The 72,089-nt window shown below is 40.4% G+C and overlaps 2 protein-coding genes across 3 annotated transcripts in view; one reads left to right on the top strand and one right to left on the bottom strand.

Annotated features, from left to right (window-relative positions):
- Positions 1-15,778, bottom strand: part of AFG2B (AFG2 AAA ATPase homolog B) — a gene marked incomplete at its 5' end in the record, with an annotated part of 16,628 nt that extends 850 nt beyond the window's left edge. The window contains 7 exons of one of the 2 annotated variants that reach the window (XM_082648118.1): positions 1,337-1,462; positions 2,344-2,478; positions 3,839-4,063; positions 4,584-4,793; positions 8,097-8,255; positions 13,286-13,471; positions 14,684-15,778. In XM_082648118.1, the coding sequence (XP_082504244.1) occupies positions 1,337-1,462; positions 2,344-2,478; positions 3,839-4,063; positions 4,584-4,793; positions 8,097-8,255; positions 13,286-13,471; positions 14,684-15,778 (2,136 nt within the window). Of the gene's footprint in view, positions 1-1,336; positions 1,463-2,343; positions 2,479-3,838; positions 4,064-4,583; positions 4,794-8,096; positions 8,256-13,285; positions 13,472-14,683 lie in introns of those variants that run through there. The other variant, XR_014296349.1, reaches the window with a different exon arrangement.
- Positions 15,779-36,967: 21,189 nt separating this feature from the next.
- GATM (glycine amidinotransferase) lies at positions 36,968-52,395 on the top strand. Its single transcript, XM_082647758.1, has 9 exons — positions 36,968-37,129; positions 38,618-38,836; positions 44,840-45,035; positions 45,886-46,076; positions 47,059-47,196; positions 47,338-47,502; positions 48,786-48,849; positions 49,311-49,427; positions 51,393-52,395. The coding sequence occupies exons 1-9, from the start codon at positions 37,061-37,063 to the stop codon at positions 51,503-51,505; spliced, it is 1,272 nt and encodes a 423-aa protein (XP_082503884.1). The 5' UTR covers positions 36,968-37,060; the 3' UTR covers positions 51,506-52,395.
- Positions 52,396-72,089: the final 19,694 nt, after the last annotated feature.

The raw sequence follows: 72,089 nt of genomic DNA, 5'->3' as shown, positions 1-72,089 counted from the left end.
TACTAGAAACATTAAGCTAAAAAGTTAAAGTGATTAAAAGTCCTCTCAGTAGACCATCTTCTCTTCTACATTAAATTCTAGCCTTAAATGGGTGGGGGGCTGGGGGGAAAGCAGACTGCAGAATAATATAGACATTGTGAGTGCATATATTTTAAAGATGAGATCAACTATACTCCGGTATAAAATAAAATTTTTTTAAATCAACTATACACCAATAAAAAAAAAAGTTAAGTTACAAAAAGAGAGACTATATTCCTGGCCTCAGAGTAGGAGTTTTTAAACAGGAAACAGCACTGATCATAAAGGAACAGATCAACACATACTCGATGACCCACCAATTCTCTTTGTATACGAAATAGACATACACACACACGTATACCAAGACGCGTACAAGATTGTTCATAGCAGCATAATTCATAATAGCGAAAAAGTTGTAACACAAATGTTCAAAGATAAAATGCGTATATAAAAGCAGCACATTCATATATTAGAATATTATAAGCAATGGAAATGAACAAACTACTGCTACACACAAAACAACGGATGAACTTCACAGACATAATCTTGAGTTAAAGAAGCAGACAGAAGAGCATACCGTATGGTTCCATCTATATAAAGTGCAAAAGCAGGCAAAACTAATCCCCCCAGTGCTGGAAGTCAGGAGAGTGGTTCTCTTTTGGGATAGAGTGGGAAGGCCCACGGGAAGCTTCTGGAGAGGTGGTTATACAAGTGTGTTCACTTTATGTTAATTCAGTGCACCATAGCCTCTGATCTGTGCATTTTTCTGAATGTTATATTTAACACAAGTTTATAGAAAGGAAAAACCCAACAGTGGCTGCCTTTTTTGGCAGCCAACATAAAGTCTAAATGCCTTAAAGTGACCTACAAGAACCTGTGTGATCTGGCCACTGTCCACTCCACCTCTTCAATAATGTCATTTCTCACCTCCAGTTGCTGCACATTTTATTCCTTCTGCCTCAAACACTCCGCTTCTCTCCCTTAGCCTAGCTAACTCCCTAATCATCCTTCCAGTTTCAATGTACACACACCCTCTCTCAGATAGCCTTCTCTGATGCCCCCAGGTCTGGACTGGTGTCCTTCCTAGGTACTCCCACAGCACCCTGAACTTCCCTGACTCACTACATGTTTTAATTCAGTATTACCTCTCTGCACCTCCCCCACTGCCCCATCAACCTGTACGCTCTGAAGAGAAGGTAAGGGACCACAGTGGTCTTTTTCACCTCACATGGTGCCTCCCTTTCAGTAAATACTGCCAAGTGAATGAAGTTCTGAATAAATGTTTTGAACTATAGGTTTTCTTCATTAATTAACTTACTTCTTTGCAGAGGTTTCCAAGATCAGCTCCAGAGAAAAAACAGGTATCTGCTGCTACATTTTCCAAGGAAATATCAGGCCCCATTGGCATGTTTTTTGTACAGACTTTCAGAATAGAAAGCCTGCCCTGGAACAAAATAAAAAATAATACGTTTATAACCTTACAACATTTATGTCTGACACAATGCTGTATTAAAACATTTCAAGTTAGAGTTTTCTATCGTATTACAGAGAAAGTATATATATTTCAGAAACAATAAGAAAGAATCACTTCTTCTCAAGAAGAAAGTAAATGTGACATCATGATACATTTTAATATTTTTATAATTAATTTAAAAAACAGCCAACCATAGATATAATCTTTAAGAGACTTGATGAATCTCTCTTTTGGGTACAAACAGTCCCATCAGACATGGTTCAAAAGCAAATACATAAATTATCAGACACAATTTAAAAATAAAATAGATATAATTTTTTTTCCATCCCTTCAAAATCTGATAAAAGCCTAAGGAAGGAAAAGAATTCATTTTCTGTGTCTTTCACCACTTACTGCCAATGGCTCTGGATGTGAAGGGCAATGGATTTACTGATTCTTTGGCTGTGGATATATTGTATAATCTCTGTAACCTCAGATTTCTCCACTGAAAAATAAGAATGCTGACCCAGATAACCTCCAAAACCCTTTTAACACTTCAGGATTCCTCCATTCTAGTTGCAAAATAATGTTGAGTAGACTCGATAAACTCAGTATTTTGAGTCTTCCACAAAAAGGAAATTACTACCTTGCTTTTAGGCTTATGTTTCTCTGAAAACAGGGCCAGAGCACCCAGCAAAAGCAGATGAAAATGATGATTTATGACGGGCCCAGATAAGGAAAAACGCGGAATTCAATATAGGACATATACCATGTACACCTACACCCAGTAAGGGATTCAATTCTGCCGTCTTCTTAGAGCTCCCTGATGTGTTGTTAGAAATGCACACAGAGTAAATGTGCACAATGATTACCTTTTCATCTGGAGGTGGAATATAAATAATCTTGTCTAATCTTCCAGGCCGTAACAAGGCATCATCTAACACATCAGGTCTATTTGTTGCTGCAACAATCATGACATTGCTATTAAAAACTTCCTGAAACTCTAGCTGAGGGAAAACATACAACACAAAGTAATGTCAATAAGTTGTTAATTATTAAATGTATTTTTTTAAAATTACAAATCAGAAGGTCCATTTGTTTCTAAATAGGGGGATATTTTTTTCTTGGGACTAGAATGCTTACATTTCCTTTCCAGACCACCTTCTCAGTATCAAGGTACCCCAGAAACAAATTATTATCAAAGAGCTACTCTGTGTACACAGTGAAGGGAGTGATCCATCCTCATGGGGCATCTCTCAGTGTGAGAACTGATGAAAAGCTTTACACCACAGCAGAGAACATCTATCTGTTGACCTAAATGCACCTGGGCCCCAGTGAATGATTACAACTTAATGGACGACTTGAAAAGACAGAAGCATCTGACTAACACATGTATAGCTATGAAAAGTCTTGGCTCTCATGTTCTTGAAGAAGGAGATTGATTCTACCTCTTTGTTTTCTTTCCACAGGCAGAAATATGACAATTAACATAAGCTGCATTTATATAAATCCTGAAGATAAGAAATATCTAAGAGCAACCAGAACAAGGCCTTACACATGCTAAGCATTCAAAATTGTTGAACTTAATTATCAAAGCAGTTCTCCAGTGATGTGATCTCTCAAAGCAATGAGTTCCCTATATCTGCAAGTATTTTAGCAGAGGCTGGGTAAACACCTGTCAGAGGCTATAGAAGGAAAGCCTGCATGATGAGGAGATTTGATTAGAAAACCTGATGGGTCCCGTCAAATTCTAGTGGCATATGTTCCTAAGGAGCTGTAAGACTCTCTTTCCATGGAACAATTTAAAAAATGGGAAACAAGTAAGAACAAGAAAAAAATAAAAGAAGAAAAATTATCTGTCAGGAATTACTTAAGGATACCAAACTCTATCTGGAGAAGGCTCAAAAGAGAGGAAGAGGATTTCCAAGGTCACTTTAACTTTGTTATAACCAAGGAAACCCATTCCTTAAGAAAACTGAAGATTTTCAATTACTGATCATTATTTCCAATGATCAGTAACCCAAACATGGGTTATGTTTCATTTCACATAAACAATTTTAGAAAGGGATGAACACTAGTTTTTCAGGGTATGAAAATAAGAAGAAACTCCCTTCTCCACTAGCAATATGTAGTTATGTTTCTAATCTTAGGAAAAAATTCACATTCATATATATCTAAGATACTTTATTATAAAATTTGCCTCACCTTTCCCAGGTAAGTCACTATTTTACCAGCTCTGTAAAAGTCCTAAGAGTCACACTGAAATTATATAATTCTCTGAGATGCATCCAGCATAGGGAAAGCTAGGGCAGATGCATTCTACTTAATGCTGGCCTGGATTTTTGGTGTATTCTGGCTAATAAATACCTCTTCGTTTTTTTCCAGCTCCTTGTATTTACCATGTTGATCTGATTTACTTCCTCTTCTCTCTATAGTCTTCAATCCAACACCATCTAATTCATTTAGGAGAACAGAAAGAACACGTTCTTGAACATTACATCCTGTTCTGCTGATTGATCGAGAGCCCAAGATTGAATCAATTTCATCCAAAAACACAATTGCTGGAGTATTTGCTCTTGCTTGTCGAAATACCTTTTGTTCGAAAAACGGAAATATTTAAAAGCTATACGTCATGCCTTATTCATATGAATGTATGTTTTCTGCATTACTCTGTATTTATAATTTTTAAAATATAAAAAGAAGAGAAAGATTCTAATGTCTAAGAACTAGGGAATGAATAAATAAGGAAGAACAGTATTATATGGGGGTTAAAATCATATTTTCAAAGAATATTTAATATTATTGAATTTTAAAAGTGATAATATTAAGTTAAAAAAATCACAGATATATATTACCATCCACCCATTCCCTGCCCAAGGAAACTGAAAAGCAAAGGAAATTCACCAAAATGTTAACAGTAGGTAGAAGAATTATGGAGGATTTCTTATTTACACTTTTCTATATTTTCTAAATTTTCTATACACAATCAGGTATAACTTTCCTAATAGGAAAAAAAGCCAGTTATATTTTAAAAGATAAGGTTTATCCTTAAGGCATGAAACAAAAATTCAAAAGTAAACTTAACTGCACGAGGGAAAATAAAAAAACAAACCTGAGACAAGATTTTTTCTGAATCGCCAACAAAAGGTGAAAAGAGATCAGCTCCGCTCACTGAAACAAAAGAGCAATGACAGCTCGTGGCCAGGGCCCTCACCAGGGTGGTTTTAGCGCACCCAGGGGGACCATACAGGAGAACTCCCTTTGGCTCTGTCAGGCCCATCCTAACAAATTCCCGAGGGAATTTCAGAGGCCATTCAATGCTCTAAAAGTACACAAAAAGAGACAGGACACAAAAAGAGAGAGTTGTTTTAGTATAATGATGAACATCAAAAACTTCAGTAAATTCATGCGTTCCACAACCCTCAGGTACCTGCTATGAGCTGGAAATGTGGTCCGATCTCCACACAGCAGCCTTATGACCTAAGTGAGGTCACATCACTTCCTGCTTAAAATCTTTCCATGACTTCTCATCAGAATTAGAATAAAATCCAAATCCAAACTCCTAACTTACCACTGCTTACAAGGCCTCACATAACCCATCGCCCAAACACTCCAGTTTGTTCCCATCTCATGGCCTTTACTTGCTAGTCTCTCTCTGCCTGAACACTCCCTTAAGATCTTTGTGTGCTATCCCTCATCATACATGTCTCCACTCATATGTCATTTCCTTGGAGAGGTCTTCCCTAACCACTGTAGTTAAAGCAGATCCTCCTCCTCCTAGGCAGTCTACGCTACTACCCATCTTCTACTTTTGGAGCACTTATTCATTTGCTGTCTGAAACTACTATTTTTCCATGTTGAGTTAGTCATTCTGCTCCTGCTAGAATGTAAGCAAAGTTCACCTCTAAATCCCCATCACCTAGAGTGACACACCTTCACAAAGTAGGCACTCATAATAGTAAGTAAATCCTCACTACCTCTGAGGTAGATGGTTCTGTTATCATCATAACTTCACAGATGCAGAAACTCGGGCTAAAAAAGTGAAGTAACCCGCCCAGATCTTATCTTACTGCTAGCGAGGCAGCAGAACTAAGACTAAACCCAGACAGTGTAGATCAAGAGCACAAGCTCTTAACTACTGATATATTGCCTCTACAGAAAAGGATAGACAAGACCCCTGTACCTAGAAACTCCTATTTTAGTTGGGGAGACAGGCTTGTAAACTAACAAGCAGACCAGAGAAGGGCATTCCACAGACAAGGAACAATATATACAGAGACACAGGAAAGCATCCAATTCATCTCCCAACAGTAAGCAGGAACAGAGGAGAGGATGAGGGAGGCAAGACGCGATAGAGCTGAAGTGGAAGTAGGATTCAGATCACATTGGGCCTTGACAGTTTTAGTCAACAGTGAGGAAGCAGTATAGAGAATGGATAGAAGGAAATGAAACTAGAGGGAGGGAGACCACTTAGCAGTCTCTTGCAAGGATTCAGACTACAAAAATAATAAGGCTTGATGTGCCACAGGCAGCAGAGGTGGTGTGGGAGGGATGTATATGAAACATAAAATGTAACTGTATTATACGCAGGGGAAATCCAGAGGGGAAGTTACGTTATGTAACGTTATGTACGTTATGACATGACTCCATGCATTCAGAAGACAGGTTTCTGAGTGAGGGGATGGGGTGACTGGCTGCATTCATTGAGGGAGGGAATCCAGGTGTAGAGGTGGAACTGATTAGCTGAACTTTGGACATGCTGAGTTTGAGATCCCTGGAAGTTATCCAGTAGGCAGGCATTTAAGTAGTTCTAATGATCAAAAGAACTATCTGCGCTGGATATAAAGATTTCTGAGTTAGCATTTTTCAGGGGACAGCTGAGACCTGGGACATTGAGGAGATCAAAGGCTCACTCAGAAAATGCAAAAAGAAAACTCTCAGGAGCTTGAAGAACTAACATTTAAGGTAGGGGAGACGAGTGCTCAGAAAGGCAGGAAAGCTTAATATTCAGAGCTAAAGAAACAGTGTTTCTAACAGGAAGGTGTTACTCATCTCCCGCATGTATTTTGTGAAGATTAAACGAGACAAAGCATGTAAAAAATTAGGGGGACTTCCCTGGTGGTGCAGTGGATAAGAGTCTGCCTGCCAATGCAGGGGACACAGGTTCGATCCCTGGTCAGGGAAGATCCCACATGCTGCAGAGCAACTAGGCCCATGAGCCACAACTACTGAACCTGCACTCTAGAGCCCGCAAGCCACTACTACTGAGCCCGTGTGCCACAACTGCTGAGGCCCACATGCCTGAAGCCCGTGCACCACAACGAGAGGCCACCGCAGTGAGAAGCCTGCACACCGCAATGAAGAGTGGCCCCCGCTCACTGCAACGAGAGAAAGCCCAAGTGCAGCAACGAAGTCACAATGCAGCCAAAAATAAATAAATAAATAAAAAATTAGGGCATATTATAAACGTGCTTATCCATGGACACAAGGATTCCAGGGTTCACTGTAGATGTAGCTTCCAGTTAAGACAAATAAATTATAATTGATACTTATAAATCAGTCTTGTGTGTGTGCAATTAGAGAAACCTACTTCCTTATGGCAGGATCACCCAAAGGGGTACTGGCAAAATCAACTGCTGAACCTGCAATGCAGGTAAGAAGGGCTGAATAGCTGTGTCCCTCAACAGCCACTGTGAGAACCAGTATCAAGTAGCCACCCAGGCCATAGTGACTGTTTATTATAATTTTGTGCTTTTACCAGTCCCAGGGCAAACTCAGGCCTATGAACAAAGAATCTGTATTTGTATAGCCCATGAACTAATAAGAATCGTTTTTACATTTCCAAATGCTCAATAAATAAATAAATAAATAAATAAATAATTCAGGGCTTCCCTGGTGGCGCAGTGGTTGAGAATCTGCCTGCCAATGCAGGGGACACGGGTTCGAGCTCTGGTCCCAGAAGATCCCACATGCCACTGAGCAGCTGGGCCAGTGAGCCATAACTACCGAGCCTGCGCGTCTGGAGCCTGTGCTCCACAACAAGAGAGGCCGCGACAGTAAGAGGCCCGCGCACCGCAATGAAGAGTGACCCCTGCTCGCCGCAACTAGAGAAAGCCCTCGCACAGAAACGAAGACCCAACACAGCCAAAAATAAATAAATAAAATTAAAAAAAAAATTCAAAAGAATACTATTTTGTGACGTGAAAATTATATGACTTCAGTGTCCATAAATAAAGTTCCATCAGAACACAGATACTCATTACATACTGTCTACGACTGTTTTCGTGCTACAATGGCAGGGTTGAGTGGTTGCAACAGAGACCACAAAGCCTAAAATATTTACTCTCTGGCCCTCTACAGAAAAGAGTTTACTGACCCCGGTCTAAATTATAAACTCTTTAGAGCAAACAGCAAACAAAAAGAGGGTGAGGCAGGAAAGTATGAAAAATAATATTTGATGCCTATAGAGTCCCGTTAAATAAGGATTGAAAATCGACCATTAGATCTAGATGTTAGGATCGCATTAGTGATGACGGCAAGAAGTTTCAGTGCAGCTTGTTTTTACCATAAAGCATTACACTTAGACTGTCATATTCTACTGGCTTAAGCAGATTCTCTATCTCACCTGTTTTAACTTTAGTTTTACATCTTCAAGGCCACCAATCTGCTCCCAGCCAACAGGCTTGATGTCCATCAGTCCAATGACACTTCGAAATGATGAGGGCTGGATCTTTTTAAAAGCTTCAAGGAAGTCTGTTTCATCAATCATTGGATTGTCCTGGTTCTGAAGAAATCCACCCCAAAAAGCAAAATCAAACCAAAAATCAGGTGGGCCTTTTTTGTGGTACACAAACACAATTACTTTTTAATTGTAAATCCTCTTTTGAATTTATACATCTATTTTGTTATCACTATAAAGAAATTTGTAACACATGGTATAAAAAAATTAAATGTTTCCCCCTCAACTCCACCAATATTCATCCCCAGAGAATGTCAACAGTTTCCTGTGTATTCTTCCAGTATGTTTTATGACATATGTATATGCTTTCAAAAAGATACACAAATGTGACTATACCATACATATTAATTTGTACTTTTTCATTTATCTTAGAAATCTTTTCATGTCAACTAATACAGCTCTATCTCATTCTTTTTGACAACTGCATATTGTATGAGTATTTTAACAACATCCTTCTGTTGAACGTAGGGTGTTTCCAGTCTTTTGTTATTAAAAACAAAGCAGCAACTGAAAGTCCTTGTGCACACGCTCAAGTGTTTTATATAATAATTTCCTCAAAGTAGAATTATTGTGCTTAAGAGTATGTACACTTACAATTTTCACAGCTACTACTAAACTGTCCTCAAAGCTGCACCAATATATGAAGCTGTTCTCCCCACATCTCTCCAACAATGGACATTACCAAACCTTAAATTTCGGCCAGTATGAGAGAGGAAATGGTGCTCACTATTGTGTTAATTAAATTTCTTTAATCAAGAGTGAGGTAGAGGAAAATAATGGAATTAGAAAATCAATTTTGCAAGCATCACAGTAAAGGCTGTTTAGGGCAAGAATCAATGGATGCTAATCTAGGGGAGGGAAAGTTTGATGAGGAACAGTATGTCTGCATTGTCTCAGAGCGTTTCCTCACAGATTTCTTATTAGTTGCAAAGGGAAAAATAGCAGCTATACAGTAAATAAACTGGACAAAACCTTGACTGATTGATCACATCAGTCACCATTAGGGACATCACCAATGAGGGGCAGGTGGACATACTGTGCCTTCACATGTGACATCATAAGAAGGACACTATCACTTATGTAGTATCCCCAATGGGCATGCATAACCTGAATCTGACTATGAAGAAACAGACAAACCCAAACTGACAGAAGTTCTATAAAATCACTGACCTGCATCCTTGAAAAATGTCAATGTCAAATGCCGCACACACACCAAAAAAGTGCTAAGGAAGCGTTCAAGATAAAAAGAAACAAAAAACTAAACACAATACATTATCCTGGACTAGATCCTGTACTGGAGGAAAAGAATGCTACAAAAATGGATACAGTTAGCAAAATTAGAATAGGAACTATAAATCTGACAACATTTTGATCAATGTTAAATTTCCTGAATATAATGAGATTATACATACTTTTTCATAGGAAATGGACATTAAAATATTAAGGGATAATGGGTTAAGATGCATGCAACCCCTTCTCAAATGATTCAGAAAAAAACAATGGGTATACCTAGGCAGTTGACCCTTGAACAACATGGGAGTTAATCCTCGTTTAAGTAGAGGTGGCCCCCCATATCTGCCGTTCCCCACATCTGTGTGGATTCAACCAACCCCAGACCGTGCAGTACTTATAGTATTTACTATTGAAAAATATCCACGTATTAAGTGGACTGGTGCAGTTCAAACCTGTGTTGTTCAAAGGTCAGCTGTACAGAGAGAAGAAGAGAAAGGAGAGAATGATAAAGCTAATTGGGCAAAATGTTAAAAACTGGTGAATTTGGATAAAGGATTTAGCAGGAGTTCTCTATCTCAGAACTCTCCCTGAAGTTTTAATTATTTCAAAATAATAAGTTTTTAAAAAAGAAAAAGAATCAAAAGATTAATTTTTAAAGGAAGTTGAGGATTTTTCATGTGTATAAGCCATTTGTAATCCTTTTACTGTCAACTACCAGTTCATATCTTGCTACCCATTTTCTCTTGGATTGTTGGTCTTTTCTTATTGCTTTGTGAGAGTTCTTTCTACACCAAGGAAATTGGGCTTTTGTCATGGGCTGAAAGTATTTTTCCCAGTCTGTCTCATGTCTTGCCTTTGCTTATAGTATTGTTCGTTTGTTTTGCTTTTGAACTTGTCATCTTTCTTTTTTTTTTAAATAGTATTGTTTTGCCATTCTAAAATGGTCAAATCAGTAAATCATTTCCTTTCTGGCTATTAAAAACATATTTCTATTTGTAATATCTGTATTATATTTAAGTATTTGCCCTCTTACATCAAATTCTGAACATTCAGTTATCCCAAAATTCCCACTTTCAATAACAAACTATTTTATCCCATTTATGAAAGATTAAATAAGTGAATATGTATACGTGGAGCTTTTCTGAACAGTTTTCCTAAAAAATGTCAATAATTATAATCTCTGGGAGGTGAGATTTCAGACAATTTTTACTTTCTTTATAATTTTTATCTTGTTTAATTTCTCACAAATAACACTATTAAATAGTTTTTTGAAATAGCGCTATTTTTTTTAACTAGTTAGCAGTATTAGATATTGGGTAACTGAATACTAACTAATTTATAAGTAACACCAACTGACATTTGAAAATCCCATTTACACTTGCAGATTACTTGTGTGTACACTATTCACTTGATTTTCATAATCCTTTCAGGCAGATAAAAATCCTTTCCCCTCTATGTCTATATGTGTGTGTGTTAAACTGTCTCTCTAACCCTTTAATAGGCATACTTGACAAAAAGATGAACAAACTGTGATGTGCCCTTGTCTGCCCTGGCACAGATAGAAGCAGCAGCAGCCCCTCAGCTGCCTGGGGAGGGAAAGAAGAAAAAGATGGAGCCAGTACCTTCCCAGAAGCCTCTGTCCCTTCTTCCTTTTTGCCTTTCTTTCTTCCACTTCCCCTGGTTGTTTATGAACTGAGCCATCACCTGTGGTAACTATGCCTGGGCAGGCCCCTCCTGAAGTAGCAGTGGGCTCCACCCTAGGACGGCTGCAGCTGGATGGTCCACCTAAGCCAACGTGCTTAAGGTCAAACCTGGAACTTCAAAGCAGAGGGAATTCTAAATGTAAACCTCCTTTCCCACACTGTGGTGTTCTTGTCCTCCCCTCAAGAGGCATATATCCTCAAATCTTCACACATGGGACTTGTCATTAAATCTTCAAGCAGCTTTGGTCCTAAACTGAAAAGATGAGGACTTACAAGTTCACATAACTCCTTCCCCACCTTTGGTGTAAGAGTAAAAATAAAGGAAAAGAACATGAGTAAGGATATAAATGACCTAGGTAAAAAGGTTTTCAAAATTTAGGATGATAAATCATCCTTTTATAGCTTAAACAAACTCGAATTAGGTTTTAAAAAATTATAAGGTCAAAGAACAATTTTAAGGTTACAAGAGAATCCTCAGCATGCTGAAAATAATTTTTTTCGGAAGGGGTTTAGGGATTCAGGTTGACATTACATAAAAGTGAACAGATTTTCCAATCTATAGTGTTGAAAACTACTATATTTAAGATAATATCCTAACTATTTTTAAGAAAAGCAGTCATGAATTAAGGATTTGAATGTCAAAGATGAATTTAAATAAAATCCTAAGCACCTAATCGTCTCCTGAGTTAGAAAAGCTTATTTTCCCTTCAAGATGCTTATTAACAACAAAGGGAAAAAATAGTATCTTGACAATGGAGAAATCTCAGAGATACCACCTTATCCAAGAAATCAAAGTTAATTTCACCAGTAATAGGACAAAGATACATCATTTGCTACCTAATAGATGCAATGAGAAGAACACAGTATCATTTCTGTGATATTTCTGCCAAAAATGCAAAACCTGAATCAAATCATGAGAAAACATCAGTCAAACCCAAACTTAGGAATATTCTATAGAATAACTGAACTGTACTTTTAAAAAATTAAAGTCGTGAAAGAAAGACTGAAGAATGTTTCTAGATTAAAGATTAAGCAGCTATGACAGCCAAATGCAAGGTGTAATCCTGGATTAAAAAATATATTTTTTTTTCCTTTTAAAATTTTTGCTACAAAGGAAATGAGTGGGACAAATGGTGAGATTTGGTTAAGGTCTATATAGATTAGGAAGAAGTATCATGTCAGTGTTAATTTCCTCATCTTGATGATTGTACTGTGGTTTTAAAGTCCTTGTTTTTAGGAAATATACACTTAAATTTTCAATCCTAAAGGGGCATCATGGCTGCATTTGAGAGTATGAGTATATATATATATATACACACACACACACATAAACATTCATACACATGAAGAGAGTATGATAAAGCAAAAGTGATAAAATGTTACATTTGACGAATCTGTGTGAAGGATATACAAAAATTCTTTGTACTATTTTTGCAACTTTTCTCTAAGTCTGAAATAGATTCAAAATAAAACAAAAATTAAAAAGATATAGGTTTACTTCTTCTGGGGCCACACTGTCTTTTTCCTGACTGCTCTGGGCTTCAGCACTAAAGAGTTACTATGGGAGTGGGGGAAAACGCTCTGGGCAAACCTGATGAACTCAGCTCTCTGTCCCTACTTTCAGTCATATACTATTTCTATGGAGTTCAGTTGTAAAAATATATGTAAGAGGACTTCCCTGGTGGTGCAGTGGTTAAGAATGTGCCTGCCAGTGCAGGGGACACGGGTTCGAGCCCTGGTCTGGGAAGATCCCACATGCTGCGGAGCAACTAAGCCCGTGTGCCACAACTACTGAGTCTGCATGCCACAACTACTCAGCCCGTGACCCACGACTACTGAAGCCTGCATGCCTGGAGCCCATGCTCTGAAACAAGAGAAGCCACCAGTGAGAACTCCGTGCACCGCAACAAAGAGTGGCCCCTGCTCACCGCAACTAGAGAAAGCTTGCACGCAGCAACAAAGACCCAACGCAGCCAAAAATAAATAAATAAATTTATTTTTTAAAAAAATGTAAGAAACAGCTGTTGAAGGTATCAAAAGTTTGAAGAAAATGTACTTACCACTTTTATTAATCTCCAAATTAACTTGTTACGTTAATAAAAGGGTTCACATAGGTGGTCATAAATCAATCCTTCTTACCTTCTCACTATGAAGCAGAGCGTGCATGGCAGCCTCCCTACAGAGTGCGGTCAGGTCTGCACCAACATAGCCAACAGTCATTTCTGCAAGGAGGCTCAAATCGACTTGACTGGAGATGGGCATCTTTGAGGTAATCACTTGTAGAATCGCCTTTCTTTGTCTAAGTGTGGGAGTTCCAATGACAATCTATGTGCAAAGCAAGGAAAGAAAAAGTTTACAGCTTAAAATATTATTTTCTAATCCTCACAAACATGTATAATAATTTAGCGAACAAATTTGGAACTATTACTGTGTACTCTTAAGCATACCTTAGATTCTGAATACATGAAAATCCTTATCTTCCAGAGGAGTAACACTGGCTAGAAAGTTGCACAGTTAAAATTACATATGTCATTTAATAAGTTTTTGTTATTTTTCAATTTTTTTTTTTTTTTTTGCTGTACGCGGGCCTCTCCCGTTGCGGAGCACAGGCTCCAGACGCGCAGGCTCAGCGGCCATGGCTCACGGGCCCAGCCGCTCCGCGGCATGTGGGATCTTCCCAGACCGGGGCACGAACCCGTGTCCCCTGCATCGGCAGGCGGACTCTCAACCACTGCGCCACCAGGGAAGCCCAGTTTTTGTTATTTTTGAGAACCTACCACGTTCTAGGAGCCAGTAAACTGGATAGTCTATGTCCCTGCTCTTACGGAGCTTATTCAGGACAGGTACTACATGGTGAGAAGAAGAAATCCACTCAAGTTCTAAACAGATTATGCTAAAGTGGGCAATTATCACCTGTCTCTTTAGAAACCTACCACAAAGTTCAAACATCATTTAAATAATCACTATTCAAACTATTTAGTAGAAATCAAGAATCAACTTAGGACTGAAGTTTATAAAATAGGACAGCTTTGAATATTCAACCTTCCTGGCAACTCAGGGAGCAATTGTGGGATAGGAGGCTGGCGTTCGAACAAGGAATGAATAAATCTAGAAGAGTTAAATGTCTGCTCTGATTTAGTCCTTCCCTGCCTTCCCCCTTATTTCAATACATTTGTTTCTTGAGGCTATCCTACTTTAAATTCTCCTTCCAGATTCGTAAGAGTTTAATATGCTTGTAGCAGTCCTAGTTCCCTTAAAAACTAACACTACTGATTATAGTACTCCTCATTCTCAGGACCTGCAAAACTCATCCCTAACGGCCCCCTTGCTTCTCAGAACAATTTGACTCTGGAGGGGGAAAGGGTCCTGGCTCGCAGATCATTTGTGGACCAGAGAATGGGTTCTCTGCTTTACAGAGCCCCACTCCAGCTTCACTGACTTCCAAACCTAAGTGGCAAACGCCTCGGGGCAGCCAACCAGGGCCAGAAAAGGCCGGGGTTCCAGGGGGCAATGAGCTAGCTGGCTGAGCCTATTTACCTCTCGGTCGAATCTCCCAGGTCTACGCAGCGCTGGGTCTAGTGCGTCCGGCCGGTTGGTGGCTCCCACAACCACCACCTCCCGGCCCCCACTGATGCCGTCTAGCAGCGTCAACACCTGGGCCACCACGCGGCTCTCGGGGGCTTGGTGTGGGCCGCCCCGCCGGGGACACAGGGCGTCCACCTCGTCCAGGAAGAGAAGGGTGGGCCTGCGGCTGGCCAGCTCCTGCGCGCGCTGGAAGACCCGCCGCACATTCTCCTCGGTCTCCCCGGGCCGGGAGCCCTGCAGCGAGGGCGCACTCACGGCCAGCAGCTCCGCGCCCGCCTTTCGGGCCACGGCCCGCACTAGCTGGGTTTTGCCCACTCCGGGGGGGCCAGCCAGGAGCACCCCGCGTGGCACTTCTAGCCCCAGCGAGGCCAAGGCGCGGGGGTAGCTGAGCGGCAAGTCGAGGAGCTCCCGCAGCGAGTCGGCCGCCTCGGAAAGGCCCCCCAGGGGCACCTCGGGCTGCGGCTCCTCTTCCGACGGAGGTAGCCCGCTCAGACTGATGTGGGTGTGAGGGGTGACCAGCCCGGCCGGATTCGGGTTGGGTGCCCCGCTGACGATGTGCAGGGCGGCCACCGGGCCGGGAGCGCCCGGAGGAGCGGCCACCACGTGGCCCAGAGAGACCGGACGGTTCCTCAGCAGCTCCTGCGCCGCCTCCAGCACCGCGGCTGGATTTGGGGCACCAGACACGCCCGCCAGCTCCCGCAACACCGGCCACACGGCGAGGAGCCGAAGGGGCGGGCAGGGCACTAACCGGAGTCGGCTCAGGTTCAGACTTCCCCGGGACCCCGGCGCCCCCACTGCCGCCCCCGGGCTCGCGCACTGCGGATCCAGTTGCACAAAGCCGTCCGCTCCATCCCGCCGCGGCCAGGCGGTGCAGAGGCAGGAGCCGCCGTCAGGCAGCGAGATCTCCACCGCCGAGCCCAGGTGCGCGCCTAAGGCGCGAAGGGCCGCCGGGCCCAGGCGACAGCGCTGGGTGCCCCGGTCCCTAGCGTCTACGGGTAGCAGCTTTAAGAGCGGCCCTTCTGGAAAGGGACCTGAGTCCGGAGCCATTACTCACGGAAGACGCAAGGCCCAGGAAAGTGGGGTAAGAATTCCACCCGGGCCAGAAAGACCGGTACACAGAGCTCCTCTGCCGGAACCACGTGATGCGCATGCGCCAGGGATCAGTTGCCGTTCCCTTACAGGAGGCAGAAAGGACCAATCGGAAAGTTAGACGAAGTTAAACGCTCGGACCCTTGGGGCTAGTTTGCTGTGGTGCTGGGTTTGATGAACTCCAGTCGTCCTTTCCATAGCTTTACGAACAAGGCCTTAGTCACGGGTGTCTGGGAGGCAGCGTAAGCTACCTTTACTAGGTCATTAAGCATGTACCTTGGTGGTTTGGGGAGTCGCCACATAGCACTCTCTTTCCCTGGCTCCCGGACTCGAACATCACCACCTGCGCTTTTGGAGCCTAGAGATTTTGCTGTTTTGTGAAAAAACCTCGACAGTCCTCAGGGGCACAGTATTTTGCCTTTTTTTTTTTTTTTTTCGGTACGCGGGCCCCTCACCGTTGCGGCCTCTCCCGCTGCGAAGCAACAGGCTCCGGACGCGCAGGCTCAGCGGCCACGGCCCACGGGCGCAGCCGCTCCGCGGCATGTGGGATCCTCCCGGACTGGGGCACGAAGCCGCGTCCCCTGCATCAGCAGGCGGACTCCCAACCACGGCGCCACCAGGGAAGCCCAGGGGCACAGTATTTTGGAGTGCTCTGGTGCTAATGTCTTAGGTGACTTGGAGTGGATGGGAAATACAGCCTTGGCACCTTCGATAACCTGGGTTCCAACCTGTTTGTAAAGTCCATGCATGTCCTTCGTATACAAAAGCATCAGCCGAGCAAAAGAGAATCACAGTGTAGCATTTTAAATCCCTTGAAGAAGGGAAAGAAGGAAAACCAAGCCATCTGACGTAGTTGTGGCACACCAGTACATTCTGTTCATATTCCTGACTTCTCCTTTGAATGTTCTTTGACAACAACTTAATCATAACCTCTTCTGTTCATGTGATTAAGTCCTTATTGTCTATCTGGGGCACAACAGTACTAAGTCCTGTATTAGAGGCAATGCCCGTCTACATTATTAAGACCTCCACCTAATATTCTCTTTCCACCTCTCCTCTCCCCTCCCCACCGGGAATTACTCTTTCCTCCTATACTTTTAAATTCTGCTCATCAAAAAGAGCTATAGGGCTTCCCTGGTGGCCCAGTGGTTGAGAGTCCGCCTGCCCGGTCTGGGAAGATCCCACATGCCGCGAAGCGGCTGGGCCGTGAGCCATGGCTGCTGAGCCTGCGCGTCCGGAGCCTGTGCTCCGCAACGGGAGAGGCCACAACAGTGAGAGGCCCGCGTACGGCGGGAAAAAAAAAAAAGAAAAGAGCTACAGATATTCAAAGTCAAGATAATATGCCTTGTTTTTTATCCTACTCACATCTTTCTACCTCTGTTTTTCCCACTTTCACTGAAAACCAAATTTATGTGATTACAAAATTGAGATTGCAGATGGAATGCTTAAGTCACTGGGGTTTGAGTGCTTTTTCTTCCTACTTATGCAAATAATCAGCTGCAGACTCTATAGTGATCTCTTCTCAATGGAAAGTACTGTCAGATCTGGGATCTTATGACTAATGCCCATTCCTGGCCTCACTCTATCCAAACCTCAGGGAAGACACTATGACTAACGTCTGGAGTCCACAGTCACTTATCAGATCTCTGCTGTATGTTTCCAACTACTGTGCTGGAACAACGTAAAAGGAACAAGAAAATAGCATACTAGGAGGAGGTCCTGAAATGGGTAAATCACCCATTACATCCTGTTTGCTTCTTTCTCTTAATCGTATTGCTTTCTATTCTCTTTGGAGAACAAAGACTCTAAACTCAGACTTTTCAAGAACAGCTTTGTATTTTCTGAAATAAAAAGCCAATTTTTTTTTTTTGCAGCAACACGGATGGACCTAGAGATTATCATACTAAATCAGAGAGAGAAAGATAAATATCATAGGATATCTCTTTTACGTGGAATCTAAAAAAGGGGTACAAATGAACTTATTTACAAAACAGAAATAGAGTCCCAGTTGGAGAAAACAAACTTATGGTTACCAAAGGTGAAGGCGGGGGGGGGGGGGATAAATTAGGAGATTGTGATTAGCATATACACACTACTATATATAAAAAAGATATCTAATAAGGACCTACTGTACAGCACAGGGAACCCTACTCAATATTCTGTAATAACCTATATGGGAAAAGAATCGAAAAAAGAATGGATATGTGTGTATGCACAACTGATTCACTTTGCTGTACACCTGAAACTAACACAACATTGTAAATCAACTGTAGTTCAATAAATTTTTTTAAAAGCCAATGTTTTTACCTCTGAAGATGTGAACAAAATGCCCATTAAGTTATTCAATTATGATACCTCTACCTCACAGAGGTTCTTTTATTCTGGTTCCAAGAAGCTTTGGGGATCCAAAAAAGGGAAAGAAGACAGGACATGATAACTGTCCTAAATATGCAAAGGGCTGTCATATTAAAGAGTTGGCAGATTTATGTAATCTATAATGCAGAACTGGCTAGGAAGTGAAAGTTTAATAGAGTGAACACAAGAGTCTGCCTCCTCATGTGGTCATGTGCAAGAAGTAGGAGACAGCCAAGGGGCATAACCAAAGCCAATACAGGGAAGCAAATAAAGTTAAATCACTCTTAGAATTTTCTGAATTTGGTTTAAAACAGATGTATAGGTTGCAATATTAGGGATATGATATGAAGGGAACCACATGTTGCTTTGGGTTGGTCTGAAAGGTTGACTTTATACAAGGTCAAGCTAGAATTCTCTGACCTTGTAGGACCCATATACCCAGAAAATAGTCACTTCTCTCTATCCCTAAAAGGTTGAATTCTCACCTTAGGTTGCAAACAAAAGCAAACAGAAATCCTGTTCCTGGACCTTCAGCTATTATCCACACATTCTCAGCAGAACTATAACTGGCTTTTCTAGTCAGCCAGTGAAATCCACTGTGTCCCTTTAGGTCAGACCATTTGAAACACTATTATTTCAACTACCTTAATAGCCACATTATCATACCATTCAATCACATAGTTTTCTTCTTGTGGGAAACCACTCAGGAGTTGTGTGGTCCTTTTTCTTGTTTTTAATATGACCCAAAATTTGATGATTCTACGAACTGGAGAGTACCAATTAAAGCACCAAAGGTTTGAACCACTAGAGGGAGTCCAGAACCAAATAAGCCGTAAGGCTGTAAAATTTGAGTTTGAAGTGTTCTCACCTGTGGTTCTAGGTTTTTCCCAAGATTCACACCCAGGTGTATGAAACAATCTGTTGACTATATAGTTACTTATTTTCACATAATTTCTACATGCCTCGGGCCATGTATAACTCACTTCTCACATTGTTCACATTATCCTCGTTACTGAATACTTCATTTGCCCTTTGAAATGAAGGTCACTGTTTCCCTCCCACGTCCCAAAGATGTGTGGGAGTGGTCATGAATGCTTAGGCATTTTTCAAAGTTTTCTTTGGGAAACTTCTTTCCATGTTTCTCTGCTACTCCCAGATCCTCAAACTTTTCTGACTTCAAGCAGACTCAATATGTTTCATTGCCATGAAACAGTGTCTGACCTGCTTTGGTGCCACTGGGATGGATTCTAGGCAAACATACCACCTCCAGACAGAATTCATCAATTCTTCCTTTGGCTTTCCTCAGCATGTAACCTGCACCCCTTTTATTTTTATTATTTATTTATTTATTTATTTATTTATTTTGCAGTACGCGGGCCTCTCACTGTTGTGGCCTCTCCCGTTGCGGAGCACAGGCTCCAGACGCGCAGACTCAGTGGCCATGGCTCACGGGCCCAGCCGCTCCGCGGCATGTGGGATCTTCCCGGACCGGGGCACGAACCCGCGACCCCTGCATCGGCAGGCGGACTCTCAACCACTGCGCCACCAGGGAAGCCCTGCACCCCCTTTTAGTACATGGCTTCATTATGCCTTGAATGAGCTAGTTGTTTTCCTCCCTGTCTTCCCTCTACTCCCTTCTTATTTTAAGAGTTGACACTGTGTTATCTTTAATCTTTCATTCTACCTTTTCTCAACAGGGCCTAACTACTTGCTGTATGATCTTTAGCAATCCATTTAACCTTTCTGAGCCTGATTCTTGTAATCTATAAAATGGATTATTATGAGGATTAAGTGAGATAATATTATTTTTTAAATGAAGTATAGTTGATTTAGAATATTAGTTTCAGGTGTACAACATAGTGATTCAATATTTTTATTGATTATACTACATGAGATTCTATTGTCTTAATTGTAATGATTATTGTCCACCTTATAAGGACGTTATGAGATAATGTATAAAAATTTCTTTTGAAAAGTAGAAAACTCTATTGGTATGTAATATAAGGCTCTACTAAACAGTAATAGCTATATTTAGAGGGTGCCAGCCACAGTTCTAAGTGCTTTGCATGTGTGATCTCATTTAATCCTCCCAATAACCTTGGGAGGTTGGGATTATTATTTCTAATTTACAGATGAAGGAACTGAGGCACAGAAAGGCTAAGTAACTTCCCCAAGGTCACACAGTTAGTAAGTGGCAGAGCTAGGATTCAAAACTAGCTCTGTGGTTCCCACTCTGAACCACTACACTATGTTATGCTACAATCAATTTCAGTTTACCAGCTAGGTTCACTTGTTACTTATTAGTTATGTGAACTTAGGCAAAGCTTAAAATTCTAAACCTAATTTTCATCATTTGTAAAATTGATGAAAGTAATTCCTATCTCACAGATTTACTCAACAAATATCTATTAAACTCCTCCTGTTTGCTATATGCTGGGCGTATTGCAATATCACGTTGATTATATTCACATAAAACACTTGGCATACTGCCAGGCACATGGTAAGTGGCCAGTGTTAATTATTGTTTTAATTAATAACAATAAGCCAGTAACTTCTCTGACACGTTTCCTATTACTCAGCTAGAGATTATGTTCTGATCATCACCATATTGTCATTTCTACTGTTCCCTTAATTCTATTTGAAATATTTTTGTGGCACTGTTCTGTAGGATATTGCCTTGCTATCATAGCAAAAACAAACAAAACAAAATAGCAATTCAAGTATCTCTCAGGGCTAAACAGAGAAAGTGCTTTAAATGGCTACTTTCTGATACATAGCTAAGGCTGGGTGAGGCATGCAATATGCTTACTACCAAGGAACATGAAGTATTGGGTTGGCCAAAAAGTTCGTTCTGTAACATCTTACAGAAAAACTCGCACAAACTTTTTGGCCAACCCAATATATTTGATGAATATGAAGCTGTGAGGATCATCAAATATAATGCTTTCAGGAAATGTACAATAAGGTCATCTTGGGAAAGAAAATAGCCCCACATTTCATCTCCAGTGACATATAAAGAGCCCAGCAACGCTTCTGGTAATCCAGACAGGAAGGGATGGCCTGCTATGCTCTACTGTGCTCTCCTGCACTGTACTTTGGTGCTCTGAGGGTCCATCCTGTGCTTGCCTTACCCACATACTGTGAGAGTCAGCAGTATTTGCTAGATTGCATAAGAGATTTTACCTCCCTAGATGGCTGATAATCAAATGAAATGATATATAGGAAATCACTTTGAAATATTACACACACACACACAAACACACATGCAAATAGTGAAGAGTTATATACAAGAGTGTTGTAGTCACGTCCAGAGAATACCTGATGCAGGAAGCAGATGTGGAAAGTATTATCTTCCCCATTTCTGAACTTGCTCTCAGCATCTTTTTCTTAATGTGGCCACACTTGCCTTCCTGTCTTGACTAGTTCCCCTTCTCCCCATTTCAGTTCCTATTTTTTTAAATAAATTTATTTTATTTATTTATTTTTGGCTGCGCTGTGTCTTCGTTGCTGCTCGCAGGCTTTCTCTAGTTGTGGTGAGAGGGGGCTACTCTTCGTTGAGGTGCACGTGCTTCTCATTGCGGTGGCTTTTCTTGTTGCCGAGCGTGGACTCTAGGTGTGCGGGCTTCAGTAGTTGTGGTGCATGGGCTTTGTTGCTCCACGGCATGTGGGATCTTCCCAGACCAGGGATCAAACCTGTGTGCCTTGCATTGGCAGGTGGATTCTTAACCACTGCACCACTAGGGAAGTCCCCCAGTTCCTATGAATAACAATAGCGAACGTGTAGTGAGTGGTGCTTTACGTATATTATTTAATCATCATAACAACTCTGTGAGTTATGTACTAGTATTATTCCTGTTACATTCAAGAAAGCTGAGATCCAGAGGGTTTAAACAACTTCACAAGGTCATACAGCCAACAAATGGTAGAGTCAGACTTCAAACCTGGAAGTACAGCTCTAGAGCCCATGTTCCCACTACTAGGCTGACTGCATCTCACCCTGCCACAGTGCCTGCCGCTGTCTTAGATATATATTTACCAAGCTAAATTTTTTCAGGCAGCAGTCAACATTTTTCTTCTTTACCTTTTATAATTCAGTCAATGATACCAGAGTCATTTTTTCATCTAAAATCAACTCTGGGGACTTCCCTGGTAGTCCAGTGGTTAAGACTCCGTGCTTCCAATGCAGTGGGTGCGGGTTGGAACCCTGTTTGGGGAAGTAAGATCCCACATGCCTCGCAGTGCGGCCAAAAAATTTAAAATATATTAATTAATTAAATCAACTCATATAATATTTGTTACCCAGTATGATAAATTCAGAATCTTATCAACTGGTAATAATTCATGCTATAAACTTTGATTTTTAGTCATTATCTGGGGAAAAAAAGAGTTTAGCAATAACTCTGTATAATATTAACTAAACCACTAGCTTAGCTAGCTGACAACCACAAACATATCTACTCAAGAAATGAGGTCAAATCTCAGCTATTTTTCCTCTGATGATTACTTGATATAACATTAAAGCTGCAACTTGCTCAAGGGTTAGGCACAAGTTGACAGAATCAGCTTTATTAATGACATTGTAAACAGGGATAAGCATTTTGAAATGTATGCAAAATATCTTTCTGAGCTATGGAGATGGAGTGGTGAAAGACTAGGACTTGAAAGAAACCCTGACTTGAGCATCCGTGGATTTTGGAATCCACAGAGGTCCTGAAGCCAATCCCCCTTGGATAGTGAGGAATGACTGTAGATTTAAATAAGTAGATTCCATATGTCATATTAGCTTAATTTGAAAGCAACTAAGGGCTTGGCTGCTGTGGCTTAGATCTTGAAGGACACCTTGTGTTTGTAAGAAAATAGAAGGACTCATATAAAATGTACATTAGCGTCATCCTAAAATCCTCAAGTGTAATTTTAGGATAAGAAGCCTCAAGTTCTAGAAGTGGACCTCTCTCCACAAAACTGATCTTTATGTAAAACTAGCTTATTGCCCTTTTGATGTAGTCTGGGTGCTTCTTTTCAACATCAGAGGAACCAGAAAGTCCAAGAACTGTTTGCCTCTAAAGCAGTTCTCTTAAGGGAGAGAAGTCTCTTTCCCTCCTTTGGCTTATTTTAGAAGAATGAGTTATTTATTTTTGTCACCTAGCTCCTTCTTTTTCTAAGCTCTGACTGTACTTTGTGAATGATCCATGTCTATTCAAAGCTCTTTGCAGCATGAGAGAAAAGTTCTGCCCCGTCCCAGGAACTTCCTGGCCTCCTAAAGCCTTGCCAACAGCCAGACTACAGAGTTGGGTATGTAGGGTTCCCTGGGTCCTTGTCACTCAAAGAAGGATCTATGGACCAGCAACACTGGCATCACCTGGGAGGTTGTTAGAAATGCAGAATCTCAGGCCTGAATCAGAATCTGGCTTTAAAAACCTCCCTGCGTGATTTGTATGAGCTGTCCTGCCTGCTCTTGTGTGAACACCTGTTGCTTCTCTCTGATCTAGAAGTAAGGCTGAGACCACTGTACCCCAGCCCAAAGTAAAAACCTTAGGTTTAAAACAAGAAGTCTTCGGTTATTTGGGGACGTAACTTCATTAATCTTGTCTGATAGTTAAACTTAGATTGGAAAAAACTTTAGAGGTCATCAAGTTTAACCATCATCATTGCTGTGAATTTCAGTATCATGATCAATTTTTGTAAAAAGGCTAAATTTTTGTTCAGGATATTCTGTTCAAGAAGATAAAAGCATATGATATACCATAGAAAGGCAGCCAGAAGAATGGGAGAAATTTATATATTAAAAAAAAAGAAGCTCTTGGTGATTGAAGGAATACATTTCAGTAATCTGGAAAGTTTATTGATGTGAACTCTCTCAGCCATGGTGGTGTCCCCAAAAGAGGTGTTTATCTCTTAAATTCATATTCTAACACCATATGCTTACTTTATATTGGCCCAAACTTACTGTCTTATACAGTTATCATTTTAGTTTAACTTCCCACAAATTCAAGGAATTGCTATTATCTACTAAACTAAAATCTCCATAAATAAAGGGAGGATAAGAGATAAATCTCCCTAATGAAAGAATTCCAAATACTATATGAAGATAAACCTCTCTTCCCTTCCAGGCCGGTCCTAGTGACTCACCTCTAAAGAATAGCGAATGGAAAGGAAAAACACTAACTTTATAGTGGAGAAACCTGGCACATACCACCTTCACCAAGTGGTCAGGGTTAACCTCACCAGTGATAGCATGGGGATATCATTTACCTCCTGATGTAATGTGATGAGAAGGGCACTTGGCATTTGTGGTATGCTTTCCAAAAACACATACATAACCCCAGTCTAATGACGAGGAAAACATAAGACCAAACCAATTTGAGGGACAATCTACAAAATACCCAACCAGTACTCTTCAAAACTATCATGGTAGCCATAAAAAAGAACAAAATAATGTCATTTGCAGCAAGAAGGATGGACCTAGAGATTGAGTGAAGTAAGTCAGAGAAAGACAAATATGTGATATCGCTTATATATGGAATCTAAAAAAAGGGTCCAAATGAACTTATTTACAAAACAGAACTGGAGTCACAGATGTAGAAAATAAACTTATACTTACCAGGGGGTAAGGGGGGGAGGGATATATTGGGAGATTGGGATTGACATATACACACTACTATATATAAAATAGATAACTAATAAGGACCTATTATATAGCATAGGGAACTCTGCTCAGTACCCTGTAATGGCCTATATGGGAAAAGAATCTAAGAAAGAATGGATATATGTATATGTATAACTGATTCACTTTGCTGTATACTTGAAATGAACACAGCATTGTAAATCAACTATACTCCAATAAAAACTAAAAACAAACAAACTGTCATAGAGCAAAGACTAAGAAACTGTCACAGACCAGAGAAGACCAGAGTAGACACGACAACTAAACATAATGTGGTATCCTGGATGGGATCCTGGAATGGAAAAAGGACATTGGTGGGAAAACTGGTGAAATCTGAATAAAGTCTGGAGTTTCATTAATAGGAATACACAGTGTTAGTTCCTTAGTTTTTTTGTTTTTTGGGTTTTTTTTGCGGTACGTGGGCCTCTCACTGTTGTGGCCTCTCCCATTGCAGAGCACAGGCTCTGGACGCGCAGGCTCAGCGGCCATGGCTCACGGGCCCAGTCGCTCCGCGGCATGTGGGATCCTCCCAGACCGGGGCACGAACCCGTGTCCCCTGCATCGGCAGGCAGACTCTCAACCACTGCGCCACCAGGGAAGCCCAGTTCCTTAGTTTTGACAAATGTACCATGGTAATGTAAGATGACAGCATTAGGGAGAACTGACACTGGGTGACAGGTATATAGGAACTCTGTACTACCTTTGTAACTTTTCTATAAATCTAAAACCTGTAATGGAAAATAAAATGTCCCACAAACTCATGGGAATAGTTTTAACACATTAAAGTAAGATTTCTCTTGATAGTATCTTCTGCAAGTTTAGGGTCAATTAATTCCACAGACATTTATTAAGCGGCAATCACTGTGCTCTGGTACAGGACCTATAGCCCTTGCTCTCCAGAGATCTCACTCTGGTGATAGAGACAGATCTGGAAACAAGCTGTTACAGGCATGTAACAAGTGCTATAAAAGAGGTATTAACAAGGTGCACTGGTACTCAGGGAGGAATTGCTTCGCTCTGCCTGTGGAGGCTGGAGACGGCTTTGGACCTGAGAAACAAGGACAACAATGAAACATTACAAGTTGATCTAACCAGATTCAGTGAGGAATTTGTCCTATAGTAGTAAACATTTATTTTAATTGGCTGTGTATGAGAATTTGGGATTACTGGATTTTCTCCGCCATACATTGGTTGTTGACTCAGTAATTTGGCTGCTACAGAGCTGGGCCAGAGAAGTACACTGTCTCAGGTGGCAGATGCGCTCTCTGGGGAATGTTGATACGCGTCAATGTTCACATGAACAAGATAACTTTCCAGAAAAGGCCACGTGTGGGCTACATATCCTGTCATTTCTAAATCAGGCCTCATTAAACATTCATGCCTCTCAGATCATTTCATTTCCATCTTACGGCTGAACATTTGTGGCTCAGGCCTTACAATCCTCAGTCTTAGTATATAGCTTTGCTTTTAAATTCTGAACAGCCTGGCAGAAATGGAAATTTAGGATTCTTAAGCAAAAATTCAAAATTGGCTCCTACCTGGACCCTAAGCTTGCAAATTCTGAATAATTCTATTTAGGCAGGCCTTTCTTTAGTGAGAACGTGACATGACTGTGGGGGGAGCTTTGCCACTTAAACGATCTTGATGGGGGTGGGGATAAGTGCTTTCTCCTGGGATGTTGCCCAAGCCAATCCGAGAGAGGGGTACAGAAAACTGGCAAATGTTACGTCTCCATTTCCCAGGGCCTAGTTAGAGAAATGCCTTCTGCTGGGAGTGATAATTTGGGGAAATTCCTCACCAGCAACAAGTGAGACAGATGGGAGTGAAACAGCAAGCACAGATCTGACAGAGCTGGGCAAAGTGCACAACAGACAGACGTGCCTTCCCATGCTAATCCCTGCGTCCTGCCGGATCATCACATGTGTGGACACAGAGGAGCCAGGTGGCCATGGGAGGTGTTCTCCCAGAGCAGGGTTTACAGTTTTCCTGGGGCTGTGAGGGAAAACATCTGGGACAGTAAGAGAGTTCTTTGCAGTATACACAGAATCCTTTTCTGCTAAAGAAAAAATTGACATTTATGGGGTTTTTTCCTGATTATAAATGTAAGAATGGCTCATAGAGAAAACTGCACAAGTTGCTGAAAAGCAGAAAGAAGATTATAAAGAACACCCATTATATCTCTATCCAAGGATAGTAACTATTAAAATTTTAGTGAATTTCTTTCCAGCATTTTACATGCATAGGTATTCATCACGGTTGAGAGCATACTATATGTATAATTTCATATTCTGTTCTTTTCCTCTTAATATCATGACATAGGAATTGCCCTACGTTATTAAAATTCTCTGTAAACATTCTTCTTAGTGGCTGCATGTTTTATCCTATGATGAAATCTATTTACTCTAAATCCTAAAGTTATTCATTCATTTAAGAAATATTCATTATATTTTTTTATTTTTTCACTTAAGAGCCCAATGCTGAATGTGTTTTAATTTCCTAACCCATCCGCTAGTTGTTGGCCACTCAATCCCTTTCTTATTTCATAGCTTTTTTTTTTTTTTTGAGGATCTAGGCCAGACGTGAAAATAGGGAGTCAGAGTTAAGAAGAAGGTTGAAAAAATAATGGCAGAGGAATTTAGGCTGAATGAATGAGACGAGGGAGAGGGTCCAGTGAAAGCTGCTCTCCCACCACTAAGGCATCCAAGGATATTTCCTGCAAAATCAGGAATTGTTCATGGGCAAAGAAATCTTTGTGGCACTGACATCATATAACTTAATGATGGTGATTCAGTAACTTCTCCACCATTTCTGGAATTGGCCAAATGCCTTCCTCACTCTTGGGTGCTGACTAGATGTGGCCCACCCCTGGCCAGCACCACCGGTGCTAGCGGCTGTTGGGTTAGGAAAGGGAAGTGCCGACTCAGAGGGAAATGTGAGGCACCTTTTTCAGCAGGGTGAGTGGAGCTATTTTAGCCCCTGCGAAAAGTCTTAAGGGTGGACTCAAGTGGGGATGAATATGTAGTCTATTTCCAGAACCATCCCCATAGGATAGACCCTTGTGGAGCATCCATCCCCTTCCTCATGTTCTCCCCTCTTTGACTGAAGTGCAGGGGCAACAGCTACACCTATGCTAAAATACCTTCTCTTGCCTCTGTAGAGTTCTCAGTAAAACACCTAAGCCATTCCTGTGCTTGTTTAGAGTACCCATACCTTATGCTTTCCTTTGCTGTGCAAAGCTTTTAAGTTTCATTAGGTCCCATTTGTTTATCCTTGTTTTTATTTTCATTAGTCTAGGAGGTGGATCAGAAAATATCTTGCTGCGATTTATGTCAGAGAGTGTTCTGCCTATGTTTTCCCCTAAGAGTTTTATAGTATCCGGTCTTAACATTTAGGTCTTTAATCCATTTTGAGTTTATTTTTGTGTATGGTGTTAGAGAATGTTCTAATTTCATTCTTTTACATAAAAATATGGAACGCTTCATGAATTTGCATGTCATCCTCATGCAGGGGCCGTGCTAATCTCTGTAGTTCCAATTTTAGTATACATGCTGCCGTAGCAAGCATTGGAGTGCTCATACTATGTTCTGGTCTTTCCCTGTCCTTGGCATTCAGCTATAGCTGACCTGTAGAAGTTCAATTTGTCAAAGACTCTACCATGCAATCTTTATAGGTACAGTGTTATCCTAAGAAGGGCAGTTATCTGATAAATAACTCCCAGAAGAAACACGCAGATATCCTGAAGGATAAATGGAAGCATGTGACACAACATGAAGCTTACAGGAGAGTATCTGATATTGAAAGTAGTTGGATTACACATGTACCTTGTGTTGCAATACGTATTTCCCTGAGAATCTGGAGAAAATCAAGAGGTATGAGAGGTAAGGGCACAGGCTTTGAAGTCTGTGCCTGCGTTTGAATTTGCCTCTGTCAGTCACTAGGCAGCTGTTTGACGTTGGGCAATTTATTTAACCTCCCTAAGGCTTAATTTCTTCATCTACATGAGATTTGAGATTATTTTAAGAATACCTCCTCAGGACTTCCCTGGTGGCGCAGTGGCTAAGAATCTGCCTGCCAATGCAGGGGACACATCCCTGGTCTGGGAAGATCCCACATGCCCGGAGCAACTAAGTCCGTGCGCCACAAATACTGAGCTTGCGCTCTACAGCCCATGAGCCACAACTACTGAGCCCACGTGCTGCAACTACTGAAGCCCGTGCGCCTACAGCCCGTGCTCCGCAACAAGAGAAACCACAGCAGTAAGAAGCCCGCGCACCGCAACGAAGTGTAGCCCTCCTCGCTGCAACTAGAGGAAGCCTGCGCACAGCAGCAAAGACCCAATGCAGCCAAAAATCAATCAATCAATAAATAAAATTTAAAAATAAATGAATAAATAAAATTTGTCCTTATTTTAAAAAAAAGAATACTTCCTCATAGATGAGTGAATAAGATAACATACATGAAGCTCTTAATCTGGCACATTTAAGCATTCAGTAAATAGTAGCTATTATTAAGTAGAGTGGAAGTTATTTTCAAATTAATTCAGTCAACAAATATTAATTGAGCACTGTCAGGGGCAGGGCTGTATGATAGCCTCCCTCCGCTTATACTTTATCTTTCATGTGAACTGAGTTTTTCTCTGTGGGTTCATTAATATTAAAATGATAACTTTATCTTTTTCAAAACAGCAGATTTGTTACATTATCTACTAAGTCCTAAGCAAGTCTCAGAGGCTCCTCCAAAAATAGGAATATTGGTGGTAATGTCTCTTACAAGCCCATTGTTTAATTCTTGATGTGAGCAGTAGTTACTGTTTATTTTTCTGCTCTAAAAGAGAAATTTCCTTAGCTTTCCTTAAGAGAAATCACTTAGCTATGAGGTTAATTTTTGTAACTTTTTAAAGATAAAAGTGTATGTTTAACCCCAGAGTCATATGCTATATATTTAAAGAAGTATTTCCCCTTTGCATTTTTAAACAACTATTAATTTGGCCTCACTTGAAAGAATGCTGTTGGTTCCTATAAACAGGCATCAGTTCCGCTCTAAATAAAGGTATTTTAATTTTTATCTGTCCTAAGACTGAGGTGACCCAAAGATGACGTACAAATGGCCAATATGCACATGTAAAGACGATCAACATCATTAGTCACTGGGGCAATGCAAATTAAAACCACAGTGAGACACCATGTCACACCCACTAGGATGGATATGATCAAAAACAATGGACTTACAAGTGTCGATGAGGATGTGAAGAAACTGGAACCCTCACACATTGCTGGTGGGAATGTAAAACTCATACAGCCACTTTGGAAAACAGTTTGCCAGTTCCTCAGAATGTTAACCATGGAGTTAACATATGATACAGTGATTTGACTCCTAGATATACATCCATGATCAATGAAAAATACATTCACAAAAAAACTTGTACGTAAATGTTTATAAAAGCATTATTCATAATAGCCCCAAATGAAAACTATACACGTCCATCAACTGATGAATAGATAAATATAATGTGGTACTGAACCAACTTTAGCCACTGGGGACAGACACCAAAAACAACGGGAACTATGAACCTGCAGCCTGCAAAAAGGAGACCCCAAACACAGTAAGATAAGCAAAATGAGAAGACAGAAAAACACACAGCAGATGAAGGAGCAAGATAAAAACCCACCAGACCTAACAAATGAAGAGGAAATAGGCAGTCTACCTGAAAAAGAATTCAGAATAATGATAGTAAAGATTATCCAAAATATTGGAAATAGAATAGACAAAATGCAAGAAACATTTAACAAGGACCTAGAAGAACTAAAGATGAAACAAGCAACGATGAACAACACAATAAATGAAATTAAAAATACTCTAGATAGGATCAATAGCAGAATAACTGAGGCAGAAGAATGGATAAATGACCTGGAAGATAAAATAGTGGAAATAACTACTGCAGAGCAGAATAAAGAAAAAAGAATAAAAAGAACTGAGGACAGTCTCAGAGACATCTGGGACAACATTAAACACAGCAACATTCGAATTATAGGGGTTCCAGAAGAAGACGAGAAAAAGAAAGGGACTGAGAAAATATTTGAAGGGATTATAGTTGAAAACTTCCCTAATATGGGAAAGGAAATAGTTAATCAAGTCCAGGAAGCACAGAGCGTCCCATACAGGATAAATCCAAGGAGAAATACACCAAGACACATATTAATCAAGCTGTCAAAAATTAAATACAAAGGAAAAATATTAAAAGCAGCAAGGGAAAAACAACAAATAACACACAAGGGAATCCCCATAAGGTTAACAGCTGATCTTTCAGCAGAAACTCTGCAAGCCAGAAGGGGCTGGCAGGATATATTTAAAGTGATGAAGGAGAAAAACCTGCAACCAAGATTACTCTACCCAGCAAGGATCTCATTCAGAATCGACAGAGAAATTAAAACCTTTACAGACAAGCAAAAGCTGAGAGAGTTCAGCACCACCAAACCAGCTTTACAACAAATGCTAAAGGAACTTCTCTAGGCAAGAAACACAAGAGAAGGAAAAGACCTACAATAACGAACCCAAAACAATTAAGAAAATGGGAATAGGAATATACATATCGATAATTACCTTAAATGTAAATGGACTAAATGCTCCCACCAAAAGACAAGATTGGCTGAATGGATACAAAAACAACCCATGTATATGCTATCTACAAGAGACCCACTTCAGACCTAGAGACACATACAGACTGAAAGTAAGGGGTTGGAAAAAGATATTCCATGCAAATGGAAACCAAAAGAAAGCTGGAGTAGCAATTCTCATATCAGACAAAATAGACTTTTTTTTTTTTTTTTTGCGGTACGCGGGCCTCTCACTGTTGTGGCCTCTCCCATTGCAGAGCAACAGGCTCTGGACACGCAGCCTCAGTGGCCATGGCTCATGGGCACAGTCGCTCTGCGGCATGTGGGATCCTCCCAGACCGGGGCACAAACCCGTGTCCCCTGCATCGGCAGGCGGACTCTCAACCACTGCGCCACCAGGGAAGCCCCCAAATGGACTTTTAAATAAAGACTATTAGAAGAGACAAAGAAGGACACTACATAATGATCAAGGGATCGATCCAAGAAGAAGATATAACAATTGTAAATATTTATGCACCCAACATAGGAGCACCTCAATACATAGGGCAAATACTAAAAGCCATAAAAGGGGAAATTGACAGTAACACATTCATAGTAGGGGACTTTAACACCCCACTTTCACCAATGGACAGATCATCCAAAATGAAAATAAATAAGGAAACACAAGCTTTAAATGATACATTAAACAAGATGGACTTAATTGATATTTATAGGACATTCCATCCAAAAACAACAGAATACACTTTTTCTCAAGTGTTCATGGAACATTCTCCAGGATAGATCATATCTTGGGTCACAAATCAAGCCTTGGTAAATTTAAGAAAATTGAAATTGTATCAAGTATCTTTTCCGACCACAATGCTATGAGACAATTACAGGAAAAGATCTGTAAAAAATACAAACACATGGAGGCTAAACAATACACTACTTAGTAACGAAGTGATCACTGAAGAAATAAAAGAGGAAACCAAAACATACCTAGAAACAAATGACAATGGAGACACAATGACCCAAAACCTATGGGATGCAGCAAAAGCTGTTCTAAGAGGGAAGTTTATAGCAATACCATCCTACCTTAAGAAACAGGAAACATCTCGAATAAACAACCTAACCTTGCACCTAACACAATTAGAGAGAGAAGAACAAAAAAAACCCCAAAGTCAGCAGAAGGAAAGAAATCATAAAAATCAGATCAGAAATAAATGAAAAAGAAATGAAGGAAAAGATAGCAAAGATCAATAAAACTAAAAGATGGTTCTTTGAGAAGATAAACAAAATTGATAAACCATTAGCCAGACTCATCAAGAAGAAAACGGAGAAGACTCAAATTAATAGAATTAGAAATGAAAAAGGAGAAGTAACAACTGACACTGAAGAAATACAAAAGATCATGAGAGATTACTACAAGCAACTCTATGCCAATAAAATGGACAACCTGGAAGAAATGGACAAATTCTTACAAATGCACAACCTGCCAAGACTGAATCAGGAAGAAATAGAAAATATGAACAGACCAATCACAAGCACTGAAATTGAAACTGTGATTAAAAATCTTCCAACAGACAAAAGCCCAGGACCAGATGGCTTCACAGGCGAATTCTATCAAACATTTAGAGAAGAGCTAACACCTATCCTTCTCAAACTCTTACAAAATATAGCAGAGGGAGGAACACTCCCAAACTCATTCTACGAGGCCACCATCACCCTGATACCAAAACCAGCCAAGGATGTCACAAAGTAAAAAAACTACAGGCCAATATCACTGATGAACATAGATGCAAAAATCCTCCACAAAATACTAGCAAACAGAATCCAACAGCACATTAAAAGGATCATACACCATGATCAAGTGGGGTTTATTCCAGGAATGCAGGGATTCTTCAATATACGTAAATCAATCAACGTGATACACCTTATTAACAAATTGAAGGAGAAAAACCATATGATCATCTCAATAGATGCAGAGAAAGCTTTTGACAAAATTCAGCACCCATTTATGATAAAAACCCTGCAGAAAGTAGGCATAGAGGGAACTTTCCTCAACATAATAAAGGCCATATATGACAAACCCACAGCCAACATCGTCCTCAATGGTGAAAAACTGAAAGCATTTCCACTAAGACCAGGAACAAGACAAGGTTGCCCACTCTCACCGCTCTTATTCAACATAGTTTTGGAAGTTTTAGCCACAGCAATCAGAGAAGAAAAGGAAATAAAAGGAATTCAAATCAGAAAAGAAGAAATAAAGCTGTCACTGTTTGCAGATGACATGATACTATACATAGAGAATCCTAAAGATGCTACCAGAAAACTACTAGAGCTAATCAATGAATTTGGTAAAGTAGCAGGATACAAAATTAATGCACAGAAATCTCTGGCATTCCTATACACTAATGATGAAAAATCTGAAAGTGAAATCAAGAAAACACTCCCATTTACCATTGCAGCAAAAAGAATAAAATATCTAGGAATAAACCTACCTAAGGAGACAAAAGACCTGTATGCAGAAAATTATAAGACACCGATGAAAGAAATTAAAGATGATACAAATAGATGGAGAGATATATCATGTTCTTGGATTGGAAGAATCAACACTGTGAAAATGACTCTACTACCAAAAGCAATATACAGATTCAATGCAATCCCTAACAAACTACCACTGGCATTTTTCACAGAACTAGAACAAAAAATTTCACAATTTGTATGGAAACACAAAAGACCCCGAATAGTCAAAGCAATCTTGAGAAAGAAAAACGGAGCTGGAGGAATCAGGCTCCCTGACTTCAGACTATACTACAAAGCGACAGTAATCAAGACAGTATGGTACTGGCACAAAAACAGAAAGATAGATCAATGGAACAAGATAGAAAGCCCAGAGATAAACCCACGCACATAGGGTCACCTTATCTTTGATAAAGGAGGCAGGAATGTACGGTGGAGAAAGGACAGCCTGTTCAATAAGTGGTGCTGGGAAAACTGGACAGCTACATGTAAAAGTATGAGATTAGATCACTCCCTAACACCATACACAAAAATAAGCTCAAAATGGATTAAAGACCTAAATGTAAGGCCAGAAACTATCAAACTCTTAGAGGAAAACATAGGCAGAGCACTCTATGACATAAATCACAGCAAGATCCTTTTTGACCCACCTCCTAGAGAAATGGAAATAAAAACAAAAAAAAACAAATGGGACCCAATGAAACTTAAAAGCTTTTGCACAGCAAAGGAAACCATAAACAAGATCAAAAGACAACCCTCAGGGCTTCCCTGGTGGCGCAGTGGTTGAGAGTCTGCCTGCTGATGCAGGGGACATGGGTTCGTGCCCCGGTCCGGGAAGATTCCACATGCTGCGGAGCAGCTGGGCCCGTGAACCATGGCCACTGAGCCTGCACGTCTAGAGCCTGTGCTCCACAACGGGAGAGGCCACAACAGTGAGAGGCCCGCGTACTGCAAAAAAAAAAAAAGACAACCCTCAGAATGGGAGAACATATTTGCAAATGAAGCAACTAACAAAGGATTAATCTCTAAAATTTATAAGCAGCTCATGCAGCTCTATATGAAAAAAACAAACAACCCAATCCAAAAATGGACAGAAGACCTAAATAGACATTTCTCCAAAGAAGATATACAGACTGCCAACAAACACATGAAAGAATGCTCAACATCGTTAATCATTAGAGAAATGCAAATCAAAACTACAATGAGATACCATCTCACACCTTTCAGAATGGCCATGATCAAAAAATCTACAAACAATAAATGCTGGAGAGGGTGTGGAGAAAAGGGAACACTCTTGCACTGCTGGTGGGAATGTGAATTGATACAGCCACTATGGAGAACAGTATGGAGGTTCCTTTAAAAACTACAAATAGAACTACCATATGACCCAGCAATCCCACTGCTGGGCATATACCCTGAGAAAACCATAATTCAAAAAGAGTCATGTACCAAAATGTTCATTGCAGCTCTATTTACAATAGCCCGGAGATGGAAACAACCTAAGTGTCCATCATCGGATGAATAGATAAAGAAGATGTGGCACACGTGTTCAATGGAATATTACTCAGCCATTAAAAGAAACGAAATTGAGCTATTTGTAATGAGGTGGATGGACCTAGAGTCTGTCATACAGAGTGAAGTAAGTCAGAAAGAGAAAGACAAATACTGTATGCTAACACATATATATGGAATTTAAGAAAATAAATGTCATGAATAACCTAGGGGTAAGACAGGAATAAAGACACAGACCTACTAGAGAACGGACTTGAGGATATGGGGAGGGGGAAGGGTAAGCTGTGACAAAGCGAGAGAGAGGCATGGACATATATACACTACCAAACGTAAAATAGCTAGCTAGTGGGAAGCAGCCGCATAGCACAGGGAGATCAGCTTGGTGCTTTGTAACCACCTGGAGAGGTGGGATAGGGAGGGTGGGAGGGAGGGAGATGCAAGAGGGAAGAGATATGGGAACATATGTATATGTATAACTGATTCACTTTGTTATAAAGCAGAAACTAACACATCATTGTAAAGCAATTGTACTCTAATAAAGGTGTAAAAAAAAAAGAACCCACCTGAAAAAAAAATGACAGCTCTTAATTACTTATGAAAAATAAGTAATTACATATATTGTAGGCACAGACATGAAATACTCTCTGTCCCCTCTCCTTCTAACAATATAAATGTTAAACCGAGTTCTCTAGTTTTGCAAAAATCTGCAGCAATTAAAACTTTGCACTGTTTGGGAGCTACTTTTCTAACAAATGTATCTTTATCAAATTGAAACAAAATTTAAATACATGAGATAGAAGGGAAAAAATTCCCTGTAGTCCTCCCTCATTTCTGGCCCACATCTATCTCTATTTTCATGACTGAGTTTCTCAAGCCAGGGACACATGGCCGAAGACTATGAAACGACAAGTATTCCGAAGAACACGTAACAGGCTAGTGGGTGGACCACGCAGCACCCCGGGGAGCGGATGACCTGAGTTCCAGACTTGGTTCCCTCCAGGCTCCATCCCGGTGTTGCCCTAAGAAGCCACCTAAACTTGAGGTGGTTTCGTTCACTGCAAAATGAGGGGAGTGGATCAGTGCACAGAGATGAATTTAAACGTGAGACTCTACTCACGCTTTGCATATTTAAATCCATAAATGTAAATTTAAAACCATACATGTATATATCATTACTTGACTCGTCAGAAATCACGTCCTCCTGCCCGTCCCTGAGACTGGGGGCCTGGTTCGGCGGACCCGGGCGGGGCTGGCGGAGCTCGGCAGAAACCAGTGGGCGGACTGACAAGCTAACAGAGGGCCAGCCCGGGGGACTTGACCCCGCGTCCCCCGCTCTCCCTGCCGTTCCTAACTCCCGGGAGATCCCGCGCGCAGCCGTGCGCTCCGCGGCCCCGCCACCTGCTCCCGGCAGCCAATGGGGCGCGCGGGAGGCGGGGGGGCGCGCGGGAGGAGGCGGGGGGCGGCCGGGGCGGGGCGAGGCTACAAAAGGCCGAGCACCGGGACACCCTGCTGCGGGCGCGCTCTCGGGGCACTCGGAAGGAGGTGGCCGAGAGCTGGGCACAGTCGGCTTGTGGACCAGGCGGGCACGAGACGATGCTGCGGGTGCGGTGTCTGCGCGGCGGGAGCCGCGGCGCCGAAGCGGTGCACTACATCGGGTCTCGGGTGCGTGCGCCGCCGCCTCATCGGGCAGCCGCGTGCTCTCTTCCCTCTCTCCTTTCCTGGCTTTCCCCCGCCAGCCTTGCACGACCCTGTCCTTTCTGGGCCCCCTTGGAAGCTCGGCTTCAGGAGCCTTTGCCGGCTGCCGGAAGCTTGGCGGTGTCCCAGGGGAAGGGGTCGTGCGTTGGGGCCACACCCAGTGGGCACAGCTGCGGTCTACGCGCCTCGGGTTGCGTTGGCCGTCAGTGCGCGGGGCGCCGCCCTCCCCAGCCGGAGGGGGCGAGGGCGACAAGCAACACGGCTTAGTGAAAAAGGGCGGCCTTTTGGCGGCTCATCGCTATGGGTGGGCAGAGAGTTGGGCATGCGTGTACCGTGGATGGACGGGAGAAGGGGCGAAGTGGGACTTGGGGACGGAGGGGGAGCGAGCAGGCTCATTCCAAGTGTAACGTGGAGTCCCGAGTCGCGAGAGGAGTTGGAGCGAGTTCGGTCTGTACCCAGATTTCTGCCCGGTCCTGCCCTCCGCTTTCCTGGTATGCAAGCACGCGCCTGCAGCAAACCCTCCCTAGCTCCTGGGACGGGAATAGCCAGGCAGTTTGGCTTCCGCCAGCAACTGGCTTCAGAACAGCTGTCACTCCCTCCTGCTTTTTAGTCTCCACCCTGGCTCCCCTCCTGCCTCCTTCCTAAGGCTTTTAACAGAACCGGATAGAGATCTGTGGGGTTGAGGTTTGCCCAGTGTATGAGGGACTCTCCCTGATCTAGAGTTTATGGGCTCTACATTTTCAAAAGCCTTTTTTGAAGTTCTTAGATCTCCTTCCTAGTTGTTTAAGTTTGTACCTGGGTTAGTTAATCCTTATCTTGCCTAGGGTACTGTGGACCATCTGTAAAATAAGCCTGTGGCACTTGGTCACTCTCTCATAATTGCAGTGCCAAATAATGTGAAGTGTGTGTCCGTGAGGACAAATTGATGGTTTGAAGCTGATTATTCTGAAAGATAAAGTCATTTAAAATGCTTCTATAGTTTCATTTGCGTGGGGCGGGGGGAGAGGATCCTAATACTAGTAACCTTTGGTACTGAAGGGGACAGGAGGCTCCCTCCCCCAGCTGGACTTGGCAAGGAGATCCGGAGCCACTTTCTGTGGTTTTTCTGGGAAGAAGGGTGACCCATCATCTGCAGAAAACTTGCTTAAGGCCTGATTGCAGAAAACCATTCCGAGATATAAATGGGGGTGTATGGTCGTTGGGGACAAAATCTTCTGAGAAGTTTTAAAGAGTTATACCAATTAACATAATACATAAAAAGATAATGTATAAATAAACACAAAAGTAAAATCTGTAACCCCACTACCCACCTATCCACTAACATCTTGGTTTACATTCTCCTAAAAGATTTTAAATGCCTGGCTGTGTTATCCTGGGTTTTCATCCTACCTCTACTTCCCCCTCCCCCAAGTACTGTGCAGGACCACACAATAATCTTTTCTTTGTTCTTGGAAGCTTGGAAGAACTGTAACGGGATGGGTGCAGCGAACTTTCCAGAGCACCCAGGCAGCTACGGCTTCCTCCCGGAACTCCTGTGCAGCTGACGACAAGGCCACTGATCCTCTGCCCAAGGACTGCCCTGTCTCCTCTTACAACGAATGGGACCCCTTAGAGGAAGTGATAGTGGGCAGAGCAGAAAATGCCTGTGTTCCACCATTCACTGTGGAGGTGAAGGTAAAGCCAGGGTTTCTCATGTCTGAGCGGGTTCATTCCTCATGGTCTGCAGTCTGGCTTCTGCTCCCACTCTCCTCTGTAACTGTGTTCACTTTAGCTTACCCAAGACTACCCAGATCCAGTGGCTGATGATATCTTACTTGGCATCTCTGCAGTATTTGACACTATCTACACCAATGATTACTCCCTCCTTCAGGTTTGGGGAGACCGTTTCGGGGGGTGGGGGGATATTAGTTCTTTCCCTATTCCTCACATCTTCTTCCTTTACGGTCTGTAATGTTGGGCTGAACAGAATTTCACTGTAGCTGTTCTCATAGCTTCCTCCCACCCCTCCACTCTGGTCCAGATCTCTCTCCTGAATTCTGTCCATATGAACACGTTAAACTCCTTGTTGGATATTGCCACTGGACCTCAAACATGGCACATTTGAGTTCAGCTGCCAGCCACTCTGCAAAACTGGGACGTTCTTCATTCCTTCCTTTCAGTTTTGGGCATTCCTATTTATTCAAGCTAAAACTTTTATTTATTTCTCCTTCAGTCACATCCTCCACATCCATTCTCCAAGATCGAACAAGTCTTTTATCAAAATGAACCTTACCTCCATCCCTCTGCTACTGCCTTAGGTCAGGATCTCATCTACTGCCTGGACTATTGCGGTGAACTCCTAACTGGTCTCCCCTATTTGCTGCACTCTCTAAACCACCTCTAGCTTCTATCAGAGTTAATTTTTTTTTTATAAATTTACTTATTTATTTATTTTTCGGTGCATTGGGTCTTCATTGCTACATGTGGGCTTTCTCTAGTTGCGGTGAGCAGGGGCTACTCTTCGCTGCGGTGCGTGGGCTTCTCATTGCGATGGTTTCTCCTGTTGCGGAGCACGGGCTCTAGGCACGCAGGCTTCAGTAGTTGCGGCACGTGGGCTCAGGGCGCCAGAGTTATTAGCACAAAAGAACTTGTTTTCCATTTGGAGAGGTATGATGTTTATTACGTAGAAATGAAGACTAATACTAAGTATCTTATGGCAACTAGCTGGCAAGGCAGTTGAATTCAAATACCAGGAGAGCTAAGGGAAAAGCAATGACCAAATGCTGAATAGTTAGGAAGTCTTCTTCCTAAACGAAGAAAATAATTCTTGAGTTAGACCTTGAAGAGAAGGTAATAGAAAAAGTCATAACTTATTCTAGTTGTTCTGAAACTACCTTTGGTTTTGATATTTGAAATTTGATGAACAGATTAATTTATGTATCATCCACATGTTTTAAAAAGGCACGATCTTTTTAAAGTCTTGTTTTTTAATAAGTTTATTTTATTCATTTATTTTTGGCTGTGTTGAGTCTTCGTTGCTGGGCGCGGGCTTCCTCTAGTTGTGGTGAACAGGGGCCGCTCTTCATTATGGTGCGCAGGCCTCCCATTGCGGTGGCCTCTCCTGCTGTGGAGCACGGGCCCTAGGCGCGTGGGCTTCAGTAGTTGTGGCTCGCGGGCTCTAGAGGGCAGGCTCAGCAGTTGTGGTGCACAGGCTTAGCTGCTCCGTGGCATGTAGGATCTTCCCAGACCAGGGCTCAAACCCGTGTCCCCTGCATCGGCAGGCGGATTCTTAACCACTGCGCCACCAGGGAAGCCCTGAAGTCTTTTCTTGAAAGGAAGTCCCATCCCCTAACCATTTTAATTGGGTGGAATTAAATTTCAAATTCAAGCAATAATTTATCCTTCTATTTGTCTTTAGAATAATTGACTTTTATATCATGTGATCTTACGGAATCAGAATTCTAAGACATTATTTTGAGTTGTCACTTGATTTATGATTTTAGATTTTGAAATTTCATGGACTTTTGGAAGGTGTGCCAGGCTGAAGTCAGGAGATCAGGATTGAATTAGGTATTTGATAAAAGCTTATTAGCTAATCTCAGTTAATCAGCTATTTGACCTTGTGATCTTGATTCCACAAATTTCTGGGCCTCACTAAAATGAAGATATTAAGAGGGTTGCTATCTACCTAATGAGATTAAATAGGAAAGTAAAAGGTTACATGTTACTTAAAGGACAAAACTACAACTCATTATAGTTGTAGGGATGCAATTTGCCAAGTCTGTTGAGGGTATAATAATTGTAGATAATAGTAGCTTTAGCAGTATTGATTTCATTCATTTGTCTGATTATTTCTGCTTTATGACACATAAGAAACTAGGTATCGAGGGAGAGGAAATTAAATCTAAGACATGCATGGCCAACTAGAAGGTCTTACCTTCTAGTTGGAGAAAAATGACACAGACATATTAATCAGTTTGGGACCAATGAAATATAAAATAGTGTAGTAAACCATTTATAGGCAGTTAGAGCATAAGATATGTTGGAAGATGTAAGTGCTAGAAAAATTTTATGGGAATGAGGAACATAGTCATCAGGAAGCACAATTTTTGAAAGCTATGTGGCTTTTTATTCTGCAAACATGGTGAATACTTTCCATCAAATATGTGCTTTTTGTTTTGCTTTTGTCTTTTTTTTCTAAAGCCCTTGATAAAAGGACCTTTTAAAAATACAAAGTCGAGTGGGATGAATTGGGAGATTGGGATTGACATATACACACTACTATGTATAAAATAGATAACTAATGAGAACCTACTGTACAGCACAGGGAATTCTACTCAGTGCTCCGTGGTGACCTAAATGGGAAGGAAATCCAAAAAAGAGGGGATATGTGTATACGTATAGCTGATTCACTTTGCTGTACAGCAGAAACTAACCCAACATTGTAAAGCAGCTATACTCCAATAAAAATTAATTAAAAAAATACAAAGTCGATCAACGTTAATGTAGTATCAGTTTGCAGCTGGATAAATAATGTTTCTATTGAGATTTCCTAGCCTTCCAAAGACAGTATTTAAAATTCATTTGGCAAACACCCCTAAAGGATTTTAGGCTCTGAAAGACTATCAGGTTTCTAGGAGTGCAGCCACATGTCTGCAACAGATTATTAAAAACATCCCATGCTAAGCATTTAATACAGTGTTTTTTTATCTTGCAGACACTTGGTAAATGATTGCTAACTTACTTAGCAGGGTTGTAAAGGAAGTGTAAATAATTTCCAATTATCTCTTGGAAAATGTAGTCTGGCCTGATCACTCAGACTTTGTTCAACCTTAGCCAGAGTATGAACTATACAAGAGAATTCACACTTGTTCAAATAACTTTTTTCTCCCAGGGAAGTTTATATTTATCAAGCAAGCTTCACTCTGCACAAATAGTCACATGGGATACTTTGGAATGTGTCCAGCAAGAAAACATGGCTGTGCAGCAGAAACTATTTCACCCAGTGTTAAATTTTCAAAGACTTCTTGTCCCCTCGGGGACTGTTAGAGATGTGCCTGGCATGAGAAGGAGGAAGTGGTGAATGGATGAGTAGTACCAGGATGTGTCTGAGAGGAATATAAAGAGTCATTATTATCCTCTCCTCTGGTTGCTACTGCAGGACCTCCTAGGAGTAGAAAACAGTAGAGTGCTCTTGTTTTGTTCTGTGTTTTAAAAGAGTGGATTGATCTTAACAAGCAATCAAATTTTTAATTCTGATAACATTTTTCATGGGCCAGAAATTGAGCTTATTGTTTACCTATAGATCTTCAAAAGTAAAGCAACTAACTGATCATTTAGACAGGGTTTGGCAAGGTTTTTCTTTACAGGGCCAGATAATTAATGTTTCAGGCTTTGCAGACCATAGGTCTCTGTCACAACTACTCCACTCTCAACTCTGCCACTGTAGTGCAAAACCACCACAGGCCATATGTAAATGAGTAGTTCTATGTTCCATAAAACTTTATTTGCATAAACAGGCAGCAGTCCAGATTTGGCCCATGGACTTTAGTTTGCCAGCCCCCGTTTTAGAGCTTCACTGGCATCTCCCTGTTTGCTGAAGACCTGTTTTTCAGATTCTTATTCCCTCCCCAGCAGGCTCAGCTCCAGCCTAATTGATGTGAACCTAGGTATTGAACTAACAAGAGGCAGGTCTGCTTCCATATGTTTGATACTTATCAGGCTGAGGTGAAAGTGGATGTAGAGACATATAATCTGGAAGAGACATGGTCTTTGACATTAAAGAGCTAGACATCTAGATAGTCTGTCTCATTACCCAGTTTCCCCTTCTTTATGGCACTTACCACTGTCTGAAGTTATCTGATTTGTAATAATGGAAACCTCATCGGACATGATTAGGACTAGTGGTTGGTTAATCAATGATATAAGGAAACACTTTAAAAACACCTGCTTTGACACAGACCTACTAGAGAATGGACTTGAGGATACGGGGAGGGGGAAGGGTAAGCTGGGACAAAGTGAGAGAGTGGCATGGGCATATATACACTACCAAACGTAAAATAGATAGCTAGGGGGAAGCAGCGCATAGCACAGGGAGATCAGCTTGGTGCTTTGTGACCACCTAGAGGGGTGGGATAGGGAGGGTGGGAGGGAGGGAGACACAAGAGGGAAGAGATATGGGGACATATGTATATGTATAACTGATTCACTTTGTTATAAAGCAGAAACTAACACACCATTGTAAAGCAATTATACTCCAATAAAGATGTTAAAAATAAGAATAAAATAAAAATACCTGCTTTAAACATTTTTTAAAAACTTAAAACATATAAATGTACGTTGCTTTGCCAATCTTTTGATGAAGGTCCAAGGCTTTTTCTTAGCATTTGGATCTTCTGATTGGAATTCTGCTTTGTGTGTCTTAATAAATTATATCCATGTGTGTCTCCTACATTTCCCAATGTATTTTTTAATTTGACTGAGAACCTTGCACATGGAAAACAATCTGAATGAAGAATCCTTCCAGACTGTTCCACTTTTGAAAACCAGTATTTTATAGTTGTTGTACCTACCCTAATTCAATAGTAATTTTTAGCAAATTGATTGAGCCTTTTTAAAGCATTCAACCGCTTTCCATTCAGTTGTCTTTTAAAATGCGTATAACCCTTGGACACTTCCTAAATGTTAAGATTTGTTTTTCAGCTACTTAAAAATTTGGGGATTTGCTTATCAAATCACTTCTTTTTTTTTTTTTTTTTTTTTTTTGCGGTACGCGGGCCTCTCACTGATGTGGCCTCTCCCATTGCGGAGCACAGGCTCCGGACGTGCAGGCTCAGCAGCCATGGCTCACGGGCCCAGCCGCTCCGCGGCATGTGGGATCTTCCTGGACCGGGGCACGAACCCATGTCCCCTGCATCGGCAGGCAGACTCTCAACCACTGCGCCACCAGGGAAGCCCTCAAATCACTTCTTTTTATGGTGAAAGGACCTGAAGCACTATGAAAGCTTAGATGGATTGGGAGAAGAGAGGTTGGTGGGCAGAGACACTTTGGCAGGGAAGTGTAGGAAGCACTAAAGGTAGACTTGCACCGCTGCACAGGTTTGCCAAGTGGTGATTCTGTTGAATGAGAAAATAATCAATAATGGCTTTTTAAGAGAAACAAAGCATAGTTGAGAGAATGTCCCTAACCTTTAAGGGAGCAGTGTCCTATTTTCCTACAAAGTATCTTGAAGTGCTGTTTTTTAGACAGAATTCTGGGATGCCTGGGTAGCCCATGGTTTTATCTTCGTATAGGTGTGCTTTTATTAAGCTGTTTTGTTTGTTCTCTTATTTGATTTCATTGAGACTGTCTAATGGGAGTGTCCATGTCCTATTTTGTCTATGAAGCATGTAAAAAGTGGCCCAAGAGCGTTCCAAGCCCATGTGAGGGCAGACATGCTGTGTGTGGTAAGGCATGAGATCTCAGGCAGAAGGAACAAAAGGTCTCAAAACATCCAGAGAATTTAGAGATCTTCATTCAACAAATATTGAGTGTCTTCCCAGAGTCAGTGTGCTTGGTTCTGGGGATGAACACTGTACCAGATGTGGTCTCAGTCTCAATTCCAGTAAGTTATACAAGTAATTGTTCACAACCTATGAACCTATCTTGAGCTGTAATTTTTTCCTGTAAGTATTTCACTTACTTTCTTCTGGTTCTAGGCCAACACATATGAAAAGTACTGGACTTTTTACCAAAAGTATGGGGGCCATCATTTTCCCAAAGATCATTTGAAAAAGGCTGTTGCCGAAATTGAAGAAATGTGCAATATTTTAAAAATGGAAGGAGTGACAGTGAGGAGGCCTGACACCATTGACTGGTCCTTGAAGTATAAAACTCCTGATTTTGAGTCTACGGGTAAGTGATACTGGACACTTTAACTGCTAGAGTCTTAATTTTTTAATTTCTCTCAATCTGTAAGGAGAAAGCTCTGATTATTTCTCAGAGATCCCTTTGTTTTAATAATCCTTCAAAACTTTAAAGATTATTTAGGAACAGTTTGGTTCTTTTTGGTAAGACTTAGAGGTACACATTTTAAACTCTATTGTAAATCTAGAATTTCCTTGAAAGAAGCAGTTTTTCTAAACTTCATGAGCATTTCCTTACATAAGACCAGTGGATTCCATTTACTTTTCCTCAAGAACAGAAATTAAAAGGGGAACAGAAACATTCCCATCTTATTTTTAACTGACACTGCTGCAGGATTGTTTTTGTGCCTGAGTTCAGTGTTGTTTTTTTTTAAAAAATATTTATTTATTTATTTGGTTGTGCTGGGTCTTAGTTGTGGCAGGTGGGCTCCTTAGTTGCGGAGTTTGGTGTGTTCTAATTTACAGTTGTATAAGTGATCCTTGGCCCAATTTTCATCTTGTGGTACTGATATTCCCTGAAAAACTCTGTTAGGAGTTACAAAAGGTGAAAACTTGGTGGTTCAAGATGTCTTTGACCAAGAGATGCTTCTTTTTCTCTTTTCTTTTTTTTTTTTTTTTTCTATTTGGCCTGGCTTCATCATCCCCACACAGAATTCATGTTAACAGTCTAGGATGTATCATTTAATATTTTTTCATTTGCGTAAAATTATGTACATATACACGTATAGGTTTTCTGTAATTTTTATTTTTTTACCAAAGAATGAAATCACATGATATAGACTCTTCTGTCTTGGAAATTAGCATCACTGAAGTTGCTCTGGAACTTTCTGGCCTGACAGGTTTATATGGTGCGATGCCTCGAGACATCCTGATAGTTGTGGGAAATGAGATTATCGAGGCTCCCATGGCCTGGCGCGCTCGCTTCTTTGAGTACCGCGCGTACAGAGCAATTATCAAAGACTACTTCCGCCGCGGGGCCAAGTGGACAACAGCTCCTAAGCCCACAATGGCTGATGAGCTTTATGACCAGGTAAGTCCCCAGTTATGGGAGAGCTTATCAGTAACTTTTCTAAATAATCCACAGAGACTGACAGATTCTCTGAACCTTGTATTTATTATGTATTTCAGAAGCTGAGATGACCTACTTTTCGAAAACTGATTGTTTTATGATGAAAATAACAGTAAATGATAAGTTATAATAACAGTAATAATAATAGCTAACACTTATTGGTGTTTACCATGTGCCAGATCTTGAACTAAGTACTTTATTTACACCCTCAGTCCTGTTTATTTTTCACAACAACCTCATGAGGGAGTAGTTTCATTCCATTACAGGGAGGAAAACTTGTCTAAAGGCGCACAGCTATTCATTGGTGGAGACAGAACAGTCACTAGGCTGAACTCCAGCCTCTTCTAGAAAAAGAATTTGGTCTGTAGGCCGTATTCACAGTAAAAGGAAGTGTATGTCTCTTACTAGATCACTTACTATTTGATCACTTATAGAAGGAATCAAAAAATGAAAATTTCTTTAAACCCTTTATGGGTTTAAAGACATAAGTAAGTAATGAATCTATTACCCAACCGCATACCCAGTCAAATTTGGTAGCGGATGCATGGCATCGCATTTTATGGTATGAGTTAGGCTCAGGGCCAACCTCCTTTTTCAAAAGAACAGAATGACTTCATCTTGCAGATTTTCAGTACTGTAGATAGATACATAAATCATTGGATGGGTCATGGAATATTTTCAGTTTCATTACTGCCTCTGTACCACCTGCTTCCAAGTATCAGGAACTTGTCATGCCTAGTTTTTCATTTTTTTGTTGGTGGTTTGGTTTATTTTGGTTTGCTTAGCATGGGCCTACATCTTCCCATGCCTGTTTCAGTCTAGAACAGGGCCGTAGTGTTTCAGGAAATGATGATGTTGAACTAATTTTCTTAGTAATGAAGGCCCTATGAGTCATCTCTTCATGAACCAAGGCACTGTGTGTGTTCATTCTTGTTCCAATTAGGATTACCCCATCCATTCTGTAGAAGACAGACACAAATTGGCTGCTCAGGGAAAATTTGTGACGACTGAGTTCGAGCCGTGCTTTGATGCTGCTGACTTCATTCGAGCTGGAAGAGACATCTTTGCACAGAGAAGCCAGGTGGATAAAGGCTACCTCGGAAACTTCTCACTTTATTATTATATTTTAAATTTCCAAAATTAAAATATTTTCATCCTATTTTTAGTTATCTAAACATAGAACCAAATCTTTATAGGTTTATGTCTCCTTTTCTATTTTCAGGTGACAAACTACATGGGCATTGAATGGATGCGTAAGCATCTCGCTCCAGACTACAGAGTGCATATCATCTCCTTTAAAGACCCCAATCCGATGCACATTGATGCCACCTTCAATATCATTGGGCCCGGTCTCGTGCTTTCCAATCCTGACCGACCATGTCACCAGGTAGGGGAGTTCTTAGGACTCTGGAAAATCAAGAGAGTTTGGCAACTGAAGGAATTGCCACTATTATTTTAAGCACTTCCGTGATTTCCTAATGGTTCTAAATGACAGATTCAGCAATGCTCACATTATTATGATCAAACATTGGATTGCTTATGTTATATTTACTACAGGATGTCCAACACTCAGAAATATACACTGTAGCCGTGATAATTAGTGTAGTGTCATCAGACTCTGACTTTGGCTGCTTGCTGCTGTCAGAGCCTCAAGTTTGTGCGTATGTGTGTGTTTTTATTGAACAGAGTGGTATTATCTCATAACTTGCAGCCGAGGTTCCTCAGCAGATGAATTGCAAACAAGATGATCTCTGCATGTCTGGGGTAACACCACTAGGCAGTGGGTGTCTTCTTCCCTCTCCAGTGGGGCTCCCTTCAGCCAGGCCCACCCTGCAGGGGAGGAGCAGAGCCACTGCACTGCAGCAGGTCTATCCCCCCCCTGCAGCCTCCTACTTCTGCCCACTGCCCCCTACTTCCAGTTGGGCGGTGAGTGATTTTGTGTTATTTGCTGGGCTGCAGTGCGCCATTGCAAAATTCACTATTTTACCATATCACTGTTCATTTCTATTCTATATATTTAGACCAATGACCAAGATTACTTATTCACTTCATTTTAATTTATTTATATATAATTTACATAAATCAATTATATATTATTAAATATTTATTTAATATAATTTATATACTAAGTGGGTATGTGAACTAGGGATGGTTGGGTTATAATAGGTCACTAGGGACAGTTATGGTTCTTTGGGAGTATATTCCTAACATCTGTCTTTATACCATGGTCACAGACGCAAAGTGACAGACTATGAAGTGGATGGACTATGGGTTTGACATAGTCATATTTTGTTTTCTTACAACTAAGTAAGAGGAAATATTTTCATTTTCTTTAATGAGAATTTCTCAAGGAAAATATCTTTGGTCTTTTAAAAAATCTCTGAAACCTGTGAAAAGCACAAGAATATCTTTAAAAGCTTTAACATTTCTGTTACTTTTTAATTTTAATCTGGCAATCTGAGGACTTTATGTACATTTTAACTAAGATTCAGACAAAATCATCCAAATGTTTTGAAATTTTAATTTTTAAATTTTGGCAGTTGAGAAGACAGCTTCTCAAAAAGAATTATTAATCATAAGGCCTATCAGAGACCAAGAATGATAAGAATAGTATCTATAGATTTAAGCCTCTTTGGGTTTGGGGGGTTTTTTTTTATTTTGGTCTTGCAGATTGATCTTTTCAAGAAAGCAGGATGGACCATAGTTACTCCTCCAATACCAGTCATCCCAGATGGTATGTTTACTTTTGTATACTCATAGCCTAAAATAATTACTTCAGTGGCCAAGAATCTTTCACCTATAGACAGCAGCCTGCATATTAGCAATTTAGAATATTTCTCCGGTAAGCAGTAAACTGGTGCTTGGCACTACGGGCACTAGAACAAGGCTGGACTTGTGTTCACAACCTCTCCTTCCATAGAAAATGAAAATGAAAAGACAGGAAAAATCAGTACAAAACAATTTGACGGAAAGCAAGAAATGGCTTTTTAAAGACAACAAGGTGAAATTCAAATGTGTAATGAGTATGGATTGATTCATAACATTTACAGATAGTCTTAAGATTAAAATAAATTTTCACAGGGAAACTGAACTATTGAAAGAATTGAGCTGTCACTTGAATATTCTTCACTTCTGAATCCTTGCTTTAACCAAGAATAACAGCAGACATGATTTAACGGTTATTGCTATTTTTAGATCACCCACTCTGGATGTCGTCCAAATGGCTTTCCATGAATGTCTTAATGCTAGATGAAAAGCGTGTTATGGTGGATGCCAACGAAGTCCCGATTCAAAAGATGTTTGAAAAGCTGGGTATGTACCCAGCATAAATGAAACATGTTCATATTCAAAAATATTAAATGAGAAGAAATGACATGCTAGGTCTGATGTATGATTTATCTATTTAAATTTCTGCTCCTTTTAGAAGTACCAAGTTGTTATTTCATAGATGGACAATATACTTCTTTTCAACAATCACAACCTCAAAAGGTTGGAGATGCATCCCAGGCTCCTTAGACACCCCCTGAGCAATAAGTTTATCAGTCTTCTATGACTTATCTAACTTCCTGGTGCCCAAGTGTGGAGAGCTACCCCTTTGCAGATAAGCATATAGATGATTTGGCCCTTCGCCAAATAAGAAATTGTTGGGGTCCTTTAAAAGTAATTTGTCATTACATATTTTAAAGGACGTATAAGGATACAGATATAGAAGTGACTTATCTGTGTGATAAGCACTGTGAACAAAGTAATGAAATACAATAGAGGATGTCAGTAAATCATTTCAGCTTTGAACTAAAAAGCAGAACTGGTTATTACTTGGGTGGGAATTTGCTTATCATGGTATTCAAAATTTAGACCAGTTATTCTATACTGAGAAAAGCATTTAAAGAATTTTCATATGGCTGTTATTAGGGTGCAGAAGTGTGTGTTTATCACTATCATTCTACTTGACATATCCTAAGTGTCAAATAAAGCCAGGCAGTACACTTGTTGAAATCAAGTTATGTTTTGATTTATGTCTTATATTTCAGGTGTACTACTCAGAAGATATTGTTTGCCCCTTTGAAACATCCCTCTTTAATGAAGTATCAGTTTAAAAAGATTAGCCCATTAGTTTTAGATTGAGCCCAATCTAATGATTTCACCTGTAATGCTATCCCACTTTTTTTTTCGTGGCTTTTGTTAAATAAGCCAGTTGCTTGGGTTCAGTTTCCTGTCCTTTAAGATTTTATTGTTTCTCAACTTAAAATATTATTAAGTACCAAATATCTGATTTATAATTTTGTTTTTAATAAAGTCTTTTTGAACATAGGGAACTTGTTAAAGCAAATTAACTTCTCTCCAGTTCAAGGTTATATGGCTCTAGCCATCTAAGATAGATATGTCTTTCTATCAGGAAATACATGCTCATGGTTAAAAGCCCACTTCTTATCCCAAGCCCACTCCTGAACCTGTGTCCAAACCCTGTTTTTACTCTTCAAAGCCCTGCTCAGTCTTACTTTCTCATGAAAGGCTTTCTAGATGACTCATGCTGCCTTTCTAACTATACCAGTGGGCCCTTTAGCAACTCTGTAGCTTAGCTTTCCTCTCAAAATCATGGATTCCTTGAGAGAGGAGAATAGATTTTCTTTTTAAAACCCCATTATGCCAAACACAACAGATTCTTCCAAAATACCATTGGTTGACTGGGCCATGTACATCATAACCATATTAATACAAATGGTGCTGGATTAAACTAACTGCCTGAGTAGCTTTGATACCTGTATGACCATACAACCCAGATGAGTTCTGTTCCATTGTTTCCTTAAGGTGGCCTGGTCAAGCTAATTGTGTCAGATAAACTCTGCTTATATGTGGGTAGGTAAAGTCAACTTTTCAGGTTGGCTAAATTATACTTTTCTTACTAAATTGACATGGTAAAATTAGAAACAGTCTGACAAAGTAGTTAAAGCATAATTCTAAAAGGCCTTGAAATTTTACTATTTGGATTGTTTCTGAACATTTGTCAGATATATCCACTCATGAAACCTGTTGACTTGTGAAGAGTCAATAGAACAAAATAGACTTCAGAGTCTCTGCTGACTTTCTGGTGAAGGTTTTATATTAGCCGTGGAATAGATTAGATGAAATATAATTGACGAATAAAATTGAAAGACTATCCTGGGGTGGACTTAAGGGTTAGAACCACAGTATTCCTACCCATTTTTAGGCTCATTTCTATAGAAGAATCTTCACGTGAGTCCATCTAACTGGCCACGTCTCTCTCTTTCCATGCAGGTATCAGTACCATTAAGGTTAACATTCGTAATGCCAATTCCCTGGGAGGAGGCTTCCACTGCTGGACCTGCGATGTCCGGCGCCGAGGCACCCTACAGTCCTACTTTGATTGACCAGGCCTGCTGGGGCTTGGGGCTTGGCCTCAAATAAAACTAGGAAGCTTAGGGATAAGGTTCATTCTCCTGCTTTAAAAAGTGCATGAACTGTAGTACTTTATACAATCATATCCGTAACAGGGGTCTTAAGCCTGGTTTATTTTTATTATTTTTCTTTGATAAAAGGAAAATAACCTGTGCTAGATCTTACTCTCTTCTCCTAAATATTTTACTGTTTGGCTTCAAGCATAAAAATTTGGTGAATGTCTACCAAAACAAAAATTAGTCATTTGAGTAACTTGGCTACTAATATAATTAACCATCTACCTCTGTTTTTAATTTTCTTTCCAAAAGGCAGCTTGAAATGTTAGTCCTAATAGTCACTTTTTTTTTCCTTTTTGCTAAACTTGTGAATGTTTGTATCACTTCTTTTTTCTAAATAAAAGACTCAGAATGTATACAGATCTTATAGAACCAGTAATTGTCTCTTTTTCTAATAAGGAATTTTGGTAATTTTTAATTTTTTGTTTTTAAAAATAACCTAGACTATTGCAAACATTTAAGTGAATTTTCCATGAATATTTTTAATATTCTTATCTCAACATTGGTGATATTTGCTATTAAAAACCTTTTCATACAACTTACCTCATTTCAAGTGATTTATTTTAATCTCTTTTTTCTTCTCTGTCCAGAATTTTAGAGGAATATTTAGTGCAATAGGATATAACTATCAGTTCCAATTCCTAAATTTTGATGTTCAGTATCTAGTGGATACATTGTATCTTTGGTCATCTAAGATTTGTTTACAGATGTGCAAATTATTTAAAGCACAGACTTTAAAAGCATTAAAAAAAAAAAACGAATGGAGGTAAAACCTACATGCGATGTGAAATAATTTTAACATTGGATACGGTACATGTATGTTTATTCTAATAAACTTCTGTGTTACAGAATGGGTTTTATTAGAGTTTGGCATCAGTCTAATCATTTTAAGCATAAGTAAATTATGGGAATATAGCTCTTGAAACAGTGTTCTAATGCTTTGAATTATTCAATATATTCACCCCCAGTAGATAAAAATTTAAATCTAATGCTTGTATTCAGAAATGTTTAGCAGAGTCAGATTTTATTTATTAATTAATCCAATCAGTCAACAATATCTGAATGTCTTCTGAATATAAGGGACTACTCCTAGGCCCCAGAAGAGGAAAAAAGTCTCCCTTCTCTAGATACTCAGTATTTTGACCCATGAAAATCTGTGGGGTGGGGATGGGGGGAGGTGTACTTTGAAGTGGTCATGGGTTTCGACCGTGCCTTTGTAGCCTAGTGTCTTTTTTCACACACCACAGAAATACCTGCCCATTCTACACTCGACTGAATCCTGCTTAAGAAACCTTACAGGGGCTTCCCTGGTGGCACAGTGCTTGACAGTCCGCCTGCCGATGCAGGGGACACGGGTTCGTGCCCTGGTCCGGGAAGATCCCACATGCCGCGGAACGGCTGGGCCCGTGAGCCATGGCCGCTGAGCCTGCGCGTCCAGAGCCTGTGCTCCACAACGGGAGAGGCCACAACAGTGAGAGGCCCGCAAAAAAAAGAAACCTTACAATCATGTGGATTGGTGCACAGTTAGGGGATACATTCCTGGGTTTAAATACTACTCTGCAATTCTATTACCCCTCCACATTCTCCTCAGTGGCTATTCCAGACCTTCACTTTGTTCTCTTATCATATTGCTTCATTTTTCACAGAGAAAATAGAGGCGGTCAGGTGTCAGTTCCCTCAGCTTTTCTGCTCCAATTCTCTATAGATTTACCTGCATTTGCATTCCCTGGTTAAATTCTTTCTCTCCTTGCCTGTACTAGCTAAGCTTCTAAAGAGAAAAGTTGGGTCTTCCTCTCATCACTCAACTGTACTTCTCAACCCTCTACAAAGACACTTCTCTCACTACTGCAGAGAAAGAGGTGAACCTTTTGACCAGGTCTAATCCACACAACTGTCCTTAGATTCTAATCTTTCTCTCCTCTTTCAGGAACTGGCTTCATCAGTTATCATCTTTCTTATAACTCCAGCGTGTGTGTGTGTGTGTGTGTGTGTGTGTGTGTGTGTGTGTGTGTGTGTGTGTGTGTGTGTGTGTGTGTGTGTGTGTGTGTGTGTGTGTGTGTGTGTTTTCCCTCAGCAAATAGTCATGTTCAAAATAATCTTCAAAACAAAAACTATCCCTCTGGCAATGTCACTGTCTTTTAGAGCTCAGTTTCCAGAAAGAATACATCTACTGATATGTCCACTTTTTCACCTTTTATTTACTCTTCAATCTCTTGCCATCTGATTTCTACCTTATTGCTTCAGTGTACTGCTGAGAACCCTGACCCAAGCGTCATTTCCAGTGGATACAATTCAGGCCTTACTGACCATTCCTTTGAAGGTCTCTCCTCTTTTGGGTTTCTGAGGTACCGCTTTCTCCCTCCCGGGTTATCTCACCTGTGCACAGGTCTTCCCCTCTGCATATCCACCAGTAATTCCCAGAGGCTACGTGGGAGGGGAGGCCCTAAGCCTGGATCTTCTAGTCTAGGCCTGGCCCTGAACCCCAGGTCCTGTTCCCAACTGTCTGTGGACATTATCTGGATGTGCAAAGGCATCGCAGGCTCAACACTATCACAACTGATTCAGTTGGCCAAGCCATCCTGGACTCTTCCCTCTTCCTCATCTCATCGTGTCTCTAGCATTGGCCTTTTGCATGGTTATTAAATAAGACGATTACTTCAACAAAGATAGCTCAACTGAATGATTTAATAAAGTCTCTATTTTTAGATCCTTGGCACTCCTTGTGGTGTCCCCTCTTGTCAAAGTTGTAGAGGAAAACAGAAGCAGCCTGGTGTCCACCACACAATTGCTATCAGGTTTCTTTTCGTCATCCACCAGTCCTGCAACCTGGCGGCTTCTATGGTATCTGTAGCAGGCAGAAGGCCCACCATTTGCCGCTTTAGAGTCACGGTTTCCAGATCACTTGCCAACAACTGCAGATTGCCATTCTTCCTAGGGACCACCAAGCCTTTTGTAACTCGATGTCTAAGGAAACAGCTGTGCATATTAGGATGAACCTACTGTCATAAAAAATGAACTAAATTTAAATAAAAATATCTAATATTGCCAGGGCAGGTCTAGTTCCTTGTAAAAAAGCAAGGTATTTCTTTCAGGAATAGCCTTTTAAAAATAAAGTTCATGGATCTGACCACTCTAGTGTGTTAACTTGAAACTACATAGGAATACCACCCAAAAGTTCAGAAGAATGTAAAAATACAGTACCTCAGATTTTTTTGGTCAACTTTTTGGATGTAGAGGATCTTTTTTTTTAAGAAATTAGAAGAATATGAAAAACATTTAGATTCCCATCACAGTGCACCAACAGTAACAGTTAAACGAGGTTTGACTGCTAAAGTCTCATAGGACTTAAAATGACAGTGCTTATAAATCTATATAGTTTATTACAGGAAAAGGACACAATATAGCAATAGTATTAAAATAACGACATGCATCACAGCCAAAGGCCATCTCACAGCAAAGAGTCCAGGGCAGCCAAGCCCGACCTGCATTTGTTAGCCCTCTGTAAGGGCTGTCTAGACACACTTTCTCAGATCTGGAACCACCAATATGAGCACGGACCATCTCAGAACCAAGGAGCCCAAGGTAGAGTCTCAACCAGGGTTTCTCATCCCCGGTTGGTCACGTGGGCATATACTTGCTATGTAACCAGTTCCAATGACAACCCTCTGGGTGTCTCAGACCAGGTGCAAGTCAATTTCACTGTTATCAATAAACAATGTCAAAAGCTTGCCTTGAAACTCCTCCCACCCATGGTTACAAAGCAGCACTAATAATCAGTAGGTGTTATGCCTGGACCAGAGGTCAGTGTCAGGTGGGTACATTTCTTATTTTAGTAAAAGAGTTCGGGCCAATTTCAGGTCTGCAGGAATTAACCCTCACAGCACGGACTAACCCCTCATCCATGGTCAAGACCATTTTAGGACAAAATGGTCACTCTTAGTTTGAGAGCCATTACTTGCTTGACGATATATAATCAAGTAGACAATCAAAATGTACATGAAAATTCCATGCATTTGTAATAATCCGTGGGCAGCTGGTATGGATTTAAACAAATAGCTGAAAATTCCAGCATAAACTTTCTCATACTTCTGAACTAACTTTACAATCTGTTTGTCTACTTCTTCTAAAGCCATTGTATTTATGGTATGTATCTGCTGAGGGATTCAGGGACTGTAGTCGACCTACCATTGCTCAGGTCAAAATTTTCTTCATGCAGGTTCTCCTCCACAGGGATAATATCCTAAAGGGGTTTAGTTCAGTCTCCCAATATTCACATTTGATTGTCCATATCAGTATTATCACATGTTTTATTAGCTTCTACAATATCAGTTTCACCCAATTATCTAATGTAATTCTACCTTTAATCCTCCTCAGGTCAAGTTATAAGACATAGTCCTATAATTTTGTGGAACGGCCCTTCAATCACTTGTTTTCCCTCAGTTTAAAAAGCATATGTTTTGTTTATCCCCATTTTCTATTAACCCATTACTTTGAGAGTGACAAGTAATATTCTAAGCCTACTGAATATGTTTCTTTGCCTACCGTTTCACTGTATATATAGGCAGTGAAGTGTCTTGATCTGATCTGATGAAATGTAACTAGGAGGGCCAAACAGGAAGGTGATGTATATGTGTGTGTGTGTGCGTGTGTGTGTGTCTGCATGTGTGTATGTGGTTGTTGCAGTCCTTTGACAGAATTTGCAACACTGACTTTAGCCATTGGTATGTGAAACCAAACCCTTAAGGCCCATATTTAAGTTGTCAAACAATAGGTAAAGGGACAATGTAATCTATTTGCCAGCTGTATGATGGACCTTTTCCCCTGGGAATACTTCCCCAGAGGAACCGAAAATCCTGCCTTTCCTGTTGGCAAATAGGGCAATTTTTATTAAGAGTTTGAGGCTCAGTAGGGCCAAATAACCGCTGGCCAATCCTCTTCAGGAGGCTCTATAGTCAGTCCTAGGGGAAAAGAGGCTACTTGCTTGTGACTACAGTGAGTTCCTCCCATGGAAACTCTCAGGAATATGCTCCCATTGTGTACCAAATCCATTTTAGGATGGAACTTGTTTGGGCATTGTCCTTCCTGTTGGAATGCTTTTCTAACATCACCCATGACATGCTGGTATTTCAGGTCTTAATATAATCTTATATCCTTCTATTATTGGAGCTGTTCCATAAATGCTCAGTAACAAGCCTGTAACTGTCTTCAAAAGGAATACACTAGAGAGTAGCATTCGGTACTTTTCCAGTTCAAAAGTCCAGGTCACCATTGAGCAGTAAATATTGCCTTTGGCCAGACACTCCAGTTGGCATGAGTGCAGGCAGCCAACACTTCTAATATTATTTCATCATAAGGATCATGAGGTCCTAATGGGATAATTTGGGCTACAGCCCTCTGCAGTTCTAAGAAGCCTTGTTGCTATTCAGCTCCTCGTCAAATATAGCCTTTTTCTGGGTAATCTTACGAACTGAAACTAACGGTATCCGTAAGTGAGGGATACAATTTTTCCAAAAGCCAAACAGGCCCACTAGGTGTTGAGTCCCTATAGCCTGAGAGATGGGAAGAAATAATTTATTGCTCATTGTCTACAGTATGCAGTCCCTCCAAATTTCATAGTCTGTGTACAGCCCTGGCTTTTTTTGGAGTTAATCAATTATCCCCAATTAGTTATATGATTTATGACCTTCATAAGGTCTCTTTTAGCTTGATCCTCAGATTCTGAGATAACCATATCACCAATATAGCATATTTGAACATTGTCCAGTTTTATTAGATCTAGGGCCCACCTGACCAGACTGTGACAGTACATGGGCAAGTTCAAATATCTTTGATGTGATACAGTAATTGTGTATTACAGACCATAACACATCAATGCAAGTTGTGGTTGCCTCCCCCTGTCGACTGATAATGGGAACAGCACATTTTCTGTGGGATTCTGTGGTGAACTGGCTCACATTGGTCTCTGCTTCCTGTACCCCGCTGTCTGGATTAGGTATCACTCCTCCATCAGCTGTCCTGTCTTCCAAAAATTTATAGGCAGCTCTCATCTACTGTTCTCCCTTTTCTCTTAGTCCTTGTGGGTTTTTACCTTGTTATTCCATTACTATCATTTTAGGGCAGTTTCAGGGGAAAGTGAAGATAAATGTTTATTTTTAATCCAATTCAGTCCCTAATCATGTGTTAGTCTTTAGACAGTTAATTCTAAATAGCATGATAAAGGAAGAAATTGAGGGAATTTCCCCCAAATCGCACAACCTGGTTGCACACCAGGAATTAAGGTGAAATGGAAGTGAACCAGCCCTTGTACCGTCTGCAGCTCAGCTTCACATCATTTGAGTAGCCCAGAAAATCTCTAGCTTGGAATTGGATTAAAATGATACTTGATGGCTGGCACTCCCAGATGACTGAAAAAAGTAATAAAAATTCTTTTCTGAGGGAATGTAACATCTGTCTAGGCTTCAGATTGTTTCTAAAAATAAGATTTCATATACAAAGTCCCATACACAACCAAAGACAGACAGACACATGAAGAGTAAAGACCCTTTCAGCAAAACATTCAACAGAAATATATCCACAGACTCCAGATACCAGATTATCAGACAACAGACTATAAAGTATCCTCCCACTAAGAAGCCCCATACCCATTAGCAGTCATTCTCCATTTCTCTTCTAAGCCCTAGGCTATTACTAATCTACTTTCTGTCTCTATAGATTTATCTGTTCTGCAAATGGAATCATACAAAATGTGGTCTTTTGTGATGGGATTTTTTCACTTAGCAAAATGTTTTCAAGTCTTATCCACTTCGTAGCTCATATCAGCACTTTATTCTTTTTTTATGGCTGAAAAAATTCCATTATATGGATATTCCACATTTTATCTGTCCATCAGTCGGTGAATATTTATGTTATATCCATTTGGGGGCAATTATGAATAGTGCTGCTGTGAACACTTGTGTGCAAGTTTTCATGTGGACCCAGCAATACCAGAGTGAAACTGGAATTGCTCAGTCATATGGTAACCCCATGTACTACTTACAGAAAGAAAAAAAATAGTTACATTAAAAAGAAACTAGTAAGGGTTCTTTGAGAAGATAAACAAAATTGATAAACCATTAGCCAGACTCATCAAGAAAAAGAGGCAGAGGACTCAAATCAATAAAATTAGAAATGAAAGAGAAGTTACAACAGACACCGCAGAAATACAAAGCACCCTAAGAGACTACTACAAGCAACTCTATGCCAATAAAATGGACAACCTGGAAGAAATGGGCAAATTCTTAGAAAGGTATAATCTTCCAAGACTGAATCAGGAAGAAATAGAAAATATGAACAGACCAATCACAAGTAATGAAATGGAAACTGTGATTAAAAATCTTCCAACAGGGCTTCCCTGGTGGCGCAGTGGTTGAGAGTCTGCCTGCCGATGCAGAGGATGCGGGTTCGTGCCCCGGTCTGGGAAGATCCCACATGCTGCGGAGCAGCTGGGCCCGTAAGCCATGTCCACTGAGCCTGCGCGTCCAGAGCCTGTGCTCCGCAACGGGAGAGGCCACAACAGTGAGAGGCCCGCGTACGGCAAAAAAAAAAAAAAATCTTCCTACAAACAAAAGTCCAGGACCAGATGGCTTCACAGGTGAATTCTATCAAACATTTAGAGAAGAGCTAACACCCATCCTTCTCAAACTCTTCCAAAAAATTGCAGAGGAAGGAACACTCCCAAACTCATTCTATGAGGCCACCATCACCCTGATACCAAAAGCAGACAAAGATACTATAAAGAAAGAAAATTACACACCAATATCACTGATGAATATAGATGCAAAAATCCTCAACAAAATACTAGCAAACAGAATCCAACAACACATTAAAAGGATCATACACCATGATCAAGTGGGATTTATCCCAGGGATGCAAGGATTCTTCAATATATGTAAATCAATCAATGTGATAAACCATACTAACAAATTGAAGAATAAAAACCATATGATCATCTCAAGAGATGCAGAAAAAGCTTCTGACAAAGTTCAACACCCATTTATGATAAAAACTCTCCAGAAAGTGGGATAGAGGGAACCTACCTCAACATAATAAAGGTCATATACGACAAACCCACAGCAAACATCATTCTCAATGGTGAAAAACTGAAAGCATTTCCTCTAAGATCAGGAACAAGACAAGGATGTCCACTCTCACCACTATTATTCAACATAGTTTTGGAAGTCCTAGCCATGGCAATCAGAGAAGAAAAAGAAATAAAAGGAATACAAACTGGAAAAGCAGAAGTAAAAGTGTCACTGTTTGCAGATGACATGATACTATACATAGAGAATCCTAAGGATGCCACCAGAAAACTACTAGAGCTAATCAATGAATTTGGTAAAGTAGCAGGATACAAAATTAATGCACCGAAATCTCTTGAATTCCTATACACTAATGATGAAAAATCTGAAAGAGAAATGAAGGAAACACTCCCATTTACCATTGCAACAAAAAGACTCAAGTACCTAGGAATAAACCTACCTAGGGAGACAAAAGACCTGTATGCAGAAAACTATAAGACACTGATGAAAGAAATTAAAGATGATACCAACAGATGGAGAGATATGCCATGTTCTTGGATTGGAAAAATCAATATTGTGAAAACGACTCTACTACCCAAAGCAATCTACAGATTCAATGCAATCCCTATCAAATTACCAACGGCATTTTTTACAGAACTAGAACAAAAAATCTTAAAATTTGTATGGAGACACAAAGGATCCCGAATAGCCAAAGCAGTCTTGAGGGAAAAAAACGGAGCTGGAGGAATCAGACTCCCTGACTTCAGACTATACCACAAAGCTACAGTAATCAAGACAATATGGTACTGGCACAAAAACAGAAACATAGATCAATGGAACAAGATAGAAAGCCTGGAGATAAACCCATGCACCTATGATCAACTAATCTATGACAAAGGAGGCAAGGATATACAATGGAGAAAAGACAGTCTCTTCAATAAGTGGTGCTGGGAAAACTGGACAGCTACATGTAAAAGAATGAAATTAGAACATTCCCTAACACCATACACAAAAGTAAACTCAAAATGGATTAGAGACCTAAATGTAAGACCAGACACTCTAAAACTCTTAGAGGTAAACAGAGGAAGAACATTCTTTGACATAAATCACAGCAACATCTTTTTTGACCCACCTCCTAAAGTAATGGAAATAAAAACAAAAATAAACAAATGGGACCTAATGAAATGAAATGTCTAAGCTTTTGTACAGAAAAGGAAACCATAAACAAGATGAAAAGACAACACTCAGAATGGGAGAAAATATTTGCAAACGAATCAATGGACAAAAGATTAATCTCCAAAATTTATAAATAGCTCATGCAGCTCAATATTAAAGAAACAAACAACCCAATCCAAAAATGGGCAGAAGACCTAAATAGACATTTCTCCAAAGAAGATATACAGATGGCCAGGAAGCACATGAAAAGCTGCTCAACATCACTAACTATTAGAGAAATGCAAATCAAAACTACAATGAGGTATCACCTCACACTGGTCAGGATGGCCATCATCAGAAAATCTACAAACAACAAATGCTGGAGAGGGTGTGGAGAAAAGGGAACCCTCTTGCACTGTTGGTGGGAATGTAAAATGATACAGCCACTATGGAGAACAGTATGGAGGTTCCTTAAAAAACTAAAAATAGAATTACCATATGATCCAGCAATCCCACTACTGGGCATATACCCAGAGAAAACCGTAATTCAAAAAGACCCATGTGGGCTTCCCTGGTGGTGCAGTGGTTGAGAGTCTGCCTGCCGATGCAGGGGACACAGGTTCGTGCCCTGGTCCGGGAAGATCCCAGATGCCGTGGAGCGGCTGGGCCCATGAGCCATGGCCGCAGAGCCTGCGCGTCCGGAGCCTGTGCTCTGCAACGGGAGAGGCCACAGCAGTGAGAGGCCCGTGTACCGCAAAAAAAAAAAAAGACCCATGCACCCCAATGTTCATTGCAGCACTACTTACAATTGCCAGGTCATGGAAGCAACCTAAATGCCCACTGACAGACGAATGGATAAAGAAGATATGGTACATATATACAATGGTATATTACTCAGCCATAAAAAGGAACGAAATTGGTTCATTTGTATAGACATGGATGGATCTAGAGACTGTCATATAGAGTGAAGTAAGTCAGAAAGAGAAGAACAAATATCGTATATTAACACATATATTTGGAACCTAGAAAAATGGTACAGATGAACCGGTTTGCAGGGCAGAAATTGAGACACAGATGTAGAGAACAAACGTATGGACACCAAGGGGGGAAAGCGGCGGGGGGTGGGGGTGGAGGTGGCGGTGTGATGAATTGGGTGATTGGGATTGACATGTATACACTGATGTGTGTATCAGTAAGTACCTGCTGTATAAAAAAATAAAATTAAATTTAAAAAAATTTACATTCCCCCCCCCAAAAAACTAGTAAGAATAAAAATAACCCTACTAATATACCAAATCAGTGTATGATTTGTGTGATTCATTTGTATAATAGTTGGTATGACTGTATTATGGCTTGAAAAAGACGATGAAAAGGATCTGAAGGGCAACGTGGCTCTCACGTGAAGATAGACTAAACTGATTGAACTCAGTCTAGAAGAAGGAAAACTGAGGAAGTTACAAAATCAAAATTATTGAAGTTACAAAGTCTTGACTAACTGGTCAACCTCCAATTTATTTAACCATTTTCAAAACACCTCAATAAGAGTACAGTCTTGATTTTAAATAAGATAGTTCAGGAACCTAATAGCAAAGTAATCTGGACTCTGTTGGGTTTTTTTACCAAAAAAATATAATGAACATATATGAATATTAATATATGAGTTACTGAGAATCTACCATAAGCTAGGCATCATCCTGAGTACAAAACATGCTTTATCTCATTTGACCTTTCTAAAAAACTTCAAGATAGGTATTATTTTTCTTATTAAAAAAGGAAGAGAAAATACAAGTTAAGTGCTCATGTCCAAATCTCTCCTATTTTAACAACAATTTTCTCTTAAATCACATCATCCCCCAGCTACCTCTCATTTCCTTCCCTCCATGTAGAGGTAAATTTCATGAAAGGATTGCTTGTATTTCCCATAATCATTTTCTTACCATCCTTATGGTAAGAAACTTATACCTGAAGTTTGCCCCACGACATTGTCAGAAACTGCCTCCTCTGAGTTCAACACAGAAGTGAGAGTTCCAGTGCCATTTTCCAGACTTTCTCTTAAAAACCTCTTCCCTTGGCTCGTCCTCTAGAGCAGGATTCAGCAAATGTTTTCAACATCCTTGGAGCTAAAAATGGCCTTTGTATTCTTCAATAATTGAAAAAAGTCAAAAGAAGAAGAAGATTTCACAACATGTGAAAGATTACATGAAATTCTCATTTCAGTGTCCATAAATAATGCTTATGGGACACAGACACGTGTATTCACTTCTGTATTGTCTATGGTTGCTTTGGTGCTACAATGGCAGAGTTGAGTAAGTTGGGACAGAGGCCTTACTTATGTGGTGCTATCACTGCTTCACGCTGCTGCTCACGGGCTATGAATCACACTGACACACTTAGAACTTGACAGATCCCACTGACACAGTTAGAACTTGACAGTGTTTCAAGAGCCTTATGTATCACTCTATCCGTGACATTTCATTTTTTTCACTGCCAGTGCATACCCATCATGTCAAAACAAGAAAAGTGGACTTCAAATGTCATGCCTCTAAGGCACAGTGGAATGTGGGTTATTTTGATCAAATTAGATGCCAAAGCATTGTGTTTATTATACGATGACATTAAGGCTGTGCTGACATTACCAAACTAAGCCTGATCACAATATTCCCAACTCACAGGAGAGGAACAGTCAGAAAAATTGGAAACTCTTAAATGGAATATCTCATCACAGAAAAATTTCTTCACAAAAGTCAAAAATGAAAATAAGGCTGCAACAAAAGCCAGTTTCCTACTGGCTCATTTGCTAGCCAAGCAAGGAAAGCCATTTACTGCTGGTAAGTTCACTAGATCATGTTGGATTGCAGCAGCTGAAGGAATCTGTCCAGAATAAACAAACTTGCTTAAAACTATTAGCCATTTGGTGTGAAGCGTTGATCCAAGAGTTGAGGACATTGGGAGCAACATCGATAATCAATTAAACAAGAAGGCAAATGATTTCAAGTGGTTTTCCTTGGCTCTTGATGTGTCAGCAGGTATTACTGATACTGTATCTGCTAACACGGAGAGCGATCAACTTGAAGTCTTAACACACATCATGCCCTAGAGCATTTTTCATCTTTCCTTCTCTAGCCAGCTTTCACACATACCACAAAGGTTTCAGATTCGTTCTCTTCTCAAGCAGGGGCATATTTATTCTTGCAAGATTCTAACTGCAGTTCTCAAAGCTCTAGGATAACTATGGTACATTTTCAGAGAGTGTCAGTTTTATTCCAGGATTTGAAGAAAAACTGTTTAAAATGTTTGCCCCTTAAAAGGGTTTTGTGACACATGTACAAGTAAAATTAGCAAAATTCTGCTTTTCCATGTCAGTCAAACTTGTGTTTTTCTTGAATGCATACTGTAGAGTAGAAAATTTTTTATGTGTAGAGAGTGATTGAAAACTCTGGCATTTTTTGGTGTAATCGAGGAACCCATTGATATTAGCTCTGGAGTCTCCTTAAGTGAATGCAAGACGCTACACGAGGCAAGAACAAATTTTGTGGGTATCTGTGGCCCACATTTATACTTTGACCAGAGTAGACAAACTTGAACATGTGACTTCTCAGTGAGTCCAAGAAGGCTGAGATATCTGTTGTACAATAGATATTTATCTACCTTATAAGTTTCTCACCTCGTAAATCACTGTTACTACTTGGATTATACACAAAACCATTGGCTCCTGCAAATCAGCTCCATTTCCTGATATAATTGCCCTCAATCAAATGTTTTGGTATATTGAAATATTTCTGGATAAAATCATATGATATTTAGGATTTGGTTCAAAATAATATGGGATGGGGGAAGTACACTGGAGTAAGGTTTCAAACTCAAGGTCGACTTGCTTTTCATTAGGCAAGAAAAGAGAGGTGATGACCGAAGACAAAAACCTGGATAATTTGACTAACTTGTTCATCGTGGTGATAAAGAATGTCTCACTCAATTTTCTTATTTAATAGCTTTTGGTTTATTTGTTTGAAGTCTAAATAATTTCAGATAACAACTGCAAAGCAAAACTGTTAATTTTGTTTTTGTGAACATCAATAAAATTGTTATAATAAAGATTGAGAGTTAGATGGAAATCATAAGGACTATATCATTGAGATTCTCGGTTCATTTAAGCATAGTGAAAGTTTTGGCTTTAGTGAAACAGAAAACATCATTACTCGTCTTTCTTCAACATAAAAGTGTTTTGACAAGAATCCTGTGGAAATAGTAAAAAAGGCTGACTGGGTCAGAGAGCAGATCACATGACACTGATTACTTGGCCTGTGAGCAGGATGTCGCAACTCTCAGAATTGTTTATCACAGGAACCTGAAAATACTGCACCATCACTCTCTCTCCAGCAGCATCCTACACATATTTTTTCAGCATTTACCCTTTTATAGCCCATAAAGCAGTGAAAAACTGTTTGCCGTTTTTTTGTGGGTGTGGGTTCTGGAGACACTGGGACTCCAAAATAGAGAAGAGAAGTTGTTGAGATGATGAATCTGGTATTGGTGTCAGCTGCCTTCGGTGCAGCCCAGTTTTCTGACATGGACAGACTCCAAGAAAAGCAGCCTCTTCATTGAACCAATGATACAAGCGGAACATTTCTTTTTCCCTGAATGATTATTTAAAACATTTTAATATATTTTAAAATATGGTGTTATTATAGTATAAAATGAAATATTTGTATGGATTTTAATATTTCAAAAAGAGACTTCAAAGAAACTTAATGATTTTATTGGCTACTTTGGCCATACCCCCGTACTCTCCAGAGTATGATTTGTTCTCCTCTGCTAGGAGGGGTAACTGGTGGAAAATACTGAAAAGTCCTGATTGAACTGGTTTTCTTTTTTTAAGGAAAGCTTAGGAAGGTATCAATTATTTAAAACTTCTCTAAACCATACCTGTGGGGAGAAATTCTTCTCAGTTATTTAAAAATCAGGCTAACAAAATATTTTTACATAAACAGTAGTTTTATTATTTTCTAATACTCTAGTATATTCAAAGTAGGCTAAGAAAGCATTGCCTAATAGAGAATCGGTGAAATGGGGGGAAAAAATGAGTTGATTTAAGAAACCATGGGCTTACCACAAATCAATTCCTAAATTGAAATTTATTATTTGCATAGACATTAAAGATAATGCCTGAAACCTTTTAAAAAACTAAGTAAAATTTCCCGTATAATTCTGCAGACAGCCTAAATTTTCTATGGGAACAATTATCTCTAAGGTAAAAGGGGAAAATTTGATTTTGTCCCTTCAAATGATCACAAATGGTCAAATCTGTTTTAGGAAGGTTTTTATTATAACCTACATTGCACAGAAAGGATGCTTGGGTGGTATTTGTGGGAATGCCCAGAAAAAAATGTATCGTCTGGTCAAAGCTGAGACATCGAGGTCAGCATTTTCATCCCATCCTGTCCTTGGGCTCCAGGATGCAGGGATTGTGGCTTCCAAGTGAGCGCCACAAGTCTTTCCACTCTGTCCCTACAGAAACTATTTCCTTAACCAGAACTGCTGGCGCTTATTGTGCACAGAGTGGGAACAAACTCCTGGCACAAGGCTAGAATGTGTTCAGCGTTCTGAGAATTGCTTTAGCAATTCTCCCCTCTATAATGCATCCATATTTTTTTTCTCTCTACTAGACATTTCCGCTAGTATACAAATATAGTACTATTTCTTCCACGTAAAAAACAAACAAACAAACAACCACTCCTGACCTCATTCCCCCATCTAGCTTACTGCTCTATTTCTGTTCCTGCCACAGAAAAACTCCTCAAAATCATCTACCCCCCTTGTCTGCAATTCCTCTCCCCTTCTCTTCTGAGCCCACTCACTCAGGCGTCTACCCCGACCTCTTCACATAAGTTGCCCTCGTTAGGGCTATTCATGTCTCCCACGTTGTAAAATCTAAGGCACATCTTCTTTATCCTTACTTGACCCATCAGCAGTGTCCCCGACAATTGATCACTTTATTTTTCTTCCTTGTAACATTTTCTGCCTCTGGTTTTCAGGACATCCCTCTCTCCTGGCTCTCCTCTCTCCTCAATGGCTGCTACTTGGTCTCCCTGGTTCCTCCTGTCTCTCTGACTTGAAACGCAGGACTGCTCCAGGGCTCCGTTTTGGCTCTTTGTCTCAGACTACAATTTCTCCTGGGGAATCTCATTCAGTCTCATGCACGTAGATGACATCCAAATGCACATTTCCAGCCCTGACCTGTCCACACGCATATATTCAGCTGCCTGCTCCACATTTCTACTTGTATGTCTAATAGGCGTCTCAATTTTCGTATGTCCCAAACTGAACTCCTGATCTTTTCCCCCAAACCTGCTTCTCCCTGAGTCTGCCTCTGCTTATTTAGTTAAGTAATTCCAACCTTCCAGTGGCTCAGGCTATAAACTTTGGACTCATTGTCCTTCACTCCACTCTTTCTCTTGAATAAAATGCTGAAAGAAAACGCTGAAGTCTGCTCAACATAATGCTTAAAGACGAAGGGCTAGAATTCTTACACTGCCTAAAAGTTGCAAAAGGGCTACTGCCACCTCTTTCTCTCTAGAAATGCCAAGCTTCCAACCATCAGCTATAATCACCCTTTGGAGAGACCAGGAAACTTCTGTTCAGACCTGCAACTTCTACTAACTGGGTAACAATTGTTCAAACTGGTTCCAGGAAGGAAGGAAAAACACAAGGTTGGACATCACGTTCCCTTTATACACACCACTTATATACGCCACATATTTTCACACACATTTCTTTTATTCTCTACTTTCAAGTGGTCGACTTTCCCACCAAGTACCAAAGGGGAGCTCTGTGGCCCTGGAGACACCAACTGCTGGAAAAGTTCTTTGCAGAGCACGTAGGTGCCATAGTTGCTGCTGGGCACTTGTATTGGAGAAACAGAGCTGGCCTCACCTCCTTTGGGGACATATCAATACAGAGAGGATTCCCAAGTAGTGGGGAAAAATGCTCCCATGGGTAGAATGTAGAATTTAAATCCCTCTGGGAGTTTTTAAACAGTAAAGTATGTCTTCTGCTTTTTTGAAAATCAGCCCATCTGTAATTTCTTTGAAGATAAGAGATCTGTTTTCTACTTTTTTTTGTACCACTCCCAAGAGCCTGAGTGAGGTGCTTTGCATTTGATGGGTCAAAAATAATGTTGCTGATTGCTCTGAACTTTATCCTCCCCCCTGGGAACTGGGTGGGTTCCTTTATTCTTTAAGGACTAAATCATATTTCTATGTGTTTGTATCTCCAAGACCCAAAGAAGCACCTACTTGCCACACAAGCAGGTAAAGATACACAAGCCCCAGTGAAGAAGGCACTCATGCAGTCTTGGAAAATTGCTCTTCTGGTGGGACATCACTGAGGCTTTAGGCAACAGGGGAGATGAGGAGAAAGGAACTTCAGGTAGCCAAGTGTTCTGTATGCTACCAGTTTATTAGGAGGAATTCTGATAGGATCCTTAGTTTATCACTACTAACAGCTCTGCCTTCTCCTTTGCAAATTGGCATTTGTATTCTGTCATCATTTTTACTATCAACCTTGCAGTCTTTAGTGCCTTAAATTCATTTAAATACATTTCTTCTTCCCTACCCACAATCCAACATACATAAGTGATTCTGATAAAAAAGAAATGGGACATTATCTGATAGATATCCTCAAAGACTTAAAATATTTTTAAGAGCTACATCTGAAAAAGTTGTGACAAAGGAGTATGATGAAATCACTTAGTATTTATGTTTTAACTTTACTTTCTGTTAAATGTAATTTTGAAATGTTCTTTTCTAGAAAAGATACATGAATGCTAAGGTTCTTTAAAAAAAAAAGAAGGTGCACAATAGAAACCTGTTAGAGCTATTACTAAGGAAACCCATGAACCCATGAAGAAATGCCCGTAAATAAGTGCAAGTGACTGATGCAGATTAGAAGCTCAATTATGGTTTCAAAGAAAAAAATGCTAAAAGCAAAGACAGAGGAATAACTTTCTTTTTTCCCCAAGTTTTACTGAGGTGTAACTGATGTATAACATGGTATTAATTTAAGGTGTACAACCTAATAACTTGATTTATGTAAACATTGCAAAATGATTACAATCGTCTAGTTAACATCCATCATCTCATATAGTCATATGTTTTTTTCTTGTGATTAGAATTTTAAGATCTACTCTCTTCACAACTTTCAAATATACAATATAGTACTGTTAACTATAGTTATCATGCTGTACATTGCATCCCCAGAACTTTTTTTTTTTTTTTTTTTTTTGCGGTACGCGGGCCTCTCACTGTTGTGGCCTCTCCCGTTGCGCAGCACAGGCTCCGGACGCGCAGGCTCAGCGGCCATGGCTCACGGGCCCAGCCGCTCCGCGGCATGTGGGATCTTCCCAGACCGGGGCACGAACCCATGTCCCCTGCATCGGCACTGCGCCACCAGGGAAGCCCCAGAACTTATTTCTTATAACTGGAAGTTTGTATCTTTTGACCCCCTTCACCCATCCCCTCCATCCGCCACCTCTGGCAACCACCAATCTGTTCTGTTTCTACGAGTTCATTTTTTTTAGATTCCAAATATGTAATACTATATGGCATTTGTCTTTCTCTGTTTGACTTATTTCACTAGAAATAACTTTCTTATTAGAAAGGTTGTATTAGTCAGGGTTCTCCAGAGATACAAAACCAATAGGATAGAGAGAGAGAGGGACAGAGAGAGAAGAGAGACTAATTTTAAGGATTGGCTCATGGAATTTTAGAGGCTAGAGAGTCTGCAGTCTTTAGGGCAGGCAGGCAGAGTTTCTCTATTGCAGTCTTGAGGAGAATTCCTTCTCCTTTGGGAAACCTCAGTCTTCGATTTTAAGACCTTCAACTGATTAGAAGAGGCTTACTTACACCATGGAAGGTAAACTGCTTTATTCAAAGTCTACTGATTTAATGTTAATCATATCTAAAAATACCTTCACAGCAACATCTAGACCGGTGTTTGACCAAACAGCTGGGCCAGGTTGACACACAGAGTTAACCATCACAGAGGTAGTCAAGAAGGCGTGTTCTCCCTCTAGTTCTCCTTCAGCTGAGGAAGGAAACAGCTCTGAGTACTCAGGGATGCGGTGCACTGGGCAAAGTCACCTAAGCTTGTTCAAGACTAGCAGACACCAGCCTAAAGCTTAAGTTAAAGCCTCAGCGGAAGAAGTAAGAGGTTTTGGTAGTTGACAAAGCTGCTGAAAGTCCCAGAACTGTGACTAGGGCCCTTGGAAGACCAAATTCAAGAAGAGTTCAGGGTGAACTTGAAAATTCTGTTCTTCTCAAGGCTTAGATAAAACGAAGCAAGATAATACTAGAATAAGCAATAATCGATAACATCGAAATTAGTATGGGATAAAATTAATTATACCTAGGTATTTTTTGAAACTGCTTCCAATTGTGTGTAATGCTTTACACTTAAGGAGAATTCTAGGAATTATTTATGTCTAGGTCCTGTATGAGAGTACTATTTCTTTTAAAAAATCAAAAGCACATCAGTCTTTGACCCTCTTAACCACTGTCTGTGAGAATGGCACCTAGTGGTAGCTTAATTAATACCTAAGTAGAAATAAAACAACTTCTGGAACGCTAGCTTTGCAAATCTAAGCCAAAATCTATCATGTGAGAGCAAAAGTCCAAACTGTTGCTTTAAAATATTCCTTCTAAACATCTAACTCTTGACTCTTCCTCCCTTATTCCTCTTCTTTGAATTTCAGCGAAGAACAGCACGCATTCTTAAGAAACATGCTTTTATTATGCCTTCCATTACTAATCCTGTGTTCATCTACTTAGCAAGGGCATAGGGGATTGACACCATTTCTACTGTCGTGGTTCCTGGTCATTTTAATAAATCCAGTATTCATGCTTTACATTGTATAGAAACAAATCTTCCACCAGGGCCTTCACTTTGGCCCTAATGAAATATACCCATTTATAAAATTGTCTGTAATATTCCAGAGGTTTAATAGGAGGAAAAGGAAGTGGGGAGTTCCTGTTGTGCTCACTCAAGTTTTCTCACATGATCCCTACCGGGGCCCAGGTTGGCAAATCCACAAAGAACGAGCTCTTTCCTAAGAAAAAGAAAGTAGATGTGAGAAGTTCTGTTTCTCCTGCCAAAACTCTTTCCATCATCCCAATTATATGAAAAAAAAAAAAAAAACTGAAGAAAAACGCAGATTAAGGGATGGGAAACTGTCAGAGATTAGAATAGCGGCTCTATCCTTTATTGACAGGCTAGGGAAGCTGGCCTTCTTTACACTATGGATTTGAAAACTATTATATGATATTGTTGGGGCCAGTGATATCGCTACCTCTCTGGGAATGGGGTGGATTAACTAGGAATGTATTATCAATTCTAAAGGGCTGGCTACTAAGTCTGCGACTCTTCCTTTTTTCTTTCTCTTTGCCCTCTAGTTATTTACAGAACTCTTAGTGCTCATTAGCACCTTCAGCCCGGGCTGAAACATGGAAAATAATTATTTTCCAAATGATCATTTCCCATAGATCTGTCTTCATTTCTAGGCACCAACCCTGCATTGGTTTCCATACTACATTAGAGGGGATTATATTGTTCTCTTCCACATTTTATTGTTAACACAGGCTGGTATGGATGTGACTGTACACTTCTGTGGGTAGGCTACGTAGAGCACTGTACCGTTATTCATTTCCTGCCCATTCTTCTATTCCAGAGAGACATTTATTCTTATGCTGGAACAACTACTGACAGGCCACAAACTTATTCAGAGACATTTAATCCACAGCGTCTCAGCGGCTACAGGACAGGGCTGATGCTCCATTGGTAGCAGCTGCTGAGAGGTTCTGTGCCTCCCTGTTGTGTTAGAAATTATTTTTATGGCACATTTTCTGAAAACTGTTAAGATTTTATGGGCCTATGAAAAACTCAGCTAGAGAAAACTGCTATACCCTACACAAGGAAATTTGGGGGAAAAGCAGTAGAATTCAGGGCCAAGTGGCTGTCCATAGTGTCTGACAAGAAAGATTATTCTAGAAATGATGAGAGAGAGTAAACTCTGCCCAAAGATGAGTATGGTAAAATGTCAGAGAGGCTGTGTTAAGAAAGAGCATTTTTATTATAATGGGATATCAGTGTTCAGTGGAATGCAGAAGCTGCTCATTTTCTTCCTCCCCCATTTGTCTACTTTTTATCCTGGATTTGGACTCTTCCACTGCCAGACAGATCAGCCTCAATGCGGCAAAGCCTCTGGGGGCAGCCATTTCAGAGGCAGCAAGCAAAGA

Source organism: Grampus griseus (assembly GCF_964374135.1).
Source record: "Grampus griseus genome assembly, chromosome: 2".
Lineage (NCBI taxonomy): Eukaryota > Metazoa > Chordata > Mammalia > Artiodactyla > Delphinidae > Grampus > Grampus griseus.
The sequence above is the reverse complement of the archived record's forward strand: the minus strand, read 5'-3'. Positions and strand labels throughout refer to the sequence as shown.

Coding starts and splice junctions, on each gene's coding strand:
- GATM (XM_082647758.1), top strand. CDS start 37,061: ATGCTGCGGGTGCGGTGTCTGCGCGGCGGGAGCCGCGGCGCCGAAGCG. Junction 37,130..38,617: donor TGCACTACATCGGGTCTCGG/GTGCGTGCGCCG, acceptor TGTTCTTGGAAG/CTTGGAAGAACTGTAACGGG. Junction 45,036..45,885: donor TCCTGATTTTGAGTCTACGG/GTAAGTGATACT, acceptor CTGGCCTGACAG/GTTTATATGGTGCGATGCCT.